Consider the following 72,089-nt stretch of genomic DNA (forward strand, 5'->3'; position numbering starts at 1 on the left):
GCTTATTGGTAGTTGGGAGCTCCAATGTTAGGCGCGTAATGGGGCGCCTTAGGGATATGGCGGCTAAGGAGGGGAAGAAATCCAGTGTGCACTCCGTGTGCATTCCGGGTGGAGTCATTCCTGATGTGGAAAGGGTCCTTCCGGATGCCATGAAGAGCACAGGGTGCAGCCAGCTGCAGGTGGTGGCACATGTCGGCACTAATGACGTGTGTCGCTTTGGATCTGAGGAAATTCTCTCTGGATTCCAGCGGCTATCTGATTTGGTGAAGGCTGCCGGTCTTGCTTACGAGATGAAGGCAGAGCTCACCATCTGCAGCATCGTTGACAGAACCGACTGCGGACCTTTGGTGCAGAGCCGGGTGAACGGTCTGAATCAGAGGCTCTGACGGTTTTGTGACCGTGTTGGCTGCAGGTTCCTTGACTTGCGCTATAGGGTGGTGGGGTTTCGGGTTCCGCTGAATAGGTCAGGAGTTCACTACACTCAGCTGGCGGCTACACGGGTAGCGGAGGCTGTGTGGCGTGGACTGGGTGGTTTTTTAGGTTAGAAGGCCTCGGGAAAGTACAGGGTGGGGTGCAATCTCTAAGGGTGCATGGCAAATGCAGGACTTACTTGGATTAAGGAACAGTCGGAATTGTAGTTGTAAATTGTTATAGTTGTGCTGGGAAAGTCCCTGAGCTTCAAGCGCTAATAGAAAGCACAGGAGCTGAAATCGTTATAGGTACAGAAAGCTGGCCAAAGCCTGAAATAAGTTCTGCAGAAATTTTTACGAAGTCTCAGACGGTGTTCAGGAAAGATATATTAGGCGGAATTGGTGGTGGAGTATTTGTGTCTGCCAGTAGTGGTTTATCTTGTGGTGAAGTCGAAGTAGATACTCCGTGCGAATTGGTATGGGTGGAGGTTATACTTAACAGCCGAACTAAGTTAATAATTGGCTCCTTCTACCGATCCCCAGACTCCGATGATATAGTTGCTGAACAGTTCAGAGAAAATTTGAGTCTCGTAACAAATAAATACCCCACTCATACGGTTATAGTTGGTGCGGACTTCAATCTTCCCTCGATATGTTGGCAAAAATACTTGTTCAAAACCGGTGGTAGGCAGAAAACATCTTCCGAGATTGTCCTAAATGCTTTCTCCGAAAATTATTTCGAGCAGTTAGTCCACGAACCCACGCGAATTGTAAATGGTTGCGAAAACACACTTGACCTCTTAGCCACAAACAATCCAGAGCTAATAGAGAGCATCATGACTGATACAGGGATTAGTGATCACATGTCGTTGTAGCTAGGCTCAATACCGTTTCTTCCAAATCCACCAGAAACAAACGCAAAATAATTTTATTTAAAAAAGCAGTTAAAGTGTCACTAGAAGCCTTCCTAAGAGACAATCTCCATTCCTTCCGAACTGGCTATGCAAATATAGACGAGATGTGGCTCAGATTCAAAGATATAGTAGCAACAGCAATTGAGAGATTCATACCTCATAAATTGGTAAGAGATGGAACTGATCCCCCATGGTACACAAAACAGATCCGAACGCTGTTGCAGAGACAACGGAAAAAGCATGCGAAGTTCAGAAGATTGGCTAAAATTTACAGACGCGCGAAATTTGGCACGAACTTCAATGCGAGATGCCTTTAATAGGTTCCACAACGAAACATTGTCTCGAAATTTGGTAGAAAATCCGAAGAAATTCTGGTCGTATGCAAAGTACACAAGCGGCAAGACGCAGTCAATACCTTCGCTGCGCAGTGCCGATGGTACTGTTACCGACGACTGTGTCGCTAAAAGCGGAGCTATTGAACGCAGTTTTCCGAAATTCCTTCACCAGGGAAGATGAATGGAATATTCCAGAATTTGAAACACCAACAGATGCTAGCATGAGTTTCTTAGAAGTAGATACCTTAGGGATTGCGAAGCAACTCAAATCGCTTGATACGGGCAGGTCTTCAGGTCCAGATTGTATGCCGATTAGGTTCCTTTCAGATTACGCTGATACAATAGCTCCATACTTAGCAATCATATACAACCGCTCGCTCACCGATAGATCTGTACTTACAGATTGGAAAATTGCGCAGGTCGCAGCAATGTTTAAGAAGGGTAGTAGGAGTAATCCATCGAACTACAGACATATATCATTGACGTCGGTTTGCAGTAGGGTTTTGGAGCATATACTGTATTAAAACATTATGAATCACCTCGAAGGGAACGATCTATTGATACGTAATCAGCATGGTTTCAGAAAACATCGTTCTTGTGCAACGCAGCTAGCTCTTTATTCGCACGAAGTAATGGTCGCTATCGACAGGGGATCTCAAGTTGATTCCGTATTTCTAGATTTCCGGAAAGCTTTTGACACCGCTGCTCACAAGCGACTTCTAATCAACCTGCGGGCCTATGAGGTATCGTCTCAGTTGTGCGACTGGATTCGTGATTTTCTGTTAGGAAGGTCGCAGTTCGTAGTAATAGACGGCAAATCATCGAGTAAAACTGAAGTGATATTAGGTGATCCCCAGGGAAGCGTCCTGGGACCTCTGCTGTTCCTGATCCATACAAATGACCTGGGTGACAATCTGAGCAGTTCTCTTAGGTTGTTCGCAGATGATGCTGTAATTTACCATCTAGTAAGGTCATCCGAAGACCAGTATCAGTTGCAAAGCGATTTAGAAAAGATTGCTGCTTGGTGTGGCAGGTGGCAGTTGACGCTAAATAACGACAAGTGTGAGGTGATCCACATGAGTTCCAAAAGAAATCCGTTGGAATTCGATTACTCGATAAATAGTACAATTCTCAAGGCTGTCAATTCAACTAAGTACCTGAGTGTTAAAATTACGAACAACTTCAGTTGGAAAGACCACATAGATAATATTGTGGGGAAGGCGAGCCAAAGGTTGCGTTTCATTGGCAGGACACTTAGAAGATGCAACAAGTCCACTAAAGAGACAGCTTACACTACACTCGTTCGTCCTCTGTTAGAATATTGCTGCGCGGTGTGGGATCCTTACCAGGTGGAATTGACGGAGGACATCGAAAGGGTGCAAAAAAGGCAGCTCGTTTTGTATTATCACGTAATAGGGGAGAGAGTGTGGCAGATATGATACGCGAGTTGGGATGGAAGTCATTAAAGCAAAGACATTTTTCGTCGCGGCGAGATCTACTTACGAAATTTCAGTCACCAACTTTCTCTTTCGAATGCGAAAATATTTTATTGAGCCCAACCTACATAGGTAGGAATGATCATAAAAATAAAATAAGAGAAAGGTTTAGGTGTTCGTTTTTCCCGCGCGCTGTTCGGGAGTGGAATGGTAGAGAGATAGTGTGATTTTGGTTCGACAAACCCTCTGCCAAGCACTTAAATGTGAATTGCAGAGTAATCATGTAGATGTAGATGTAGATGTAGAGCGAGACATGCACTCGACCCCCTCCTTATCTTCCACCTAATTAATTATGGGCACAACGGTATCGGAAGAAAATGATGGTGGACCTTGCTAGTTGTTAAAATACGGAGTGCCCACTGACAATAATTTAATAGAAATCGTAATCTACTCAGAAAAAAGAGAACTTTATCATAATAAACAACAGGAAATGGCATTCAGCATATATCTACGAAATGTTAGGTGAATTAAATATTACAATGAGGTTTATTATACATCAGAACATAAATGCACATGATTATCGACACAAACAGTAGGTTAAAGGATAGCGTGTACTGAAATATTATGAGAATAAGAGTTGGCTCGAGAACAAGGGCCTCGTACTGTCTGTGATGCAATAGATCGACGATAATGATTGGAGGTCCTAATGAATCAAATATTAATCTTCTGACTATATAGCAGTATGGAAATTAGTAGTGAGTGCTCAAATAGGATCACATGGAGAAACAAGCAAGGTGGACTTGTAGCAATGCGAGCTTGCGTGCTGCTGAGGGATTCAGTATAAAATTGATAAGGTTCTACAACGCCAGAACCGCAAAATACTGTACCAGTACTGAAATCTGCAGCACGTCGTCGGTAGGCAGCGTGCTGATGATGTAGGCGCCGACTTCTGCTGTGCAGCAACTCTGTGTGAACCCCTGGCCCTCTAAGGCTATCCGAGAATTTTAAGTTCTTCCTAAAAAGAGCGACCAAGTCGCAATACTGCGGCTTCAACGAAGATCAGATCCTGAATCCCTCTCTGTGATGCGATGCAAGAGCGAAGCCAGCATTGCTCAACTCCCTACTCTCCTCCAAAAACCGCGAATCAACATTCAGTGCTGATTCCAAAATTCTCCCACACTGCCTCGCAAAATCATTCGCGCCAATAGGGACCGTTCCCTCCAATATCGAGCAGGGCTTTATGACGTCAACTAACCTCAGTTTAAGTTGACCAATCATGCCTCTGCTATTCAGGTGAGGGCACTGAACTTGCCGTATGACCGGCTACGAAAACAACCTGCCTAGACCACCGGCAGTCCGGCGCCAGACAGTCGCACCCAGCAGGGCACGATCCACAAGTATTCTCAGAATCAAGAGGACAATGCAGTCAGTCGGTGCCAAGAATCTTCGCTCCGGACGCGCCGGAACGGTAAACACATAAACTGCGGCGACACTCTGACGTCTCGCAGGTCATTTCACCCTGCATACAATACGCGAAACTCGACCGACATCAATCGTTCTGCCAGATGCTTAAGCCTATTGTACAAGCACCTCAGAATTCAGGGAGGTGCAGCCCCCAGCCGGAAATGCCGTGTGCCGCGTCCTTCGATGCTTGCCTCGCACAAGCCACCCAGGGAAGTAACGCAACATGTTTAGGAATCAAGTGATAAGTATTTTTTGAGCTCTCAGTTCAAATACTCTCATTACAATAACCGTAATTGGTCTGTTACTACCGTGTAATGACATAGAATTATTTGCAGTGTTCATAGATTTTATGTACGACCAAAATTTTTTGGGGTTATTTTTAGAACGTGTAGATAAAATATTGCTTTAAAATTCGTTAAAAGAATCTCTCATTGACCTTTTGACAGCTGCTTTCAGTTCGCATAATGTCTGTTTGTCTGCGGGGTAGTGACTATGCTTAAAACGACCGTGCAAAATTCTCTGCTTCCTCAGCAACTTCCTATTATGTTCGTTGTACCAACGTGGATCCTTTCCCTCCCCTATATTTTTGCTAGGCACATACTTCTCTAGCACGTAGTGGGCAATACCTTTAAATTCCGACCAAAGATACTCAATATTTTTGTGTCTCGTGGTGAATGCTTGGAGCTGACTATGAAGATATACATTAATGACACTTTCATTTGTTTTCGCCAAACCAGAAAACTCTACACTGTTTCTTTGGTTTCTTTGCAGATTCCACCGACATAGAAGCCACAACGACATTATGGTCGATAATATCTTTTTCTAGATTAACTTCCCCAAAAAATCAGGTCTGTTTGTGGCCAAGATATCTAATATGTTCCCATCTCGAGTTGGTTTTCTAACCAACTGCTCAAGGTTGTATGTTGAGAGCGCTCCTAGAATAGCTTCACACGAGTCTTTGCTTCTGCCCCTGTGATAAACGTGTAATTTTCCGAGTCAATGGATGCCAGATTAACGTCTCCACCTCTAACTAATGCATAATATGGATATTTACTTCCTATGTACTCAAGACTTTCCTTATACATTCTGCGACGTTTGTTGCGAATGCTGGTGATCTATAAAAGCTTCCTAATACAATGGTCAATCCTTGTATGATTGACAGCTTTATCCAGACTATTTCACAGTCTGACCCAGTATCGATCTCAACTGCGTTTAAACAGCTTTTAACTGTAATGAACACACCACCTCCCATAGCATCACTCCTATCCTTCCTAGCCCGCATCTCGTGGTCGTGCGGTAGCGTTCTCGCTTCCCACGCCCGGGTTCCCGGGTTCGATTCCCGGCGGGGTCAGGGATTTTCTCTGCCTCGTGATGGCTGGGTGTTGTGTGCTGTCCTTAGGTTAGTTAGGTTTAAGTAGTTCTAAGTTCTAGGGGACTGATGACCATAGATGTTGAGTCCCATAGTGCTCAGAGCCATTTGAACCTATCCTTCCTAAACATTGTCCAGTCCGAGTTCAAGATTTCACTGCTATTTATGTCTGGTTTTAAACAGCTTTCGGTACCTAATACAATATTGGCATTTCTACTGTTTATTTCGGAGAGTAACTCGAGGATCTTGCTACAGGCACTTCGACAATTTACTAACATGAGATTTAGTATATTTAAATCCTTTGGAATGACCTGTTTAGACGAACTAACAATTTTTACAATTGGCACACCGACATCAGTGTCATGAACTGGTAATTTTTCAGGCCAACTGTTTGTTTCCCGTGGGGAGGAACCTAATCTTAACAACCCCCATGTGCACGCCGCAAGTATTGTGCAACCCATGTAGCTGCTTCCTGTGTGTGGTGCACCCCTGATCTATCGAGGGGCGTCCTACAACCTTACACCCCATAGCGTAGGTCGAGGAATCTGCAACCACTTTCGTCACAGAGTCGACGTAGCTTCTGGTTTAGATTCTCCACTCGACTGCAAACCAGAGGATCCCGGTTCACCCTGGGTACGATGCTGCAGATCGTCAGCTTGGCTTCCACTCCTCGAGAGATGAGGCCGCCTTTGCCAATTTAGCCAGACGTCGAAAGGACCCAAGGATTTCCTTGAAACCCCAACGACAGGCATGTGCTACAATCTGCAGCTGGCTGCACCCCGCACGCTCGATAGCCGCGGGAAGAGCCTCTTCCATATTCTGGACAAGGCCCCCCGGCAAGCACACTGAGTGAACGTTGGACTTCTTCCCCGCCCTAGCCACATGTTCCTGAGGGGCTCCATGACCCGCCTAACATTGACGCTCCCAATAACTGACAAATTGGCCAGAAATTAACGTGACGGAAGTGGAAGCTGCAGATTGCCAAGCTTCTAAAGTAGCGTTCTGGTTCGTGTCGGGCAAGGCATGAGCCATTCATGATAGTGTGATTTCGACGCAGCGGTTGCCTCAGCGGAAAGACTCGTGTTGTCGGGTCCCTACGTGGAATCGTTTTTATTAGTTTTCAATTGTTACGTAAACAAACCGAACCTTTACGTAAATAAACCGAAATAATGCTCAGTAAAATGCATAGAAAGGAAGGGCAAAGGAAAATTTGGGATTTCAAATAAATTTCCAGGAAGGTATTACAAGGCGTTACGAGAACGTCAGATATAAAACTAGACATATATATTTTACAGCTGGTGTGCGATGGTCATCGTAAACACAGGGGAATTTTGTCGGCATTTTGCACACGTTATAAACTTTGCATATTTGCAGTTACGTCGCACATTAGCAGTTTAAAATTTCCAATAAAAAAACTAACTTAATTTATATTCATGGAAGTTTCTCTCTCATCGCATGGTTTTGCAGCAAACCAACCGCAACGCGTCATTTCGCCAAATATTCGCGAGGATAGCTGGTGATGTAGAACTGCAGAACTGAATGTATTTTGAAGCAGTTTTCTCTGGCTGCGATTTGTTTTTCTATCTCTCAGTGAAATAAGAACAGTTCAAAGCTTTTTGATCAAATTCTTTATCCGGCAGCATAAATAGAGGTTGCTGTTGAGGAGAATCAGTTTAATACCGTACGATAACAGCCCCTCTTCATCCTAAAAAATATCGTCGGATAATTGTGGAATTGTTTGTCCCCCTTCCCCCCTTCCTGTCACAAATCAATTAAAAGAAGAAATTTTTTCTCCTGCGCATAAGGCTTCATCACATGTCTAAACATTTCCGGATGTTAAGTTTTTCAGATTTTGATGAAGTAATGACGTCATTCCTATGTTTTGCACATTACTCGCACATTTCGCTTTATTTGCGGTTCAAGTGACATAAATTAAAAATAAAAAAAGCTTTCCCGCACAGGGACTCGACCCCACGACCTCGGAATACAGTTCTGTACGCTTTCCACTGCGCCAAGCGCCGTGTGGAAGCTACGCTAACTTACATGACTTTTGCCTCACCCGACCCGCGCCAAAATTATAATTGTCTCTAAACGCTTGACCATTTGGAGCTCCCACTCCCGTCACCTTGACTTATAACTAAGCCCTGGGTATACCATAAATTTTGACGAAATCGGTAATGACGAGTATGCGTGGTCCCCTCAAGTTCCACACTGGACAGTCTAGGCATGTACAGACACGTTACAAATTGTGGCAACACTTTCGCCCATGTTGGGTTATGGCGGCAACATATTATCATACCAGCGAGACGTACTAGACACAACAATTGAAATTAACGCCAATTAAACGGTGTACAGCGGTCGCGAGATATTTATTAGTGATTTGATCGGCAGCGCTAGGTGCGGTCCGAATAAGGTGTTAGCGTCACTGTATACGTAGTTCACGGTCTTGACTCTGTTCTTGCGTGGTTCATATGAAGAGGGCGTATCCTTATTGTTGAAACCCAACCATGACCCTACTTGAAACAAAAGGTGATTTGAGACTCACCAACGTTAGAAACAAATGCAGAGCACTAACATCAAGACACGGAAAGCTCACAGCGTACGTTGTTAATGCAGTCAAACCTCCAGAAAACTGGGCGCCAGGTATGGTCAGCCATAAAGTTGCCACAAATTAAAACATATATGATTAAGAACAGCTATATGCGAAGGGTGAGGAACTGCACAATAAAGGAAGTCTGTAATGTGCTGGCAGATGATAAATGTACATGAAGATTAGAGAAATACTTCCACACAACCGCTTGGAATAGGGTTTGGTAAAATATTGATGTCAAAACCTTACCTTAAAACATGAAAACTATGTGGTATTGAACTTTATACACCACCATAACTACAAACGAGCGTCTATTCAGGATCTGCTTGTCAAATACTGACAAATGCTTTACCTGTCAACAGACTGATTCTATACTTCCTTGTTTTACTAGCTACGCAGCAAACGAGATATGGCAATGGACAAAGCATAAGCTTCACATTATGAACCACATCAAGCAAAAATAAAGTTTTGGAGGAACTTTTAGTTCCGACGAGGTGGCTTACCCAACTCAGAACAGAACGGTCACCATATTGGTTAATGAGTAAATTCCGTGAATTCTGTTTGGGAAGAAAGAGCAAGTCACTACAGGAATTTCAGTACGACATCATGCAAGAGTATGGGAAAGTCTCTTAACATAAAAGATGGAGAGTAGTGATAGGTGTGTATTTACCGGTGGTTCTTAACGAAAAGTGACACTAAAATGAGCGCCGTTTATGTATATAGTTCTATCTTATTTTCCTCTAGCACAATAGAAGAAATTTTATACAGAAACAGGCCAATCTTAAAAGAAAGCACTTACTATGAGCACTTACTATGTGACTAGAATATAGATTTTGTTGTGTCGGCAGCCGGGCCGACACCGTGAAGCTGAGGTGGCTGAAAATGCACGCGAGACTAACGCAGACGGACGTGAAGTACTGGAACAGGATACGTAATTAATGTTAGGAAGAAAAGTACGGAGCAGGTTTAATACTTAACTTTAATTAATCCTTGTGGTACATCGATCTTCACGGTACACAGGAGACTTTAAATACAATCACTGTATGGCTAATGGCGCCTTGCTAGTTCGTAGCCATTAACTTAGCTGATGGCTATTCTGTCTCTCTCGGCTAATGAGAGAGAAAGGATTCGTACAACTGGGCGGTAGCTAGGTTCTCGTACAACTGGGCGGTAGCTAGGTTCTCGTACAACTGGGGCGAGTGCTCTCTCGTATCACGAGACCTGCCTTGGTGGTGGCGCTAGGTCTGCGATTACACAGTGGCGACACGCGGGTCCGACATGTACTAAATGGACCGCGGCCGATTTAAGCTACCACCTAGCAAGTGTGGTGTCTGGCGGTGACACCACATTCCTCCCCCGCAAATCGGCGAACGGTCGTGTGATAAGGCTTCCGCCCGCCGTGGGGAGGACCACATGTTGACGTATGCGATGAGGTGGGGAGCCGAACAACAGGCGAGGCTGTGCCACCCGCACCCGGCCATCCGGTCCGAGGGGAGCTAGGAAACGCCTGAAAAACTAGTCCAGGGTGCACGTCAACATGCGGTGTATGCGCCCGTAAAGAGACAGGAGGGATCGAAGGATCAACCTCCATTGCGTCGGGGTAGCCGACGCGCGATGACGTCATGTGGTCCGGAGCGGGCGGGAGGTCCATGGCGGAGGACAGCTGGTCACGGGAAGCTATCGGCGGCGCGTGACCCTGGGAGGCGCTTGGCGGCTGCAACGAAGCGTCGAATGCGGGCGGCGCCGGCGGGAGAACAAGCGGCGGCGGCGGCGGCTGCTGCTGCTGCGGCGGCGGCGGCGCGTCGCCATGGGGCAAAATGGAAAGCATCGTCGGTAACACCTGGGGATGAGGCGAGCCAGTAGATGGGTCCCCAGGGCGCTGACCGGACGGCACCGTCGCTGAAAGCAGACGGGGAGCGGCAGAACCCGAGCGACGACAGAGGCGCAGCTGATTGAGATGCCGACGCACCTCACCAGAGGCCCCCAAAACCAAATACATCGCGCGGCCGAGGCAGCGAAGAATGCGCCCTGCGAGCCAACGCCGTGAACCGCGATAGTTGCGATAAAATACAACGTCGCCTGGAGCAAAAGCAGGAGTCTGCCGCTGCACAGGAACCTGATGCGGCGGATGCAGCAAAGACATCAAGGTGCGATGAGGACGACCGTGGAGCAACTCAGCCGGCGAGCGACCATCTCGGGGCTGAGAGCGATACGAAGACAAAAAGAGCAACAATGCGTCCTCCCGAGAATGCGACTCTTTCAATTTCAACATCTGTGACTTGAAAGTCCGGACCAATCGTTCAGCGGCACCGTTGGACTGAGGCGAAAACGGCGCGGATGTCAGATGTTGAATACCATTGGCCTGGCAGAAAGACTGAAATTCTGCGGACATGAATTGTGGGCCATTGTCGGAAACAATAGTCTGCGGAAGACCTTCAATGCCAAAGATAGCAGACAACGCTTGGATGGTGGCGGAGGACGTCGTGGAAGACATCCGGACAACAAAAGGAAAATTACTGAAGGCGTCGACCAGAACCAACCATCGAGCATTCCAGAATGGACCAGCAAAATCAATGTGCAAGCGTTGCCAAGGGGAAGTGGCTTTTGGCCATGCAAAGACTTTCCGCGGCGGTGCGGATTGTTGTTCGGCACACGCCGGGCACGAAGAACACATATTCGTAATCGCAGCATCGATTCCGAACCAAGTACAGTGCTGACGAGCAAGTTGTTTCGTTCGCACTATACCCCAATGTCCTTGGTGAAGAAGCCGTAAAACAGAGGACTGTAACGAACGTGGGACCACGACTCTGGACTGATCATTATCAGAACGCAACAACAAAACACCACGACGAACAAAAAGTCTCCTTGTGAGCAAAAAATCGGCGAACCAACGGATCCTCGATCCGAGACTTTGACAAAGGCCATTGCGTAGCAACAAAACGTAAAACAGTAGCAAGGACAGGGTCAGCAGCTGTGGCTGTAGCGACACGACGAAAATCAATCGGAAACGATTCGACCACTTCATCGGTTTCCGAATCAATGAACATGCAAGCAAGTTCGGAAGAATCGAATGCTTTATCCTCAGCAACAGGCAAACAGGACAACGCATCGGCGTTTCCGTGCTTAGCAGTGGACCGATACAAGATATCGTAGCGGTACTGCGAGAGGAAAATAGACCAGCGAATGAATTTCTGCGCTGTACGTGGAGGTACAGGCTTGGTCGGATGAAAAAGCGATGTCAAAGGTTTGTGGTCTGTGATGATGGTAAAGTGACGACCATACAAGAAATCATGGAACTTAGTAACACCAAACACGAGAGCCAAAGCTTCTTTCTCTATCTGTGAATAATTTCTTTGCGCAGACGAGAGCAATTTGGACGCAAAGGCAATAGGGCGATCATGGGAGCCAACTTTGTGCGCAAGCACAGCACCGATCCCGAAATCCGATGCATCTACCATCAACAAAAGGGGTTTCTGGGGATCGAATGGCGTAAGGCAAGTATTAGAAAGCAACGCCGATTTCAACTGGCGAAAGGCGCGTTCGCATTCCGTCGTCCAGACGAACGGAACACCTTTACGGCGTAAGCGATGAAGCGGAGCTGAAATGGAAGAGGCATTGCGCACATATTTATGGTAATAATTAATTTTACCCAACACACTCTGTAGCTGTTTCACATTTTGAGGGGAAGGCAATTCTTGTATGGCACGGAGGTGCTCTGGACTCGGATGTATGCCTTGGGCATTAATGACATGTCCCAGGTATGGTAAGTCACGAGCAAAAAACACACATTTGTCCTTCCTCAAGCGAAGACCATTTTGCCGCAAGACCTGAAATAATGTTCGTAAATTCGCAAGATGATCTGCTTCTGTCTGTCCGGAGATCACTATATCGTCCAGATAGTTTGCTGCAGTAGGGACCGACGCACAAATAGTTTGTAAATATTGCTGAAACAAGGCAGGGGCGGATGCACACCCGAATGGCAGTCTTTTGAAGCGGTACAATCCAAGATGCGTGTTAACCACCAATACGCGCTGGGATTCGTCGTCCACCGGTATTTGCAAGTACGCATCGGCTAGGTCCAACTTTGAAAAATATTTTCCCGGGCACAGTTTAGCAAAAAGATCTTCCGGGCGGGGCAAAGGAAAAGTAGCAGTCACGAGCTGTGGATTCACTGTGGCCTTGAAGTCCACGCAAAGTCTCAATTTTCCGGAAGGTTTTGGCAAAATTACTAAGGGTGAGGCCCAGAGAGAAGCTTGCACACGTTCAATTACACCCTGTGATTCGAGATCGTGTAACGTTCTTGCGACCTCATCACGCAATGCGTGGGGAACATTGCGCGCCCTGAAAAATTTCGGTTGCGCGTTTACCTTCAGTTCTAAATGTGCTTCATAGTTTTTAGCGCAACCTAAGCCCGGTGCAAAAATGTCTGCAAATTCGTCACACAGCCGAGAAACACTGTCGGTAGGCACAGTCTGATTCACTGATAGGACCTGATTTACAATAGACATGTTAAACAACTGAAATAAATCTAGACCAAACAAGTTCACAGCAGAAGAAGAACGAAGAACGTAAAATGACACAAGTTTTGTTTGTCCCTTGTATGTTGCAAGAAGGCTGCACTGTCCTAACACAGGAATTTTCTGTCCGGAATATGTAGTTAGCTTAACATTTGCGGAACGCAACGGAGGTTTGCCCAGTTGTTTGTACGTGTCGTGATTGAGCAATGAAACTGCAGCTCCGGTATCGAGCTGGAATGGTATCACTTTGCCTTCAAAGTCTAAGTCCACAAAAGGTTTATTGTCCTGCTGACGACAAGAGCGACTGTTTTGTGCAATTTGAATAGACGCTGGTACAGAATCACTTGCTAATTGACGTGATTTCCGGCGACGTCGACGCACAGTTTTTGTGGGACGATCACAGTCACTGTTAGAGAAAGTGTCACTGGACGAAGTGGAATTAACGACATGAATGTCCATAGGTGAAGGTCCACGAGCCTGAGTGTCCTTGGTTCGATTCCGGCGCGAAGCAAAGGGCCTGGAATGATTGTGAGTGTCTGATCTGAGCTTTTTCTGGCAAACACTTTGAACATGTCCTTTCTTATTGCAGAAAAAGCAAAGAGCTTGGCGTGACGGGCAATGTTCACGCGAATGTCGAGTAGCACACCGCGGGCACGATTTCACTACATGTGTGTGCTGGCGCGGCACACCTGGCTTAGCGCGCGGCGGCAGCTGTGCGGACGGCCGCGAGGGCAGTTGACCGGGCCGCGTTGCGCGAGCGCGCCCGGCGGGCCGGTTAATGTTACACACGGCTGGCGAAGTTTCAAAAGATTCCTGAGCACAGTCAAGTGTGTCCTGTCTATCCAATATGTCTATCACTTGTTGAAGGGAGGGATTAACTAGTTTCAAAATTTGCTCCCGTATGCGAACATCAGAAACGTTCTGTGCAATTGCATCACGCACCATTGTATCTGAATAAGAAAGACCACAGTCACATTCAAAGGCACAGTCCCTAGTAAGTCCTTGCAATGTTGCTACCCACTCCCTATTAGTTTGACCGGCCGTACGTTTTGTACGAAAGAACGTATACCGTTTTGCAACCACATTAACTGTTTCTTTGAAATAGGCATCTAATGCAGACAAAATTTCCTCGTAGGACAGAGTTGCTACGTCGCGTCGGGGAAACAATTTCACTATCACACGGTATGTGGACACACCGACACAAGAAAGCAAAAACGGCTGCCGCTCATTACCTTGAATTCTGTAGGCAGCAAGGTGGAAGTGGAACTGGCGAGACCACTCTTGCCACGTCTCATCGGCTGCCACGTATGGTCGAAAGGGAGGTGCAACAGCGTTCAGTGGCAGCGGTAGCGAAGAAGCGGCGGCGGCCGCATCGGTTTGAATGGTACGTTGACCCTGGACGAGCTGTCCAAGGGCATCCAGTAACGCCTGCGTCTGCTGATTCTGCAAGCGATAAAATTCGGACAGTACATCTGGAGAATGTGGCGAAGCCATGACACAATTAAATGTAAGCAATCAGAAAGAACACTTTAAATCGTCGCCAATTAATGTTGTGTCGGCAGCCGGGCCGACACCGTGAAGCTGAGGTGGCTGAAAATGCACGCGAGACTAACGCAGACGGACGTGAAGTACTGGAACAGGATACGTAATTAATGTTAGGAAGAAAAGTACGGAGCAGGTTTAATACTTAACTTTAATTAATCCTTGTGGTACATCGATCTTCACGGTACACAGGAGACTTTAAATACAATCACTGTATGGCTAATGGTGCCTTGCTAGTTCGTAGCCATTAACTTAGCTGATGGCTATTCTGTCTCTCTCGGCTAATGAGAGAGAAAGGATTCGTACAACTGGGCGGTAGCTAGGTTCTCGTACAACTGGGGCGAGTGCTCTCTCGTATCACGAGACCTGCCTTGGTGGTGGCGCTAGGTCTGCGATTACACAGTGGCGACACGCGGGTCCGACATGTACTAAATGGACCGCGGCCGATTTAAGCTACCACCTAGCAAGTGTGGTGTCTGGCGGTGACACCACAGATTTTGACGTCGATACTGACATCACAATATTTTTATGATCTGAAGACGGCAATAGGTGAAAACAATAATTCTGAAATGTGTAATTTATGTGATCAAGATGGACTTTTACAGATAATGTGCCATAACATGTACGCGGACTCATTTAGAGACTTTATGTCGTCAGTTGATCCTTAAAAAAGATTTATAACCTCAATATTATTTTATGTTTGTTTAAGAACCTTGCTTAAATTATCAGAAAGCCTTTTTATCTATGGGTGCATACCACATTTTTAGTACCTTGCCGGCCGGGGTGGCCGAGCGGTTCTAGGCGCTACAGTCTGGAACCGCGCGATCGCTACGGTCGCAGGTTCGAATCCTGCCTCGGGCATGGATGTGTGTGATTTCCTTAGGTTAGTTAGGTTTAAGTAGTTCTAAGTTCTAGGGGACTGATGACCTCAGATGTTAAGTCCCATAGTGCTCAGAGCCATTTGGTACCTTAAAAACATGGTATATTTTCTGAGGAATGTATGGAAGAATTTCATTTCTATGGCAACAGGAACCCTGAATTCATTTCTTTTTAATTAATGTAGCAACACTTGAGTTCCAGTCAGTATTCAAGACAAAATTTGTTACAAAGTACTAAACAGTATCGCAGGAGAGTCCCTTCCTCATCATCTGGAGCAACCAGGATGGAAGTACTGAGAATGGGGCAAGTGGCTCACTCACAGATGCGAGAAGCTGAATTGGAAAAAACAGAGAGCGGAAAAGCACAGGACAAACCAGGAAATGAGTGCGAAGTAAACCGGAAACCAAACCTTCGAAAAGACAAACTTGAAGCGAGAGCCGAGCTGCGACTGTGCCCGTGCAGCGAAGGTCATTTCATAAAAAAACCTACACACATGGACTAAACCTGGACACAAATGGCATTGAAACCAGTCCGCGAAGATCAGAATGGCGATTCAAAGTGCCCGGTCTTCACACGTAGGATCAAAGTTTGATCCCGCCATATGACCAATAACTTTTATGTCCCTGCAGTGGTAGCACCGAACAGCCTTTCTGTGATAGCTTTTCTTGTCTTGATGAGTACAACACTGGATTATATTTTTGTAGTTTTTGTGAAATTTATTGTAGTACGAGCTTCCAAAAATTTTATTAGAAAAATAAAAATAAAATTAATACAAAATGCACCCAAGTTATTTTAGGGGCATTCGTCTTATAGCAGTGAGTGATTTCAGACCGATCACATTTTTAGCAAAACCGCATCATTTACGAAATCCGTATTACAAATTTAGAAGAGAGTAATTAATCGGTACGCATGCGGCAACATTCGTTACCTAGTATGTCCCGAAACGTCACGCACAAAAACGGGTTCATTGGTTATAGAAAGATAGGGTCAAATGTTTTGGAGAACTTTGAACTAGGAATTATTTGTTTAGCCAACAGGAGGAACGTTTTACTGTAACTATCATGAAGTACAATGACGAAATTGTTGAGTCTGCGCCCGCGAGCTCGGCTCCAGTTCACCACCGGCAATGAAGGGTGAAGCTTTGACAATGCCAGCCACTCGTGCTGGCGAAACGTCAGAAAAATCATTAGATGAACGTCGGCCGAAGAACCCGAGACAGAAGCCAGCAGGCAGTTTGTCTACAATGACGAACTTTAAAAGTTACATGCTTTCATCATCTTAGCCCAATGGAGCACATCAGTTGGTTCTTTATAAATACATAAAACTGCAGCAAGTAACTTTTTTGAAATAGTTATTTATTTATGCCATGAACAAGATTTCAAACCTTTTCAGGGTACGGGAAGTAACATGTCTATTTAAAGCCTAATGCTGGGTGCTGTCTCTGTGACAAGAAGCTGCAACATACTTTAATTCATCGCCATGAGTATTGTTTATCTGCCGATTTGAATCCAAAATTTAGTTTTTAACTTACTGTGACAGTATGGGCGGCTTTTGTTGTTGATATCCATCTGTCTGTTTCCATTGTGATGGCCATTTGGTACCTCATCTCTCACTTTTACAGGATATGTAGGCGTGTACATTGTGATTACGAAACTTTGCAGCTTCCAGCATGTGCTATACAACTGGTACTTGGTACAAAGAACTTAACACAAAGATATGACATAGGCCGACTTTCCTCGGAGACATTATTTGTTAGCCGGCCGCGGTGGTCGTGCGGTTCTAGGCGCTGCAGTTCGGAACCGCGGGACTGCTACGGTCGCAGGTTCGAATCCTGCCTCGGGCATGGATGTGTGTAGTGTCCTTAGGTTAGTTAGGTTTAAGTAGTTCTAAGTTCTAGGGGACTGATGACCTAAGATGATAAGTCCCATAGTGCTCAGAGCCATTTGAACCATTATTTGTTTTTGCATTAGGTGTGGTCTATAGTACGCCGTAGGGGGCTTATGGAGATACCATAGAGTCATTGGCTGTTTTTGAGAAAACCCGATGAACATGGTTTTTGGGTACCAAAACCAAAATGCGGATTCCAAGACGGCTATTCACAGAAATAAGTCCCATAGTGCTCAGAGCCATTTGAACCATTCACAGAAAACAGATTAAATTTTTACTGTACATTCCTAAGATCCCGATCTCGAATAACCTTAAAAATGTTCTTTATATCTTTATCGTTTTCCGAGCTTCAAAGTTATCCAACTTGTACACGTAAAATACCCATACAATATCCGGAGTGAGGCGAAAAGGTAGGAGAAATAGGCTCTAAAGTATCTCCATTGTTATCAGAAGGGTTCTGGGAACCTTATATTATAGGAATGAAGCATAAGCAAAATTTTTGTGCACGTAAACTCCAATATGAGGTATAAAATTAGTTTCGAGCTATTTCTGTTCACAAAAGTAAACTATCAAAACCTTACTGACCATAAAGTTATTTCCATACGAGTGACATGACCCGCCGTAGCAGCGAAAACAGGGTTAACCGGTGGAAAAATGCTACTATCTGAGCACAGAGAAGGTTAATATGCTCCTAATTTAAAAGACCCTGAACAGAAAGTGGGGTACCAGCTGCCTCATTCCACCTCCTTCCTGAGCATGTTTAAAGGATTTTTGAAATATTGTGGCATGCGAACATATTTGCGCTTTTTTATGCTGAGGGAGAAGAAGACAATGGCAGTGGGAAAGAGACGTAAAGCTAATAAATACTGGAAGACAGACAGTGGTTGTGGTATATAAAGAGCTAAGGAGACAGTGACAGTGTAAGAGAAAGAGAGGGACGCAGTGGCAGTGGAACATAGCTGACAGTGACAGAATAGTGTTAGGAAATATGTGAAGGAGGCAGTGCCAGTTGGACAGGAATAAAGAGAAGGAGAAAGTAGAAGTGGGTGAGAGCCAGTGATAGTGAGAGACAGAGTCTTTGACAGCGACAAAGAGGAAGAGAGAGAAAGCGACAGTGAGGAGACACAGCGGCAGTGGGAAGGAATGAACGTGCTATTCGCAGTAAGAGAGAGCAATAGGAGGACAGAGTGAGAGGAGACAGTAGTAGCAAGACAGAGAGACTGAGTCTGTGAGACGGGAGACAGTGACAGATAGAGAGACACAAAGGTATGGTGGCAATAAATTGAGCTGAATGAGGAAGTGAGAGTGAGAAATTGGGGGAGTGGATGGATATGAGCGACTTACAGCGATGGACTAGTGGGTGTGAGAGAGTTACAGTTAGGGAAGCTTGTTGAAGTGAGAATTGGGTTGCATGTTAAGAAGAGCGCGAATATGTTCGCATGCCAAATTTTAGTGAAAATTCTTAAATATGCTGAGGAAGGTGGAATGAGGCAGATGGTATCCTACTTTTCAATCAGAGTGTTTTAAAACAGGAGCATATTAACCTGTCTTGTGATCCGATGAGGGCATTTTTCCACTGGTCGAATTATTATGCAAATTATTTTCAAAGTAGGCCCTCAGATGTGAGCGCGAAACTCAACAACAATCCCTTTCCTCTTTTAATCTGGAACACTAAACTACACTGGCACTCAGTTTCGATAACAGTCAGGGACAAGTTAATTAAACGAAGAGAAAGTTTTTTCTGTACGTATAAAACAATTCACAGAAGCAATAGACACAACAGGAAACAGATATAGTAGAAAAAAAATCACTAAGATGAAATTTAGTAAGAGAGAATAAATGTTAAACGATGGTCCATAAATTGTGGTCTCGAAATAAAGCATCAAAAATGCCGGAAAAAATAAGTTCAACTGTTCGGCGTAATGGGTCTAAATAAGACATCTAATTTCAGTCAGACAATATTTAATATAATTAGGGTGGACGCGTAGTAATGATACGAAAGAGATAAGCAGCTACTAAAATTCAAGGACGTTTCAGCTGACACGATTAATGCGGTATATGGTTTTCCAACTGAAATTATGGTTCGTTACTCCTTAATTCTTGAGAAAAATAGGTATCAAACTTGAGACGCCAGACGACGGAATGCACCTCGCTTTACCTTACTGCAATTAGAATTTAATTTGAGAAAATTACTACTTATATTCTCATTTGAAATTGTTTTTAGTATACCCAAATGATTCTATTATTACTGAAAACGATTTTAAGTATAGAGGAAGGTGCCTATTATGGGAGATCTCAACAAGGCGTGAGAGGGGACTCTGATTAAAGTAAGTGCTCAGATCTGTTGGGAAGTATCAGAACTTATTTCTCACACTGAATGAGGCATAGAGCAGTGACAATAACGCCATTACAGAGCTAGACATTGTCGAGAATCTTTGATTTTAGACGTGTTGAATTTCAATTTTTTGAGTTCAAAATGGCTCTAAGCACTATGGAACTTAACATATGAGGTCATCAGACCCCTAGACTTAGAACTACTTAAACCTAACGAAACTAAGGACATCAGACACATACATGCCCGAGGCAGGATTCGAACCTGCGACCGTAACACCCACGTGGTTCCGGACTGAAGCTCCTAGAACCACTCGGCCACAACGGCCTTTTTCTTTTGTGTGTATGTGCTTGTACGGCCTTATGAATTCTTCTTGAAACCGAACAGCTGAACTATGAGGCCCACATTTCCTACATAATGCACACGCATTGCCCGAACTCTTACGGGACTCGGTAAGATTTTCTGCCGCGATTAATGAGTTTAGTGGGCAGGGGCACTACGAATGTAGTGTGTGGACATTAAGTTGTGAATGTGGGTCTCGCGGGGAGCATGCAAGGGATAAATCCCTGCAGTCGCATTATCCTCTGTGCACTCGGTGGCTCAGATGGATAGAGCTTCTGCCACGTAAGCAGGAGATCCTGGGTTCGAGTCCCAGTCGGGGCACACATTTTCAACTGTCCCCGTTGATATATATCAACGCCTGTCGACAGCTTAGGGTCTTGATTTAATCATCATTTCTTACCAAACGTGGTGCTGCCGCTATTGCCAGTGTGTATTGCGTTACGACTGGTACGTGCTGTATACAACCGAAGGTACCTGAGCTAATCAAGACGCGTGAACAGTTTTGATTTGTCGTCTGTACATGCATTCCGTTTAAGAGGTCCGGGGAATGATTTCTGATTGCATATTCCTTGGATTGTGGAACTTAGTATTACTTTAAATTATCTGTGTAGAAGCAGGGATTCGATCGTATGTTCCTCTATATTGCAGATAACATCTACCTTAACCACTTTTCAGTACATGACCTTATTCTTCCCATAATCTTATCGCTCATCCGAAAAGAATGGTATTTTGTTCTTGCTTGTGCATTTAATTATTTTTATAATATCCATCTCATCACATGCTTTCACTGAACTATCAACTATTTAATTATTTTTAATGTCAGCTCTACTTTTGCTTCACAGAAATTTCACTATCTTCCCGAGATTTTGGTTTGTGTTGCGACCATGATTATTTCGATTTCAAGTAGGTTACTATTCCTCATGAGGGCTGGGATGTGTATATCTCATAGTGAAGTCTGAAATCAAAGTTCTTTCTCGGTGCTCGTGCTGTGACAGTAAGAATTACTTTGCCTTACGTTCTGTTCTATACAACACTGCTTACACTAGGGAACACACACCAGTGAACTGGGGCAGAGTTTGATAATCAGGAACTTTTATCTTCTTCACTGATTGACGATACATCGAATATGAAAATTCCTTCGAAAGAAAAGATGAAGAAGAATGGGGAGTGACTAAAGAAGATGTGAAAATTGCAATCGAAACATCAGAAACAACAAGGCCCAATGGGAGGACAGAATAACAGGAGAATTAACCAAGAAAGGAGTTGAGAGCTTGCGCTTACATATATATAAACTGATTCAGTTGATATGGAAGAATGGGAGAGTGCCAGAAGAATGGCCGTAATATGCCCGATACCATCTGCAAAAATATATGGAGTATCAAGGACAGCATGGGAAACAATGCCTTTCACCTTCACTTTATTTTTCTCTTTGGCCCCAGTAATGAGTTAAGTATTATGAATGGGGTAGTAAACAGTAGTGCGCAAGCCCTGAACACGCCTAAAACGACGCTTCCCGGGATTCGTTCAAAGCATCTTCATAATATGCCCTATATACAAGAAGGGAAGAAAAACTGAATGTGGCAACTACAGAGGTATCAGCTTGTTTAATGTAACCTAAAAGGTGCTGTCGTAATCCTGAGAAAATTACAATCATTCACAGAGAACGTTATACAGGAATACCACGCTGGCTTTTGATCAAACCGCAGATCACATTTTCATCCTAAGACAATTGTTTGAAAAAGATTGGGAATATAATAAAAGCGTCTATAGTCTGTTCGTCGATTTTCAGTGTGCATAAGACAGTATCCACAGGAATAGCCTATGCAATGCACTGCGTGACTTCAAAATCCCTGAGAAGCTAGTTAGAATGGTGCTGACTTGTATGCATCGATAAAGGCCAGCAGTGCGTTTCCGAGGGATCACGTCATAAAGGTTCGAGATTGAGACAGGTCTCAGAAAAGGGGATGCTCTGTCATGTGTTTTGTTCAGTGTAATCTTTGAGAAAGTTATAAGCGAATGTAGGCAACAGGAATGGGCTGGAGTATAGATGGATGGTAATTTGAGTTGTCTAGAATATGCAGATGATATAGTACTGCTAAGTGAATCAATCCATATGTTGAAATAAATGTACCAGGAAATAGACCACTACGCGCAGAAGGTTGGACTGAAGGTGAATCAAGACAAAGCGGAGTTCAAGCAATTAGGAAGAATACAAGAACAGCAAGAATTTCTTGAGATAGATAGCATGAGGTTCAAGTGAGTGCACCAGTTCTAGTACTTGGGATCTCGGTTTACCAGCAACAACAACATAGAAATGGACATCAAGAAAAGAATACCAGTGAGAATGAAATGTATGTATTCCCTGAAGGAGATTCTCAGAACAAAATCAATATCAGCGAATACTAAGATGAGAGTATATAACACAGTAATATGCCCAGCAGCTATGTACAGTTCAGAAACCTGAAGCATGACAAAATGCGAAAGGAAAAACTATTACTATTTGACACAAGAGTTATGAGGAAGGTGTTAGGACTAATCTTAGATAAAGGAGAATGGAGGAGGAGGCACGAGATAATCTACCTCTTGCTGCAACAACCAACAATACTGCAGAAGCTGAGAAGCAAAAGAATCCATTGGACAGGCCATGTAGCCTGTACGTCAGAAGAAAGGCAGGTGAAGGAAGCATTTGAGGAGAAACTAAGCATCACAAGCCCCATGGGACGACCAAGGCAGCGCTGAATGGACAACCGGGCAGAGGACCTGACAGCCCTGGAAACTGAAGACGTATGGAGGAACCGAGCACAGAACAGAAAGGAATGTAGACAGTTTGTGGATGCAGCGCGTGGTCTGCAGGGCCTGTGACTGCTGGATATGTACTTTCAGCACTCGAACTACGTACGCCTCGCTGCAGCACTACCGCCCGTTTGTGGTTTTCTGACCTCGAGCACGGGCGCAAATGAGACATGTGTACAGGGGAAGGACGTGCGGGCGTGTTATTCGTCGTAGGTTAGCAGCACGTCGTCGGCGATAGCCGGCAGGTGGGGGAACCCGCTGCCGCTTTTATGCAGCGCGAGGCTCGGCGCTGCCCGCATTCTCCAGTCGCCCGCCGCAGCGCGCCAACATGCTCGTCGGCTACCTCCTGCTCCTGTGCACCTTGTGGTAAGCTGGCACGGCCGACTTCGCTGCACCACTGCGTGCTACTGCTGATCATAGCTCCTACTGACGTCAATTTAATTAGATTCCTCCTAATCAGGTCGTAGAAAATGTTATACTGGTAAGTCATTTAGATCGTAATATCATGTTTTTTGAACAGCAAAATAAACCCTCAGCCATTCGACCACGTTCTACTGTGTTACTTCGTAGGAAATATTGTATTAGGGAATGTAATTTATTATTTATTTACCGTTTACATAAAATGACAGTTACGTTTTAGAAACGTTCTTGCCAACTACTAACTGTTACAACAAATATTTTCTCTCACCTCAGAGTGTATCAAGTCCTGTACTCAGAGGTCGGATCAGGATTAAAAATAAATAAATAATTAAAGAACTCCGGAATTCACCAGGAAACCTTTAGACACACTTACATCAAGAAAGTTGGAAATGAATTTTATCCAAACGCTTCCGGTTTAAATGTCCAGTAAATTTATCATTTATAGACGTTGTTTGACCATGTTGATGCGTCGTAAATTGCGTATAATCCTAAAGTAAGGATTTTTCTCGATAAGTTTATTTGTACTTAACGAACTTCAATTTCGAAGGAAGCTTTTCATCAGATTTACTCTCGACTACAGCGTAAAAAGAAGCTAACAACATAATGAAGCTTATGAAGACAAGAAGAACGTAAAGAATGTTTTCGTTTCTTAAAATATTGCGTTACTTGTAGTGTATTAATTGGCATTGTGAAAACTGAGAGTGTCTGTTCACAATACAGATATCAAAACATATCCTCGCTTGTGGCAGAGTGCACGGTCTGTTTTAACATACTCTTCTGATTATGTGTGTAATTATAAATACCGAATAGAATTTGTGTGTCAGTTGTCAATGGTCCTGCTATTCCACGGATTCAAATTTCTCTCTGATTAGGTGATTATAATATACTGCCAGTAACACTAAATCGGAAAATTGAAACTAAAAACTCATGATCGGTACTGATGCGGATGGCACCACTGCCGTAAGCTGTGTCTTCTGGATATAGTAGAATAAAATACGTGGTCCCAGTTCAGAAAAGGTATTAAGTTCCTTATTTTCCAGACATGATCTGCACGTAAACTAAATTCAGATACGTAACACGATTTAAAGAAAACTAAGATTTTGTTTCATCACCACTAATATCGCTATAGTCATTTATACCATCTAATCACATAATAATATAGTTTTATAACAAGAAACATCGCAAATGTCGAGGCTTTTAACTTTAACATAATAACCATTCTTCGATTTTCCGGCAATTATCAACGTTAATATAAATCCAAACTGGTCGTACAGAGGTATTAGATAATAATCATGAAAGGAACATCCTAGCACACAGTTTTAATTTGCTGCGTGGTTTCAAAACAGCGCATACTCCGCTGTATGGTGAAGATTGATACTGTATTCATGATTGTTTCACAACTTTCCGCTGCTCGCTGTAAGTCAGTCCAATGCCTAATAAATACTCTCTACCATGATTCAACACCGGAAGTTTTTAGTTGGGTATACCGTACAAACCACATCTACCTCTGTAACACAATGAATATACGACGAGCATACGGACTACAGCCTTGGTATCGCCCAATGAAGAGGTCTTTGGTTACCGAACAGCCTTCTTGGCGGGCATGGCTATCTGTTTTAATTTATCCAAAAGATAAAAAACGTTTTGCGTTTGTTGGCTCATGATTCAAGCAATCGTACTGTACGTCATGTCAGTACATGTGGTAGTAGAACGAGGATGTGAAGAATTATAATCATGCATCTGTAGAATCTGCACTAGCACTTGTAAAAGATTTTCCCACCAAGCAGGATACATGTGACTGAAATCAGTTTTACACCAAACATCAAGTAGATGACAATGCAGAATTTATTCAGATTACGGAAGTTTACATAACCCTTGACTATGATAATTCAGTATGACGTGAAATCCCTAAAATCTACCCAGAGTTTGAATAAACTATGGCTCTTCCCACTAGGTGTTGGAATTTCCACTAACGTTAGTGTATGTTGTTTCTTTATTCACTATTAAACGTACTTTTTCACGAAATAAGCGCTGAGAGATCTCTCTTTTTCCTGTGGCACGATTCGTTCCATCTCGATAACATCTGATAAGAAGCAATTGAAATATTAATCACCCTTAAGATAAGAGTCGATGGAACTTCAGATATGATTGACTGCACATTCAGAAAAACGATTTTTCTGCTCTCCGAACGAAGCTTGGTAAACACCTTACTAACAACGTTGTTAGCTTATCGCTCTGCGGAAAGAATGTTAAGTCGTGATATTTCTTTACTGATTTCCCTGTGTTCAGAACATTTGTTCATTTAAGACAGTTCAAGGATCTCTGCTAACAGTTTATAAGCAAACATGTATGTGCATCCAGAAGTGTTAAACAATACTTGTACAAACAGTAGTAGTTGTTTCAATGCACTGTGAATGGCAATATGTTTAGACTCCTTTGGAGATCAAAGTAACCGCAAGCATGCAGAAACTAACTGTTGTTCTCTTCTTTGCTGCCTGTGGAATACGAATGTTTCTTCCTAGACTTTAATTTAAAAGAACTTCGCAAACAGTACCTGCGAGAAAGTACACTACTTGTAATTGTTGGGAACGCGCGAGGCGCCCCGAAGGTCAGACCTGGCAAGGCTAACTACAAGGAATTCGAGTTGCTGCGACGGCACACTGGAAGTAGAACAAAGGAATAAAGCCTCCAGCAAGTGACCACAGTACTGAGATTGAGGAGTTCTTATGTCCGCTCCAGGGTCGGTGGCGGCGAACGAGTCCTATTCACGTTGCTATGTTAATAGGCAGCTCGGCAGACTGTCAGAAACATAGTCTATCGCACACTCTGCGGCGGGAATGAGGAAGGAATCTTAGTGATTAACGTCCCGTCGACGTTAAGGCTAGAAGTGGCTGGGATCTAGGGTAGAGGGCGATGGTGAATGAATCATGTCTGCATTCGAATGTAGTCATTTAGGGTAATCGCGGAACACTATTTCACTTTCGGCAACTGCAAGCATCTTTCCTTTTCTTTCCCTTATTCCCTTTCATTTTTTTCTACTGAAGCCACTCCTACACATGCCTACATGCTGACCATTTGAACGTCTTACGTCGCCATCGCCAATCACTATGAGATTGGTAAGAGACAGGTACTAACAAGGTCACTACTAGGAAAGAGTGATAACTATTGGAGCCGAGACCGCAGATCATAAGAGAAAAAGTGACACAACATTCACTGTGGAAACTGGGAATAATACAGCAAGAAGAGATCGGAGCTATCATGCCTCAGCGCTTATGGCCGTTAGGCACAGAGCTCTCGTGCTGGGAAGCTTTGAGATCCCTCTGGTCCATTTGGCACAGGGACAAACGAATGCTGATAAATTATTTTCAGATTAATGCAAGCCAGTTATCAGGTCCAGTATCTAGCAAAGCAATAGGCGGACGTTATATTTTATTGGAAATCATTCTTTGACTTCTCGCACTGCCGCAAACGGGACGGGAAACATAGCAACCAGTTACAAATTACTACGTTATTTTACAGCAGAATCCATCGGCAGGAAGACCAATGATAACGTATAAGCGTGTTCTTACATTTTATCTGGGTATTATATTGGCTTTTCACGTCGCAGAGACATTCTTGAAGGATATGTCTAACGCATATGAATGTGCCTGTGACGCGAGGCTACAAGATGATATTTCGACGAGCTCACCGTCCAGAAAGAAATTTGTTCCATACTTAGCAGCAGATATGTGAGTTTTTGCAACTACAGAAGGACTGTTACTCCGCGATTATGGTTGTAACTCTACAAAGGAATATCTTACGTCGTATCTCCAATAGTCTTCGATAGCATATATGGCTATTTTAACTCCTGTCTGAAGGACGTCCTGAATGATGTTCGAAGAAGAGATAGAAAGTAAGCCCAGTTTTAGTCTACAGGAACGTGAGAAACAGCCGAACCACACTACATCAATATCTACATGATTAATCTGAAATTCAAAATTAAGTACCTGGCAGATGGTTACTCGAATCACATTCAAACTATTTCTCTAACGTTCCACTTTCGAACAGCACGTGGGAAAAAGAAACACTTAAATCTTTCAGGGCGAGCTCTGATTTCCCTTATTTTATTATGATGATGATTTCTCCCTATGGAGGTTGGGGCTAACAAAATATTTTCACACTCTGAAGAGAAAGTAGTTGACTGAAATTGCATGAGAAGGTCCTGCTGCAGCGAAAAATGCAGTTTTTATGACTGCCATCCTAATACGTGTGTCATATCCGTGGCATCCTCTCCCGTATTTCGCGGTTATAAAAAACGAGCTGTCCTTCTGTGAACTGTTTCGACGTTCTCCGTCAAGCTTATCTGATGCGGATCCAACATCGCACAGCAGTACTCCAGATGTGGTGGGACAAGCGTATTATAAGCAGTCTTTTCGGTGGACGTGTTGCATTTTCTAAGTATCTCAGTCTTTGGTTGGCTTTCCCCTACGCAATATCTATGTGATTGTCCCAGATTATGTTATTCGTAATTGTAATCCCTAAGTATTTACTTGAATTTACAGTCTTTAGGTGTCTGATATTAATTGTGTAACAGAAGTTTACCAGATTCCTTGTAGTACACATGTGGATGACTTCACACCTTTCATTATTTAGAGTCAATTGCCACGTTTCTTACCATTCGAATATCTCATCTAAATCATTTTGCAATTGGCTTTGATCATCTGATGACATTACATGGTAAATTACAGCATTATCAGCAAACAATTTAAGAGGGCTCTCTGCTAAATCGTTTTTGTAGATAATGGAGAGCAGGGGGCCTGTAACGCCTCCTTGGCGAACGCCAGCTATTACTTCTGTTTTATTCGATGACCTTCCGTCAGTTACTACGATATGTGACCTTCTTGATGGGAAGTCACCTATCCAGCCCCACAGTTGAGACGATATTCCATAGACTCGTAGTTTGATTAGAAGCCGTTTTTGAGCAACGATGCCAAAAACCTTCTGGAAATCTAAAAATATGGAATCAATTTGAGATACCCTGTATGCAGCACTCATTGACTTGTGATAATAAAGAGCTAGTTGTGTTTCGCATGAACGATATTTTCTGAAACCACGTTGGATGTTTGTCAATAAATCGTTTTCTTCGAAGTAAATGCAAGCCAATTGAGACGCCTTCTCATTCATCGTCGTTCCCGATATCCGACAGGACCAGTATCAGTCTCATTTTTGTGAAGAAACCGCTTATCTGTTACGTAGGGGAGATATCTCCGTCAACACTGATTTCCTTGACTACTGGGCGTGATACTGAATGACACGTCTTTTTCACTCATTTGTTTTACCTAGTAAGTTTAAGGGTCTCAGTAACTTCCTTGTGTTCTCTGAAAGTCTGTGAACATACGTATTACAGTGATTTCTGTTCTAGCATCGTGTTCAATAAATTTCTCAGGAAAAACTGTGCTGGCGAATAAAGGTATTGATATACTTACGAAAATATTGGCATCACAACAGAAAGATCAAGTCTATACAAGAAGTTAACTGGTGTGGTGACGGTGAGAAATAACACAGTAAAGTTAGCACATGTATTGCAAGAAAACAGACAAAAAATTGAAACAGAAAAGGATGAAGAAATTTGCGAAAGTGTTGACAAATGTGACAAATACTGATTCGCTGTTGGACAGAAAACAAGACAGCCTTATAAACCGAGAGTGAAATTGCACCAGAAAACACAGAGTTGTTTTGGACCAGACGCAGATTTTTAGACAGCGTGATCCAGGAACGTATACCTGAAGTGCAAACGCAGCTGGAGAAAAAATTAAACTTAATATGCTGTGCACACACAGAAAACTTAATGCAGCTATTTCGTAAATGATCCCACAGCCACCTCTAGAAAATAATTAGTTACTACATCCTCATAGGTGCACTAGTATCGAAAGTAAAAGTGTAGTTTGGAATAAAAAGTGTAATATACCGGAAATACCTGATTCACGTTGGACTCTCTGAAGCGTTGCCTACGCTTTCACTGCTGCCAGTGCAAATCTGTTCCTCCTGACTGGGCTCCCACAATACAGCCCATGATCCCGCGCTTTCTAACACTAACGCAGCAAACGTCTGAAGAAACGGTAACACTTAGTATTCTATCAGATATAATATATCTAAGGTTGTTACGTTAATTACATCTTTCTATTAAAACGTCACAGACGATAAATATCCTTGTTATTAACCTGACAACCAGGGACGAAACTGCACTTTCTCACAGTTCTCACGAGAAAATTGCATTAACACAAATGAACGAGAGCCTATTGGCACGTCCACTATCTGCCTATGGAGTCAAATCGCGTAACTGCCCTCCATAACATTAAAATTTTGTGACTTCCTACGCTATGAAACAAACAACCAAAACAGTGTTCGATGATATCAGATGTCCTGCGACTGCCGCGAATGCACTGCATCTTTTAGTGCTGTAATTATGGATTTATCTTACAGTAAAATTATTCGATTAACAAAAAATGGGAACGAATATCAGTGAAATATGATTGAAATCTTAAGCTGTTATAATATAAATGACAGAAACTCAATATACAGCCTCCTCCTCGGATGCAACCATGCCTTAAGTAGTATAGTTCGATGTAAGCAGAGTTCTGAAAGGAGGAGGCTCTGAGGGACTGTAGACACACGAATTTGTTACCTCGTCAGTTTCCTCGCACCTCTCGCACCGAGGGCATTACAACTGGTCTGGATATGTGGCGTGATTGTGCAGCGGACGGATCTCTACACCAGATTGAGGTAAACTGAAAACAGCCTCAGCTGTGTTCTCGAGCTGGTAACTGACGTGGTCCTCGGTTCGATCTCAGATAAAGAATTCGAAATTTTTCGCCACGGACACGGGCTTCTCTAAGCGTTGCTGAGGAAAATGAAATTTCCTTGTTCGAATAAGCAAACAAACTGACACACACACACAAACCGATGAAATAACTTTAGATGAGAATATTTGTATAGGGCCCGCGAGCCGTACAATTCCTTATTTAACGTGAAAATGGTGGAGATATGAATGAGTCCGATCAAACGTCTTGTTTGAGGAGAAAGACCTAAGGATGGTAGGTATAGTGAAATACTGGAACTTCTCGATTGTTCGTGTCAATTTCCAGCTGTTCAAATATGATAATGCGTCGCCATTTTGGGCTTGGCGCCGTTTAGTATTTTCAGTGTTCTTCAGTGAGACTGGTCCATAGGATTTATTTTATATTTGTGAATGGGACGCGGGGGCGAGGGGGGGGGGGAGGGAGGGAGGGAGGGAGGGAAGTGGGGGAGGAAGGTATGAGGCTCCTTTTCATTTACTCGTCTTGCTTTTGCCCAGTTTCCATATCCATCTATTTGTTATATCACACTATGTTGTTTCTTGTGTGAAATGTATACAGGGTAAATTATAATTCTACCTCCATCTTCTTAAATGTTCATCAGATTTAAGCTATGTGCTGGGCTGGAACTCATACCATCATTTCTGCGCTTCGTGGTCATTGCTCTTCGTTTCATAGCCATTCAGGTGCGAAATACGACCTTGTTCTCAGCTTCAGTTCTGCCAGCCTTGCCAGGATATTTCAGTAGGTAAGAGCATTACCTGCGCGACGGCAATGGACCGGGTACGAGTGATGATCTGGCACTCGAGACTTATCGTGTCAGGAAGTGTTTAAAAAGTGTACACTCTGGTGCATAGTGAAAGATTCACCCTGGTTGATTAAGCTTGCTTGCCAATTGTAGTTCATTATGTTTCTTAACCTAACAATTTTTGTGACTGGACTGTACGCAAATTATCTGCACGTCAGTGCTAATGTGTATAATGGCTCTGAGCACTATGGGACTCAACTGCTGTGGTCATCAGTCCCCTAGAACTTAGAACTACTTAAACCTAACTAACCTAAGGACATCACACACATCCATGCCCGAGGCAGGATTCGAACCTGCGACCGTATCAGTCGCACGGTTTCGGTCTGCGCGCCTAGAACCACGAGACCACCGCGGCCGGCGCTAATGTGTATGATACTTGCTGTATAACATATCTATAAGGAAAACGTTTCCATAGACTTGTCTGACGTGTGGCTTCCTTTGTCTGCCGTGCGAGGTTATTGGGCATTTGTGTAGGGCATGGGAAGCTCTATAGCTATCGTATTCTGTCCTGAGGCAAGGTGGCCCACAACTGTCGCAACTGATACACCACTGACTATTAAAGTTGATACACCAAGAAGATATGCAGATGATAAATGGGTATTCATTGGACAAATATATTATACTGGAACTAACATGTGATTACATTTCCACACAATTTGGGTGCATAGATCCTGAGAAATCTGTACCCATAACAACCACCACTGGCCGTAATAACGGCCTTGATACGCCTGAGCATTGCATCAAACAGAGCTTGGGCGGCGTGTACAGGTACTTCTGACCATGCAGCTTCAACACGATACCACAGTTCATCAACAGCAGTGACTGGCGTATTGTGACGAGCCAGTTGCTCGGCCACCATTGACCAGACTTTTCAATTGGTGAGAGATCTCGAGAATGTGCTGGCCAGGGCAGCAGTCCAACATTTTCCGTATCCAGAAAGGCCCGTACAGGACCTGAAACAAGCGGTCGTGCATTATCCTGCTGAACTCTAGGGTTTCGTAGGGATCGAATGAAGGGTAGAGCCACGGGTCGTAACACATCTGAAATGTAACGTCCACTGTTCAAAGTGCCGTCAATGCGAACAAGAGGTGACCGAGACGTGTAACCAATGGCACCCCATACCATCACGCAGGGTGATATGCCAGTATGGAGATATGCCAGTATGGAGATGAGAAATACACGCTTCCAACGTGCATTCACCGCGTTGTCGCCAAACACTGATGCGACCATCATGATGCTGTAAACATAACCTGGATCATTCGAAAAAATGACGTTTTGCCATTTGCTCGTCATTGAGTACACCATTGCAGGCGCTCCTGTCTGTGATGCAGCATCAAGAGTAACCGCAGCCATGGTCCCCGAGCTGATAGCCCATGCTGCTGCAAACGTCGTCAAACTGTTCGTGCAGATGGTTGTTGTCTTGCAAACGTCCCCATCTGTTGACTCAGGGATCGAGACGTGGCTGCATGATCCGTTACAAAATGGTTCAAATGGCTCTGAGCACTATTGGACTTAACATCTTAGGTCATCAGTCCCCTAGAACTTAGAAGTACTTACACCTAACCAACCTAATGACATCACACACATCCATGCCCGAGGCAGGATTCGAACCTGCGACCGTAGCAGGCACGCGGTTCCAGACTGAAGCGCCTAGAACCGCACGGCCATCACGGCCGGCGATCCGTTACAGCCATGCGGACAAGATGCCTGTCATCTTGACTGCTAGTGATACGAGGCCATTGGGATCCAGCACGGTATTCCATATTACCCTCCTGAAGCCACCGATTCCATATTCTGCTAACAGTCATTGGATCTCGACCAACGCGAGCAGCAATGTCGCGATACGATAAACCTCATCGGGATAGGCTACAATCCGACCTTTATCGAAGTCGGAAACGTGTTGATACGCATTTCTCCACCTTACACGAGGCATCATAACGTTTCACCAGGCAACGCCGGTCAACTGCTGTTTGTGCATGAGAAATCAGTTGGAAACTGTCCTCATGTCAGCACGTTGTAGGTGTCGTCACCGTCACCAACCTTGTGTGAATGCTCTGAAAAGTTTATCATTTGCATATCACAGCATCTTCTTCCTGTCGGTTAAATTTTGCGTCTGTAGCACGTCATCTTCATGGTGTAGCAATTTTAATGGCCACTAGTGTACTTAATATCCTAGATACTCCGACTGGCATTGAGGTGTCGTCCAAGATTTTGGGACAGATCCTGGGATCGCAGGAATACCTCAACATCACGCAGACAGTTCAGAGACGTACCTTGTGAGGGCGATCATTGTCCTATTGAAAAATGGCACAAAGATACAGTTACATGAAAGATAACACATGAGGTCACAGGACGCCTGTGACGTCCCGTTCTACCTGGACAGTACCCTCAATCATCACCATTTGTGACCTGAAGTCATAACCAAGGGCTCCCCACACCTTGACGCAGGAATAACAGCGTTGTATCTTACCAAAACATTGAAAGAAAGGGACCTCTGCCAAGGTCGCCGTCATGGTCACCGATGATGGTCATCCAGGGTAGTGAAGAACCACTATTCATCGCTCAACATAGTGCGACGCCACACATTAGCAGTCATGTTTCCCTGTCACGGCTCCGCTCCAAGAGCAGCCGCGTGTGTTCCGGTGGTCAAGGCAGCTTACTCAAGGGACAGTAATTCCCTAGTGTTGCTGCTGCTAATCTCCGACCATTAGTAGGGGATGACAAAGTGTTGCAAAGAGTCCACTACTTGTTTTAGGGCGCTAGTAGAAAATGTGAGGGGCTACGATGTGCTTGGATACATTACCAAGACCCCCCGTGCGTAGTCAGTCGTAGTCGACCGGAACCTTGACGACGAATGTTCCTGGCCTCATGATCCCATGCAGGCCAACACTGGGCCACTGTCACATTCGAATGCCACACAGATATGGATATTGCATGATTCGAACAGTGACCCAAATGGAGACCTACAATGAGGCACTTTTGAAACTGTGTCAAGTGCTGATAACGCAGCCTGTCATGAGTACGCGGCATCTCGGTGTCCTTCCGGGCTCACTCAGTGAGACACTGTCCACACGCCTTATTTACACTAGCAGGCCTGGTAACAACATTAAACGCAAACAACACTCTGCGTTCTGGTGGCCGTATAACCTGTCACAGAGAACTGCGTTTGGTAATACCGTCGCCTTAGTTCACATATCCACATTTACCGCACGCATGCTCGAGAGACAAGAGTGCCACACTAATCCCTTGCCTGTATGTCGGTGCTCGTATACCAGCAGTGGAGTCTCACTCCGTTGCGTCTACGGCGCAGCAAACCCGCAGACGGAAACTTTTTGATCGCCCCTTATATGTGCATACTGCGAGATTGTAGTTTGCCACTCTCATCGGCAATCAGATGACGCTCAGGAGGCTTGAGTGTACACCTTCTGTTGTGACTGTGTAAGCTGAGATTAGAGGTGAGCAACGTGTGCAACATTCATTGTAGGGTATAATCATGTAACACCTCCGAGTACGTGTTCCAGTTAAAGGACTTCAGCCATTTGAAAGGGATCGCTGGATGGACGTATCAACGGATTGTTCCACGTTTTGGGCATAACGTATCGGTGCTGTGTCGCTGCTTTCAGTGAACTGTGGAAGATTTCCACACCCGCACACCAGGTGCTGAACTGCGGTGTAGTACAGAAACACGTTAAGAGTGACGCATTGTGCTGGCAGCGGAGACCGACCGAACATTATGCAGGGAAGAAATCTGACCACATGTTGAACCTGCCGTGTCATCAGGGGCCCCTGGGAATCATATGCTTGCAGCTGGATTAAAATCACCTGTGGCTCTGTCCAGGGTACCACCGCCACCACGATACCGACGATCATGCCTACTCTGGTGTCGCGACAGAGTTGATGGAGAGTGGAATGGCGCTCTGTTGTCTTCAGTGATGACAGTAGGTTCTATCTATAAGCGAGTGATGGACGTACACGTGTACGGTGTCGAACTGTTGAGCTGCCTATTCCACAGTGCATTCACCCATTACACACAGGCCCCATCACAGACTTCAGGTCGGGTGGCCACCAGTTACTACTCGCGGTCACATTTGCTGTTGCTCCTTACCCTGCTGTAACGAGTGCCCACTACATTTCACGGGCTATTAGCCCCATATACTGCCATTTCTTCGACATGAAGATGACGTGCTTTTGCAACAGCACAGTTCACATCCACATACAGTTGCTGCGACTTAACGTGTTCTTCGCGGAGTACAATTACTGCCATCGCCAGTAAGATCACCACATTTCTCGCCAATTGAACACCAATGGTATATGATAAAGCGGGAACTTATTTATTCTCCAGGATACCATTCGGCATCTTTACGATCGTTAGCATGCGAGAGTACTCGCCTGTGTTGCCACCAGAGGGGCGTACACTGTGTATTGAGGAGGAGGAGGAGGATATTGGTGTTTAACGTCCCGTCGACAACGAGGTCATTAGAGACGGAGCGCAAGCTCGGGTAAGGGAAGGATGGGGAAGGAAACCGGCCGTGCCCTTTCAAAGGAACCATCCCGGTATTTGCCTGAAGCGATTTAGGGAAATCACGGAAAACCTAAATCAGGATGGCCGGAGACGGGATTGAACCGTCGTCCTCCCGAATGCGAGTCCAGTGTGCTGTGTATTGATGTAACACTTATAAATAGAGGTAACTCGTCCCCAAACAAGAATAATTAATAACAATTAACGGCATTCAAGTCGGGTGACGTGACTTAGTTCGCTTGCTATTTCGGAGACTCCGTATTTGATTTCATCATATTCTATTGGTTCTGTATTAAAACCTGCGTGTTATAGCAGTGCATCGAAAATTTATCACGAACGTCACTCTTGGTGCGATTTATTGCAATTAAATGTCAGGTAACGATACATCGGCCATAAGGAGCGTCTACGAAATCCAAACATAAACAGTCTTTAGGAAAAAATATGGTTGCGAATGACATAGTCTTGTGGCTAGAGTAATGTGGTTATGGTATCATAGAAAGTACGTTCACTTTTTTGCGTTTTTAATAGGTTTGGTTCGTTCTTATTCATGTAATAGAAGTATCCTCGTTATTTCCTTAAAAGGGCGTGGTCCCTCAGGAACGAGTTTCTTCGATTTTGTCACTTCAGTCAGATTAAAAAACGAAGCATGAAACTTCTGCAAGTGAAACGAGTAGCAATGGTATTTGTATTCTAGCTTGTTACGAATACATTGCTGTTCATTCTGAATACGTCGTGATGAAACGACCACCAAGTTGTTTGTATCCTAGCTTGTTAGAAATACTTTGGTGTTTATTCAGATATGTCGCGATTTCCAAGGGTGTGCTCAGGCAGGAACCTAAGAGCACAATTTAAATTGCTACGACGAAAGCGAGCAGCAATGATATTCATATTCTTGCTTGTCACAAATATTTAGCTTTGACCTAATGATTAACAACACATTCGTAAATTCAGCGATCAAGATTAATATCGCACCACGCAAAGAGCGCTAATGAACTTTGTGCAAAATGGATAATGGGCATTTATGTTACAGTGCCCGACTGTGATTTGTACTATAATTTCCATACTTCATGTTTTACGTCTCGCTGAGTACTCAGTTCTAGCATCCAACACTATTCCCCAAGATCACTATTCAATACAAATTGTGCTGCAAGTTACAAAAAAAAGTTTCGGTGAAATTTACAATGCATCAGTGTTCCAGAATCAGAAGCCAGCAACATGAAAACTCACGTGTTCGAAATATGGACAAGGTGTTATTTCCTCCCCCTTCCCTCAAAAATAACTTAAGTTTAAAAATACACTATTCCGTTAATCATTTGCCGAAAAATTGTTCCCACAGTGATTCACAGGCAAACATTCAGCTTTCGTTATGTATTCCATAGCGCCCACAGAACCACAAAGATACAAAATTGTAATGATCATCCGAAACGAAGCAATCCTATTGGCTTTTACTACCCTCAAATTTTATTGTTTATCCTCGTTTCGGGCCGAGCTGTCCCTAACGATGGGTGATGAAACTGTTTGGGCACCTTTTACTCAGACATGTGTTTCATTTGGTCTGGATTTATTCAATGGTACAAATGGTTCTGAGCACTATGGAACGTAAAATTTGAGGTGATCAGTCCCCTAGAACATAGAACTACTTAAACGTAACTAACCTAAGGACATCACACACATCCATGCCCTTGGCAGGATTCGAACCTGCGACCGTCGGGGTCGCGCGGTTCCACACTGAAGCTCCTAGAACCGCTCGGCCACTGCGGCCGGCCCTGGATTTATTATCATATACTCCTACAGTGATGAACGACATGTCACCGCACTTGTCAGTAACACGACCATGTCCTTGAGCGTGTTGAATTTGTTTTTCGACAGTGAATTACACATGTACAGAATCGTGCAAAGAAATTAGCGTTTATCAACAGACCTATCGGTTCTTTGCATCATGTTTTCATTTCACTGTTAATCGGTTCTAGCGAACATACCACAGTATTTGGCTGACTGTACCGATTTGAGTGGTTGGTTGCTAGCGAAAACAAACGTTATATTCTTTTTTTTTGCTATTATTTCGCGTTACATCCAGCGTTCTGAAAAAGTCTGATAAATATCGGTGCTGGGTAGGAGACGTCGAATTTAAAAACTAACAATCGGTCGAAAATGTACTATTGTGGTGCTACAGCTATAAAAGAGCGGGAAGTCAACGTCCTAATGTTACTTTATCCTGGTTTTTTATGCATTTTGTACTTACAGATATTTGTTCTACATATCTATAATACCGAGTTTCTGGACTTGTGTTCGTTATGACGGCAGTTAAAATTCTCGTCACGACATCCCGGTTAAGGTTTTCCATAATTTCCCTCATTTGCTTAAGCAATTGCTGATATGGTTACTACGAAAGGGCATGGTCACTTTCCTTCCACATCCTTCCTTTTTCTCCGTCTCTCATGACTTCGTCGATGGTACGTTAAAGTCTCATTTTCCTTCCTTTCTTTCTTCCTTCGCATTCGGAAGGGCATCAGTTAAAATCCCCATCTGACCATCCAGATTTAGGTTCCTAGACCGCTTGAGGAAAAAACTGAGACAGACATTGCTGCCAGGCTGCGTACCACCACTGCGGAAAGAGGCAGTTCGCTCACTAATACGTTGTTGGTCGGAGTTGTCCAATACCACAAAAAAATAATCAGGTATTTCTGCAATTGTGTTCGTTCACTAAAAATTACTGTCATAGTGTCATTCGTGTATTAATAGTTGTTCCATTTGTTGACTTCACTGCTGAAGCGATTTATCAGTAAGCGGGAAGATTGGAATTTTGTTTCGGCGTACCGAATTATAAGTTTTGTCATGATGTTGTTGCTAAATCCTCCAAGGTCATGTACATAACGGTTGGTAGGTATTACTTTGATTAGGAAACCATATCTGGAAATTTAAAAGGCTTCAGATAAGTGTTCCGCTCTCCTGCGACTGATATGTTCAATAGGGACATTAATTTACTCTGACTGTGGTAATAACTACCCTTTGAAATTAACTATTGAGCGTTACTACAATTTCCAATCATACCCGCTGTTGTTGACATAGAGGAATAGAATAATTCTGTACGTTTTGTGTACAGTGATTATACATCGGTTTGTTTTCACTGCAGCTAATTATGGTGTGCTAGATCATCATAGTGCATTAAACAGATATTTCGTAGTAACCCGACTTAGTGTCTTAATCTGTTTCATCTCACGCATCGTTGCGCCTATTTAACCAGTTTACGAAGGTGTGAAACAAGACCTATGTTGACTAACAACTGGTATCTCAACAACTGTACTCCACTAACAGCGGTTGGATTTCTTCTCCGTTCAAGGAGCAATTATCTGCCTCAGGCCTAATACACACATCGAAAAAAGCTTTGTATCACCCCGGTTCCCAGAACTCCTGAAGATAGACGTTGACAGTGGATATTGTATCACAGACGCAGTCCCTTTGACTGTTCAGATATGTCACAAAACCCGCCCAATGATGTAAATAACCATGCATGAGCAGAGCCTATTAGACAGAGGGGTTCCTACAGCCAATCAGTTCCAGTCATTCCACCAGGAAGGAGGTACATGGCTCGTGTTGTTTGTAGTACAACCATGCCCAGATGGTCAATACTGCGTGTCGATCACGTCCGCATTGTTACTTTGTGCCAGGAAGGGCTCTCAACAAGGGAAGTGTCCAGGCATCTAGGAATGAACCAAAGCGATGTTGTTCGGACATGGAGGAGATACAGAGAGACAGGAACTGTCGATGACATGAATCGCTCAGGCCACCCAAGGGCTACTACTGCAGTGGATGACCGCTACCAACGGATTATGGCTCGGAGGAACCCTTGACAGCAACGCCACCATATTGAACAATGTTTTTCATGCAGTCACAGAACGTCGTGTTACGACTCAAACTGTGCGCAAGAAGCTGCATGATGCGCAACTTCACTCCTGACGTCCGTGGCGAGGTCCATCTTTGCAACCACGACACCATGAAGCACGGTACAGATGGGACCAACAACAGGCCGAATGGACCGCTCAGGATTGGCATCACGTTCTCTTCACCGATGAGTGTCGCATATGCCTTCAACCAGACAATCATCGGAGACGTGTTTGGAGGCAACTCGATCAGGCTGAACGCCTTAGATACACTGTCCAGCGAGTGCAGCAAGGTGGAGATTCCCTGCTGTTTTGGGATCGCATTATTTGGGGCCGACGTACGCCTCTGGTGGTCACGGAAGGCGCCGTAAGAGCTGTACGATACGTGAATTCCATCCTCCGACCGATAGTGCAACCATATGGGCAGCATATTTGCGAGGCACTCGTCTTCATGGACGACAATTCGCGCCCACATTGTGCATATCTTGTGAATGGTTTCCTTCAGGATAATGACATCGCTCGACTAGAGTGGCCAGCATGTTCTCCAGACCTGATCTCTATCAAACATGCCTGGGATAGATTGAAAAGTGCTGTTTATGAACGACGTGATCCTCCAACCACTCTGCGGGATCTACGCTGACCGCACGAAGGGAGTCGACAGACTTCGAACGCGGAATGGTAGTCGGAGCTAGACGCCTTTGACATTCAGTTTAGGAAATCGTCAGAGAATTCAGTATTCCGAGAATACCAAATTTCTAGCTTTACCTCTCAGCGCGGACAACGCTGTGGCCGACGGCCTTCACTTAACGACCAACTACAGCAGCGGCGTTTACGTAGAAATGTCAGTGCTAACGTACAAACAACACTGCTCGAAATAACTGCAGAAATCAATGTGGGACGTAAGACATACACATCCTTTAGTACAGTGCTGCGAAATTAGGCGTTAATGGGCTACGGCAGCAGATGACAGACGCGAGTGCCCTTGATAACAGCACGAAATGGAACGCAGCGCCTTTTTTGTCTTGTGACAATGTCACATCCGTTGGACGCTACGCGACTGGAAAACCGTCGCCTGGTATGATGAGTCCCGATTTCAGTTGGTAAGAGCTGCTTTATCAAAAAGGCACTGAGCAAAGTGGTGGTGATTCCATAATAGTGTAGGCTGTGTTTGCATGGAATGAACTGGGTCCTCTGGATGTTCGGCTGCTTGGAGTCCATTTGCAGCCACTCGTGGACTTCATGTTCTAAAACAACGGTGGAATTTTTATGGATGACAATGTGCTATGTCACCGCACCACAGTTGTTCGCGACTGGTTTGAAGAACGTTCTCGACAGTTCGAGCTAATGATTTGGCCACCCAGATCGCCCGACATGAATCCCATCGAACATTTATGGGACATAATCGAGAGGTCAGCTCGTGCACAAAATCCTAAACCGCCAACACTTTCGCAATTATGGACGGCTGTAGAGGCAGAATGGCTCAGTATTTCTGCAGAGGACTTCCAACGACTTGCTGAGTCCATGCCTACCACGTGGAGTTTCTGTACTACGCCGGGCAAAAGCAGATCCTACACGAAACTAGAGGTATCCCATGACTTCTGCCACCTTCGTCTAAGTGTGTAAATCAGTCGTAGTAATTTAGAGAAATTGGTAGTTAATGACTTTGGAATTGATTACACGTTAAATGACGGGCAGATACTGTGAGAAGCGTGTGATGGATGGCTGTTTTTAGTGGCGCGGCTCACCTCCCGCGGCCGCAACACGTTCGCCGGTCGCAGCATCAGAGAGGCCACAATCACGGGCCCACGAAGGAGAGAGTCGTTGCCACGACGGTGACCAGCCCCACCACACACGGCGAGGGTCCGCACTGGAACGTCGAAAATCAGCAGCTCTACTTCGTCGATATCGCCGGGAAATACGTCCACCGCTACGATCCCGAATCCGGCAAGGACTACAAAGTCGAGCTTCGTGAGTACCCATCTCGTGATAAGTAAGCTAATTTTATATAAATTTAATGACATTTACATCAACAGATACACTCTATAAGACACCTCACAGCGAAAAGTGAACGTTACTTTGTACCAGGATGCTGCCTTTTTTTAATTCTATTTGTGTTTGGAGAGAAGAGAGATTGTCCACACACTATGTGGTCAAAAGTATCCTGGCATCTATTACCGGACATTAACGAGGGCAGGACGTCAAAAATTTAAAAAAAAATCGGTTTTTCCGAAATATGCCTATTTAGTAGCGCACATATTCCTGAATAGTTCGATGTATAGAACATACATATTTGAGATATTATAAGGCACGTTATTTGGTGTTAAGTGTATCAAGATGCAGCGCCACACCCCTTTGCACAGTATTCTTCTGTCATACGTAAGTGTATTTCGCTCTGTGGAATTCGAATATTTATATTTGCACCAGAGATTGTTATACGTGAAATAAAGGACTATTGAAATCGATACTTTCTCTGCTGCTATCGACGTGCATTGTTTAAATCGCCGATTCTGTTTGTTCTCTGTTTTGAAAGGCTTGCAGTTTGGTGTTGTGAATTTAGAAAAGATTTTCATTTGGCTGTGTTGTTTTGTGTTCGTTTGTGCAATATTATCGCACAATATGCCTAGAATTCGTTGCTTCAACCGTAAACAACGTCACCAGGGCAACAGACACACAGTAAATGGTGCTACGACAAATGTTACACCAGCGGCTCAAGACTGCAACCTCTCAGAGCCGGTAAACAAACCACTGCCGAGTTCTTCAAGAAGGAGACTTGTTTTTGTTACTAATGAAAATGGAGGCTGTGAATCTGAAGGTTCGTCTAATATTATTGTTGACGTTAACATACTGTCTCAGTTAATATTGGAAATGTTATGGTACCCAAAACCCAAATGAAAGTTTTAACCAATTTGTGTGTGGGAAAGACTGCCATAAACCATTTTTGTGGGACAAAATGCATTTTCTATTGGTGTTTATGATGCAGTTTCATGTTTTAATGATGGTGTGCAAGGCATGAAATATGTTTTCGAGAAAATGGGAACTAAGTCCAGAGTGAACTGCGCCAAAGCTTTGTATGCGGTAGACAGAGAGCGTGTAGTGCAAGCAGATAAATCATTTTTGGAGGTGATAAAATCAAGAAGAGCGCATCATATGACTGTAAAAAGTAAGAAAACTGATTTAGAAAATGAAAAAGAACCTGCTTATGTTGCTGGACAGTTCTAAATTAATGCCAACAGCAGAAACTTTAATGGCCATTTTCCGCAAAACACAAATTTCTGAACTTAGGTATATGTATCATCCAAAATAAATATCCTGTTGTATGTATAAATTAAAGAGTGGACCTAGAAACGACGGAGAGGCTTCGTTCCACCGTAACCCTCAGTGATTCACCGCCCCACAATAGGCCACATCAGTCCACCCACCCCACCACCGTCCCACACCGAACCCAGGGATATTGTGCGGTTCGGCCCCCAGAGGACCCCTCAGGGAACGTCTAATACCAGACTAGTGTAGCCCCAAATGTTTGTGTAGTAAAATAATTATAGTGTACGCGTACGTGGAAACGGTGTTTGTGCAGCAATCGCCGACACAGTGTAGCTGAGGTGGAATGAGGGGAACCAGCCCGCATTCACGGAGGTAGATGGAAAACCGCCTTAAAAGCCATCCGGAGGCTGGCCGGCACACCGGACCTCGACACCAATCCGCCGGGCGGATTCGTGCCGGGGACCGGCGCGCCTTCCCACTCGGGGAGCAGCGTCTTAGACCGAGCGGCTAGCAGGGCGGGTTGATATCCTATTACTTTCAAATTTGGTATGCTTATTAAACACAAACTCCTTAATGCAAAACTCTAGAATTTTCCAAATCTAATAAAAACTGTGGTGAAAATTGAGATAATTGATTATAAAATTTGAGTTTTTTGTTAACATGAAGTTTAAAATGTAACAGCTTATGCATTTTTTCATAACTTAATAAATTCTAGAGTTTCACACACCTGTAAGTATGGTTTGTACGATGCGCAAAATTCATCGAAGAATCTCTCTTACTATTGAAGAAAAGTGTACCTACAGCAACAAATGCAGCCAATAGTTAGTGAAAAAATGATGAAATTTCGCATGTAAAAAAAAATTATTTTGCTATTTTTTTTTGAACTTCCGTTGCTATGAATGTGAATCCTAAATTCTTCCAGGTCATGCTGACAAAGTTTTATGAATTTATTTGTAAAAGTGTAGCCAGTGGAAATTAAAATGCCATGTGGTGCCTCCCCTGCTACAAGTCGGCCCGTTTAACGTCCTACTCCTCTCAATATGGGATGTGTACGGTCTATGACGGGTTGAACTTTGCTGAAGACACTTCCAGTGATATGTCTTTGTGGTGGAATATAAGTCCATTCCTCCTCAAGTGTTGAAACGAGGGAACATAATGATGGTGGATGCTGGGGAATGGATAGAATTTGATACTCTAACTCAACCCAAAGGTGTCCCGTAGGATTCAAGGTGGGACTCTGTGTAGGCCAGTCCATTTCAGGAATGTTACTGTCGACGATCATTGCCTCACTGATGCTCTTTTTGGACAGGTTGCGTTATCATGCCGATATAATCATTGTTTCCGAATTATTCTTCTACTGTACGCAGTACACAATACTGTAAAATGTGTCCATATCCTTCCGCATTGAGAGTATTCTGAAGTGCGGTACGGGAAAAGAAGAGCAGAATCACTGTCTGCAATAACTTTCAGTGTACAGATAATGCGTGCTAGCAGCAGCTGATATAAAATTACAGGCGTTTTGTGGGTAGTGGCACGCGTGAGCAGTCACCAGATAGATACGAATCGCTATCAAAATATACTCAACTGCTACCATCCAGTTCATTTACGCTGTAGTAACAACACAACCCTTAATACGTAAAACAGACTCATTCTGCTTAACTAAAAATTCAAATCATGGAGGCAATACTTTAGTCACATTCCACGTCTCCGGATCTGAAGCCCTCCAGCATCCTTGGCTTCCAAAACCGCGTACGCTTTCCATACAGAAAATTTCCACATCGGTTTTTAGCTTAACTGGTACTTGGGACGTAAGGCATATACGCCTGATGTGGTTCTCCTGTGGCATCTAGCAGAAGTAACCTATTTCTAATGTGTTTCTGCGCGCTTTGTTATTTCCACGCTGCAACTGAAAGCTACGCATATCGTAGCCTTCTGTCAGTCGGTGATCATTCAATCGTCAGGTTTTCGATTTGAGGGGGAGTTTAGTCCCGGTTACACCACGCTCTGAGCCAGTCCGTTACTCATACTACAGTGCACTTGTTGGCAAGATTCCTCAACCTGCGTTTGACGTATTGACCGCTGAGTACACTTGCACATTACTTTTGCTAAACGTGAGTGCTGCCGATGTACGCCAATTTCCTTCATTCAGGAACAAGGCTGCGCACAGCAAACTTTAGAGATTCATTATATGCCGTCTGCCTAAGGACTTCATTGTGATCCAAAAGTAAGGACTTCATTGTGATCCAAAAGGATCTTCAATACTAGTGACTCCCACAAAACATATGGTTCAGTACCTCAAAAGACTGTACCCGGGCGCATTCCAGACTCCTGACCGAAGGCAAAAGTAGTGGGAGATTTAAATTTCGAGCCGGAAACTCGTTTTCCTTTACAGTTTATAATTCTCACCAGTGACCTTCACCTGCACAGTAAAATTTCCTCTCATAATATAAGGATCCCATTACAATCTCTCGCTCGCTCAGTTCAGCAGACGAAATGTGTTTCTAAACATTTTACCTCGCAGCTGGGCTTGTACGTACTAACAATTGCATTTTCTTCTGGAACCTGCGGTTATGGAGTCTTTCTGACTAACGGTAGTACAACAAAAGACTCGATATAAATGGTATAATAGCTTGTTTACAGCATTTAGTCTCTTCTGCTTAACAGTTCAAAATGGCTCTGAGCACTATGGGACTTAACTTCTGAGGCCATCAGTCCCCTAGAACTTTGAACTACTTAAACGTAACTAACCAAAGGACATCACACACATCCATGCCCGAGGCAGGATTCGAACATGCGACCGTAGCGGTCGCGCGGTTTCAGACTGTAGTGCCTAGAACCGCTCAACCACACCATCCGGTGCTTAACAGTCCTCATTTCATACAAGAGCTGGTGCCTTATACAACTAACAATCATTTTGGCATGATTTTAATTTTATCGCGCCCCAGTACAGCCGTAACAAATTATAAGTAGGCCTATGGACTTCCGATCATTGTAGGACTAATGACAGTAAGACTCCGTATTAGCAGATTCCAGTAGAAGATGCAATTATCGTTTGTACGTACACACCGAGTTACGAGTTAACAAGTGTAGAAACGTAGTTTCTCTGCTGAGATGAGCAACCGAGCGAGCTCAGGCCTACCTTCGTGTCGTACGCTCCGCGGTCTGTCTTTCTCGTACGTGTCGGAGAAGTGACACATGACGTGTATTGAAATTGTTTGCGCGCAAAGAGCGAACAACGTTGCGCTACCTTATTCCAGAGGCACTCGCAATTTCTCGAAAGCTAACAGGTGCATTATGAGCAGCAACTCGAGTTTAAAACAGATAAATTCTAAGCTGTAAATATCCCGAAACTAGTAAACGGAATGTAAAGAGTGAAACGCCGTTGAATTCTACAATACTAACATCAGAAATCATTAGAGTACAGATATTTCTGTAATTACAATAGCTATGAACAGACTCTATGCCTTGTTTGATTAGGACTTCCTCACAATTCATGTGGGTGAAAAAAAACTAAGATATCATAAATTGTTCCGGAAATATTTGAGATGAACTGCTTAGCTGAATCCCTTTCTGTAACACCTCTGGACTGGACGGAATCGCAGTTTTCACAGAGAGATCACGGCAACTTCATTAGCGTTTAGCCAACAACTTAGTACTATGGAAAATGAGATCGTCCTCCGTACAATAATTCTTCCATTGAGTGTCACGTGGTGATGCCTCAATCATTATCGAGTTCATCTCTCAAGAAACCCATCTAAACATCGTGATCACAAATTTGGTTCCAGCTGTTGTCATGCCGCAGATAAATGGTCTGGTAAGCTTGAGTTCTATCACGGGTAATATTTGCATATATCTTTAATAAAACATAGTCTAGGGAGTGAATCTGCACTCGACTTGGCCAGCCGCTGTGACAGGGCGGTTCTAGGCGCTTCAGTCCGGAACCGTGCTACTGCTACGGTCGCAGGTTCGAATCCTGCTTCGGGCATGGATGTGTGTGATGTCCTTAGGTTGGTTAGGTTTAAGTAGGTCTAAGTCTAGGGGACTGATGACCTCAGTAGTTAAGTCCCATAGTGCTTCGAGCCATTTGAACCACTCGACTTGACGATTAAAGAAACAGCTGCAAGGCGTGGAGACTTTAAGCGACGAGTGCTGAGCGCTGAATTCTGAACGATTCTGAAACAATAACGTCCTCTGCGGATAAAAAATGTCACAGGTAAAGCATAAAATATTATGACATTTCCGTTAGATACCGCTACAAATTAACCTACCATAAGAAAACGTATGCCACTGACGGCCCGGGTAGTGCAGTGGATAGTGTTATCAGACGACAACAATTAGGTATCATGTATTGTTCCACAGATATCAAAGAAGTATAAGATCCAGCTGTGCATGACATTAGTACCCCGGGTAATTTTATATAGTTATGAAACCTGGGCGATACAATATCATGGAAGGTAAATGGGAATCAAGAACGAAAGACGACCTATACCAACGGTTTGGAAAGTGATACATTGGCCGATTATTAGGGCTTAAGAGGCTACAGTGATTTGATCATATCCGTCGAGCTGATAGAGCTCTCCCACGCCGAGTCCTCTCTTCTCAGCCTGCAAGAAAGCGCCCAAGAGGACGTCCAAGTACGCGATGGAAGGATCGACTATTAAAAATCATTAAAGAAGTGACGCCGACAACAGTGGAGGATGAAGCTGGAGACTGGCAAAAATGGGTTATCATCTGCAGTAGGTACTTCCTCTGTTATGACTGATATGCCTCCTTTGTACTGTAATATGTTCTTTCATAATATTTAATATATATATTCTCCTTTTGTAGAGTGGTTATTTCTTTCGTTTCCTGCTGTAGACCTTAAAGACCCGTTAATGCAATAAATAATGACGATGATGATGACCAGACATGTGTAGGCCTGTATATATCCATTTTATGTAGCGAGAATTAAGAAGACGTAGTGCTATGAATGCCTTGACAAATTGTCCGTCTTTTCAGCACTGTCGTAGGGAATGATAGCAGACGAAACGACTCTTCATCTGTTAAGCGCCTGCCAGTCAGTAAGATAATTTAAAATCAAACTTCCTAACACTTTACTTCTACCGCTGACGAGGAGAACACGGCAAATGCCACAACCTGATTTCCCAGAAACTTCGCTAGATGGAAGAGGGCTTAAAATAAGGAACACGTTCCTCGAGTTATTTGTAGAAAATCAACCATTTCTGAGAAAACGATGTTCTAAGTGTTCGAGGTGCTTTATCTACCTTTTAGCGAGTACATAGTACAACAAAGCGTTGTCACAGTGGCTAGCGTCGCGGCTTCACAGTTTTGCGACCCGTCTTCGAAACCCTATTTTTATTTTTTTCATTTATCTACCCATGTTCATAGAAGATTACTACACAAGTATTTCCGATGTACATTGGAGTAACGCTCTTGTTACTCATCTGCTAATTGTACGTCCGGTGACTGAATTTAAAAAATAAATAAATATACAAATGAGAAAATTATTAGAAATTGTTATCGGTGACATTCCTGCAGTATATTTTAAGGAACTGTTGTCAGCGCGGAAAATCATCAATAATCTTATTGGCATTCGTACTTTGAAATGTCGCTTTGGCAAATCTGCCTTCGCGCAATGCTTGTGGTGTTTCGAATTCCTGTGTTTCCAAGGTTTCTACAATCGGTAGCACCCAAGCGAATGTACCAAATCTTCCTGAAGAATAAAATATAAGAACTAATATAAGAATTTATATAATAATGAAACATAAGGGCATGAAAATTTAAACAGATTGTAACCCCCGCAAATACCCATATAATGACACTTATTGTGAAACTCAGTAGTAATTTTTCACTTAATGTAACTACGTTGCATACCCTAACTTGATAAGAAACATTCTTGTAGTAATCTTCTGAAGACGTGAGCAGATAAATGAAGTTAATAAATAAAAGAAAATAAATAAATACAATAATCAGTTTTCGAACACGGAGCTCAAAACTGCGCAGCCCCAACGCTAACCATTGTCCCACAATTTCGGCCGTTTCTATCGCTAGCTGAAAGGCACATAAAGTACCTTGAAAACTTTGTCCTCCGTCCTCTCAGAAGCGGTCGAGTATCTGTGAATATGCCGAGAGACATTTTCGCTTGATCTGACTCCTCTTTCACTGAGCGAAGTTACTGGGAAATCGGTTTATGGCACTTGCCGTGTTCTCCTCGTGACTTATCTCCAAAGATTCTACTTAGAAATACTGTACCATGTGACAACATTAATTTGCAAAGTAATATTATTTTAGCTGAGTAGTGCAACACCACAGTTATCAGGCACAGTTTGATCAAAGATCTTTTATAGCTAACGTATTCCATAGCCAACTTCTGTGTCAGATAAGAATCCTATTTGTACTTCATACTGAGCTATAACGACAAACTCTAAGTGTAGATACTTGCTTGGATTTCACACTTATCGAACGTGCGCACAAATATCCTGAAATGATACCTTACACACGCAGCCTTCATGGTCAACGTTAGGAACACCTGTTTCCCTAAAACAGTAAGTGCACAAACCCGTAAGAGTACTGGACTAAAGCTGTCTCATTGCTCATTGCTCATACGCTTGTTTGAAAGCAGAATAGGAAGAACGTAGTAGACAGTCAGTGGAAACACACAAAAAGAAAAAAAAATTGAAATAAGCGTATCGTATCTTTGGCCTGGATACCGCTATTCGGGGAAGTTCGACCGCCAAGTGCAAGTCTTAATTCGACGTCACATTGGGCGACTTGCACGCCGGTGATGACAACAACACAACACCCAGTCCACGAGAAAATCTCCGGCTGGGAATCGAACCCGAGCCCGCTCGCATAGGAGGCGAGCACGTTACCATCCAGCTAAGCAGCCGGACAGTGGAAACACATCTAGTATGAATAACATGTGCAGTTTGTGCAGCCTGCACAAAGGCGTGCTGAAAAGTAATGCCTCATAATTTTGTATGCGAAAAGTCTTAAGATTTTTAAATAAATTATACGTTATCCACATTCTACATCTTTATTCTTCATGTCTACATATTTGCAACCCTCTACCGTTAGAGGGCTCCGAATTCTAGCGCGGTGTGTAATCTAACTGTGTCTGTGTGTTCAAATGGCTCTGAGCACTATGGGACTTAACATCTTAGGTCATCAGTCCCCTAGAACTACTTAAACCTAACTAACCTAAGGACATCACACACATCAATGCCCGAGGCAGGATTCGAACCTGCGACCGTAGCAGTCCCGCGGTTCCGGACGGCAGCGCCTAGAACCGCACGGTCACCGCGGCCGGCTGTCTGTGTGTTAGAAACAGCGTGCAGTAATAGGGTTTCGGATTCGAATAACTCGTCCACACAAGGAGCACCCTCTCCTTCAACATGACAATACCAGAACACACGCAAGCGCTGCGGCACCTGAAACAGTCCGACGCCTTGGATTCACTGCCATTGAACAACCTCCATACAGTCCCGACTTGGACCCATTCGAGTTTCATCTGTATCCGAGACTTAAAGAAAACATTCGAGGACTTAGCTTTGATAGTGATGAAGCGGTACAAGAAGAGATGAGGTTGTGGCTCCGTCAAAAAGTCAAACATTCTACAGTGGAGATATCAACAAACTGGACTCACACTGGGAGAATCTTGTTCGTCGCCAGCGTGTTTAGTTGAGAAATAAATATGTAGACATGAAGCATAAATATGTAGAATATTAACAAAGTTTGTTCTGTTGAAAACCTTTGAGAGTTTTGGCATAAAAAATCCCTAGACATCACTTTTCAGCTCGCCGTCGTATAAATTACTATGTGGCGTGTGTAAGCAGACAGGATTTCACTCGGTGAGTGTTCACACACTGTTTATTAAGGTTTTTGCGGGAAGTTAGTTCACCAAATAGCAGCGTCCTGCCCCGCAGTAAGTATCACGATGGAGATGTTATGACCGGTGCTTAAATTACACTTGTCTGCGGCATGTGATCATGTTGTTCTTTCCAGTCACCCTGGGTGTACATTTCAATATAACTGGCACATGGGCGCTAGGACTGGCTGTAGACATGATGCAAAACTACGTGCCCAATTTAAAGGAAAACTAATTCACTGTTCAAATAAACGCAGTTAATGTGGCTCTCTGTTGATACTTTAACAGACAATTACTAATATTAAATCTCAGTATGAGACAGTCTGTGCGAAACACTTCACTGCATTATCCACACTTTGCGTAGCTTGGAAAATGTTCCGGAGCACCAGATCTTTACCAAAGTGAACTATCCATTGGATGAACACTATTGAAAGTCACTTTCCAGTAAATGTACAGTATATTCTTGTTTTAATTCTGTTATTTCAGTCCACATTCACGGCTCTGTTGATGATTATATGCCGGCCGGAGTGGCCGAGCGGTTCTAGGCGCTACAATTTGGAACAGCGCGACCGCTGCGGTCGCATGTTCGACTCCTGCCTCGGGCATGGATGTGTGTGATGTCCTTAGGTCAGTTCGGTTTAAGTAGTTCTAAGTTCTAGGGGACTGATGACCTCAGTAGTTAAGTCCCATAGTGCTCAGAGCCATTTGATTTATACGTTTCGAATAGATATGTTAAATTGTGCGTATGGAATAAATCTCGAAAGACTAGATCCGAAACATGGCTACATCTCTTACCTAGAATAGGAGATAGTCTGTAGAGTTTCTTTTTCACTTTATCGCATGAAAAGCGTCCTATTTTCATGCTGTTACTTATGTGATGCCGTAAGTGTTATATGAACCAGTGGATTTGGCTCAATGGCCTCATGGAAACCGAAAAATCTTAAAAGATATAAAGTAAAAATAAAAGTAGGCAGATTGCCTACAATTTCGTCTGTTTCAGGAGCATTTACGTTCTTAACTCAGTAACAATTTCCCTGAAATGAACTCTTGTTATTTAAGTAGCGCATCATTAAATGTCTGATCGTATGTATTACAGCAAACAGCGTGACGCTGGTTATACCACTGCGTGGCTCGACTGACAAGTTCCTGGTTGCCGTGTCGCACACGCTGGCAGTGATGACTTGGGATGGAGTCAGCGAGACGCCATCTAGCCTGGAGGAGATAGACACCGTGGAAGAGGACAAGCCGGGAAACCGCTTCAACGACGGCAAGGCTGACATCCGTGGGCGCGTCTGGGCGGGTGAGTATGATTCGATGGGCGGCTGACAGCGAGAACCTCGCTACCTGCCTGTTCTTTTATGGCAGGTTACACCGTTGTAGCGACTCTCAGCTTGGGGAAACTCTACTGAGGTCCTATTGACAGCCCGATATCGTCTTTAGAAGTCTTGGAAACTTCTCTAAAACATAAGTAGTCAAGAAGTGCCTGAATATACTTCCAAAATAAAAATTAGTCTTTTTAGGAAGTACTACGATAGTCTTCCCCCATTAGCGGACATAAAATGTGTAATTAAATCTGCAGCTAAGTTTCCGTCCAGATGGTAACAGACTTTAATTCTTTCTATTGTGTGTCAAATTTATGCTGTAGTGAAACTAGTGGTTGAAACTTTCCTTTAACATATTGGCGCATAAGACTCTTTTGCAAGTGTTCAACCCGAAAACTGTACTGTGTGCTATACTACAGACACTGTTGGTAATCTTTTGCTCGCACTGCGATGATAATTTTCTTACCACAGGCACGATGGGCCCAGAGCCGGTTGTTGGCGAAGTGACACCGGATCAGGCTACCTTGTACCTGCTGGACACAGACTCCCGCACAGCTGTCCCAAAGGTGTCACCCGTCTCTGTGTCCAACGGGATTGCCTGGGACGGCAACGTCATGTACTACTCTGACACTTCCAGCTACGTCATTGCTGCGTACGACTACGACGTCGATACTGGCAACATCAGTAAGTGATACTTAATTAGAAGTCCTTCGTAATTTAGTAATTCTTCTATGCATAAGTGGACAATAATCAGATTTTTTCTCAAGTCGCAAACATGTGGGGCATTCTCGAATCACAGTAATGACGGTGAACAACTGTAGACTATTACTGTACATGGGATCCTATGACCAAGAACCGTTGTTTCCCGGTTTTACACTGATTATTCACGGATTCCTCGCTTCAACAAGAACCGGACATATGCGAGTAGTACTCGAGCTCTGAGGGTTCTGTACAAACTTAATTATGTATATATTTAGTTCAACTGTAGGTTTTGATGGGTGAGTTTTCGAGTATCAAAATTTGAGACATACATGGCCATATTCTTTGATTGCACTGATAAAGGTTAAATTTTTTATACTGCCAAGGAACCGTAGGCCATAGTGTTAGACATGAATTTCAGCTTAATACCTCTGCTCGTTCCTGAGAAAAAGGGGCCTAACAGACGGCCTTCTTTTTTGTTTCCATTTACTTAGGAGCTTGAATCTTTTATACCGCCAAGGGACCGTAGACCTTTCTATTTGGCATAAATTTCAACTTGATAACTCTGCCGGTTTCTAACATAAACAGATCTTAACAGACGGACGGACAGACACACAGATGGACAGATAGATAGACAGAGAGACAGACGGACAGCAAAGTGATAATACAGAGAGGAGCCAAAGAAATTGGTACACCTGCCTAATATCGTGTAGGGCCCCCGCTAGCACGCAGAAGTGCCGCAACACGACGCGCCATGGACTCGACTAATGTCCGAAGTAGTGCTGGAGGGAATTGATACCATTTATCCTGCTGGGATGTCCACAAATCCGTAAGAGTACGAAGGACTGAGAACTCTTCTGAACAGCACCTTGCAAGGCATGCCAGATACGCTCAATAATGTTCATCTCTGGGGAGTTTGGTGGCCAGCACAAGTGTTTAAACTCAGAAGAGTGTTCCTGGAGTCACTCTGTAGCAATTCTGGACCTGTGGGATGTCGCATTGTCCTGCTGGAATGCACAATGAGCAAGAATGGATGCAGGTGATCAGACAGAATGCTTACTTACCTGTCACCTGTCAGAGTCGTATCTGGACGTATCGGAGGTCCCATATCACTCCAACTGCACACGTCCGCCGGCCGGTGGGGCCGAGCGGTTCTAGGCGCTACAGTCTGGAACCGCGTGACCGCTACGGTCGCAGGTTCGAATCCTGCCTCGAGCATGGATGTGTGTGATGCCCTTAGCTTAGTTGGGTTTAAGTAGTTCTAAGTTCTGGGGGACTGATGACCTCAGAAGTTACGTCCCATAGTGCTCAGAGCCATTTGAACCATTTGCACACGCCCCACACCATAACAGAGTCTCCACCTGCTTGAAAAGTCCCCTGCTTACATGCATGGTCCATGGATTCATGAAGTTGTCTCCATACCCATACACGACCATCCGCTCGATACATGTTGAAACGAGACTCGCCCGATCAGGCAACATGTTTCCAGTCATCAAGAGTCCAATGTCGGTATTGATGGACCCAGGCGAGGCGTAGGGCTTTGCAGTCATCAATGGTACACGAGTGGGCATTGGGCTCCGGAAGCCCGTATCGATCATGTTTCGTTGAACAGTTCGCACGCTGACACTTGTTGTTGATGACCCAGCATTGAAATCTGCAGCAATTTGCGGAATGCTTGCACTTATGTCACGTTGAACGATTCTCTTCATTCGTCATTGGTTCCGTTCTTGTAGGATCTTTCCTGGCCGCAGCAATGTTGGAGATTTGATGTTGTACCTGACTCCTGATACACAAGGTACACTCGTGAAGTGGTCGTGCAGGAAAACCCCACTTCATAGCTGTCTCGGACATGCTGTGTCCCATCGCTCGTGCACCGACTATAACACCACCTTCAAACTCACTTAAATCTTGATAACCTGCCATTGCAGCAGCAGTAACCGATCTAACAACTGCGCTAGACACTTGTACTATATAGGCGGTGCCGAACACAGCGCCGTATTCTGCCTGTTTACATAGCTCTTTATTTTAATCCGCATGCCTATACTAGTTTCTTTGGCGCTTCAGTGTATAAGGGTTACGATTTCGTCGAATTAGGTACGGAACCCTAGAAAAGAAAAATTCTCTGAAATCGACGTGGAAAAGTAATAAATCTCGTGCGTAATGAGCACCGAGTGTACGCTGCTTAATTTTGACAGTCTATCACGTTTATAGTAAAAGAGACAATTAATAATACCATGAAACACTACATGTCCATGCTTACGTGAAAAATGCTAGTTCTTATTTTATTGCGTATCCCCTACCAAAGACGTTGTGTTGTTGTGTGTGTGTGTGTGTGTGTGTGTGTGTGTGTGTGTGTGTGTGTGTGTGTGTGAGCACGTTCGTCATCATTGTACTCCTCATGTATATTGTCCGCACAGTCCAGCGTATATGACACCACACATTCCACTGACTCCTCTTACAGAAACCCTAATATTTCATCTGTCACTTCTTTCTAACTCTGCGAAATTCCTCGAATTCCTTTCCGACGAAATGTCAACTTCGGAAACTTTTGTGATAGATATAATGCAATGTTTGCTTTTTTATCGTTTCCATTGCTCTGCTTTGTATTAACACCACTACCACTGTAACACTGTTGTGAGCTACTATTCGATTAAGCAGAACGACTACGCTCCATATCCTCGTGCTGTGCTCACATTTGAATATCTCCAGTCTCGTGCCCTGTTGCCATTAGCAGCCAATGTTGCCATAAACATCATTGGCCTTTTGCGACTTCACACTCAAGGAGTTCCTTGTTAGCGGCGGTCAGTAAAATAAATGTATTAATAATTTTAGCTATATTGCTCCACGCTGGAAATGTGCGCATTTGACGTTTGAGAAGTTTCAAATATTTTACGCAAAATTTACATAAATCATATTAATTATTTTAAAACAACTTAAGACAAACCTAGAGTTTCTTTTCCTTCATGTGTTACAATAAACTGAAGACGGAAAAACCTTAAATGTCTTCAGTTCTCTCCCTAAATTTTCCGTTCCTTTTTTGTAGGCGGTATGTAATGTTATTTTTACTCCAATTGTTTCATTCGTTCATATGCCGAATACGTTGGAATGGATAATAAATTTATTTTTCATTAATGTTGCAGGTAACAGAAGGATTGTTTTCAACATAACCGAAGCCGGAATTGAGGGTGGAATGGACGGCATGACCATTGACAGTGAAGGGAAACTGTGGATCGCACTCTTCAATGGCTGGCGCGTGAGTACATTAACTGAATGAAAATATTTCGTAGGAGCACATTCTGTCTCTCGTATGACCCTCTCCTTCTTCAGGGAGAGTATATTTATATTCAACAGTTGGTAAGAGCAGAAGCTGGGTACATTTTTTAATTTGGAGTCAATACTGTATTGATTTTGAAATGCATGCTAAGATAAAATTTTATCTTTACTTCAGATAAATTTCGTAAAATGCTTTGGCACGAATATTATCCACGTAAGTTCTCGTGAATATCCGTAGAAATTTCTAAGCATGGATATTCCACTGTTTTATAGATATATTCGTTTTATCACTTCGTATCACAGAATAACAACCACTGACCATGAGAGACTGATTTTTGTTGCAAAACTTTTGTCAACGCATGTCTTGACGGCTTTCTCAGGGGCATAGTACTTAGAAAAATAATTTCTTACAACTCTATCCCTATCCTTCGAATAGAAACCAGTTACATTCATCACGGCGTACGAGAAGAGTTGAAGGGATACTGATAATATTGCACTGATTATTTTACTGCACATTTTTTTTTGGGGGGGGGGGGCTAAGTTTTAAGGTCGAAGAAATCATATTAACGGCAGGTGCTTGTATTGTTTAAATGTAGGTAACCAAACTCAGCTTTTGTTCGCCTCGTTAGCAAATTGGAAAGACAGTTTAAATCCTGTCGGTGTTGGGGTCATTAGTGACTGAACTACAGAGCAGATGATCAGGTATGGAAAATGAAAACTACTAGGGCCTCATTGATGGAACTATTTAAGAAACTAGGAAAAAATTGAAGTTCCGGGGCTTGGATTTGTGCTCTGTACCTCACAAGTAATTGTGTGATCATACTGTACCACTTTGTCCACTCTGGAGTCATAAATCACACGCGATTGCAGTTAAAGACAATAGAGCAATCTGATTAGAGGTGCAAGTGAAGGCCGGCCGAAGTGGCCGTGCGGTTCCTCATTTCCTCAATCTGGGAACGTAAGCTGTAATTCTCTTTAATTCCAGGACCTTATTTCAAACTTAGTCAATTTATCATCAATTTCGGTGTGTGGTGATCATCTTCAGATCTGAAAGTCAATATGATAAAAATCCATGGTACAAAAATATCTATGAAAACAATATGATGTCACTTAAAATGAATTGCGGAATACACCTAGAATACCCGCAGTTAAAAACCATAACATCATGTCCAGGATGTAGGGTGCAGTAAGATGTCAACAACGCTATCAGTCAGTTGTTTGTGGGTGATATCCCAACATTTTGCATGTACGTTTGGGTCAAGCACTGGGATTAAACAGGGTTAAAAACAATACCAGGATAGTTCGTTCTGAGACGTCATGAGTGAACTAGGGGAGCGTTCAGTCTAAAATTACTTCTTTCGGCCGTATTTATTTTTAATAATGGCGCTAAACGGTTGCTAGCGAATTCAATATACATTGTGCAGTAGGAGTGCCCTCTGTGGCCATCCCCCATATTGACTAATCCTTTGGGCGCTTGTGTAGGTGATCCGAATGGACCCGCGGACTGGGAAAGTAGAGTTCAAGCTGGACCTGCCGGTGCAGCGGCCCACGTCCGTGTCGTGGGGCGGTCCCGACCTCGACCAGCTGTACGTGACGTCATCCCGCTCTGGCCTCAGCGACGAGGAAGTGGCGCAGCAGCCGCTGGCCGGCTGCACCTGGCGAGTCACCGGGCTCGGCGTGAAGGGCCGTGCGCAGTACAACGCTGTGCGCGACGTCTAACTCTCTGTGTAGCGTGCTGTACAAATAATAAAACCTCTTCCCTACAACATTAACGCAGCCTGATTGTATTTTCTTACCTGCCTGTACCACCCTTTCCTCGTTAATACTGAATTCATTTCAGTTTTGTCATAATATTTAATCGAGTGTCACACGAGATTTCACACACTATGAAAAGATAAGCTTAATTTCATTGCGGTATAAAACGTCGGAGAAGAAACTCAAGTCTGTAGAAGCATGTATGACAAAGTGAAAGATACAGCATATAGGAAACTTAAGAAGACCCTTCGGAAAGCAGCAGAGAAGCGAATGTAAAAATATCAAGAGCTCAGGTTGACAGCCAGTAATAAGCAAAAAAGGAGGGGGGCTGAAAAGTGGAAGAGTAGGGGTGGTTATAATTAAACTTTCGCTACTTGAGATGACCCCCATGAAAAAAGAGTGATCATAGGACAATGAAACTTTGTGGAAACATTTTTATGGACATGGAGAAGAGAAATAACCAATAAATCGCTGAAAGAAACACATTTTAACATTCTTTAATTGCGTAGAATGTTTACGTTCGAGGTTACAAACGTTACTCAGTGTGACAACCATCTGCATCCGCGACAACCTTGAGCTTCAGATTGCTCTCATGCTGCCCGACACAATGGTGGGTCATGAAATGTTCAACTGTCGTGACACAGCTCGTGCACTGCTTGCAGGTCGCACATTGCGTCCAGCATTCTCAGTTACAGCAATAATAACTTCAACAGCGTGCCACCCGTGGTGGCGGAGCGGTTCTAGGCGCTACAGTCTGGAACCGCGTGACCGCTACGGTCGCAGGTTCGAATCATGCCTCGGGCTTGAATATGTGTGATGTCCTTAGGTTAGTTAGATTTAAGTAGTTCTAGGGGACTGATACCTTAGAAGTTAAGTCCCATAGTGCTCAGAGCCATTTGAACTTTTTTCAACAGCCTGTGGCTTAATCCGACGTCGGCTTTTCCCAGGAGCAATTCGAAAATCGCCAGTTAATGCGAATCAGGTTCTTCAACGCCGGTGCAGAATAGGATCTCTCTGTATTCCTTTCGTGCGTCGATACTCGCGAAGAGCTTTGATAAAACAGCTTTACGAGTAGAGACTAGCTCACCTTGTCCAGACCCATGTTGGCTGTCAGCAACTGTAAAGCACATTGATGGTTGTGTTTCAACCCCACATCGCCATAACAGTACCGACGCCTAACGGCAAGTCATGACACTACCACCACTAACAATGCAAATACGGAAGCGCACAGTCTGAACTAGGGATGCACTGTGATCACACTCGAGAAACGCGCGACTCTAAGGTAAATTCTCGCGAATTTCTCGGGCACTCTCGAGAAATTAACGACGTTGCTACACACTGACAGACCGCACGGACTGCTGAACAACGAAGCGTTGAGCCAGAGCAGTCGTAATCGTTATCTTGCTTAAGTGCAAGGAAGAATTTGAAATTGCAATTCCTGCATTGGCTCAAAGTGTATTACCTTTATCAATTTTTACTGAACTAGAAGTATGTATCCCAGAAAACAAAAATCATTGAATTTTTACTTCAAAACAATCACACGTTCTGCACGTATCTAAACTTTCTAAAAAGAAAGAGGAATGTTGTAACTCAGCGGTTCCCAATTATTTTAGATCTGCGGACCACCTATTTTGTAAAAAAGGTTAGACCCCAGTAAGTCTGAATATACGGGGTGTCCCAGTTATCAAGATCACCCAGATGCAAATTACAAAATGTTTCAAGCAAATGTTCTTTAGCCGTCAGGGACACATCAATCAGCGCGATTCCCTTCGTTGAAGCTTTATTTTTACAAACGGTATGACTTTTTTAAATGGCACACTGTATTCTTCATTCGGTAATTCATTTTCTCTCCTAAAGAATTATTCAAGAATGTATCACAGTGTACCATTCACTGAAACGCCACGTTATTAATTACATAACACAACAGTAACTTTGAGCCTGGGATCACAAACTCGTCCACTTGCTGGAGTTTCAGAAAACAAATGAAAACCAAGTAAAAACATAACAAAAATTTGACTTTCACTCTTCTGTATCATCTCGAAGGAGTAGAACATTCAAAGGTACTCAAAGTGGTGACCCTGGAGGCCGATACACTGGTGCACTCGTTGAATGAAAGAATGATTTACTGCTTCAAGTGTTGCCTACTGAAGAGAATTACAAGCAAGCAAAATATATTCCTGCATATCCTCTGGACTTGTTAGAATATCGCCATAGACCACGTCTCTAATGCAGCCAGAGGATTTAAATCAGGAAACCTAGCAGGCCAAGTAACTGTTCCTCCTCGACCAATCCATCTGGCAGGATACCTTCGGTTCAGAACACGACGTGCACGCAAGGCATTATATGCTACCGAGCGAGGTGGCGCAGTGGTTAGCACACTGGACTCGCATTCGGGAGGACGACGGTTCAATGCCGCGTCCGGCCATCCTGATTTAGGTTTTCCGTGATTTCCCTAAATCGCTCCAGGCAAATGCCGGGATGGTTCCTCTTAAAGGGCACGGCCGACTTCCTTACCCGTCCTTCCCTAATTCGATGAGACTGATGACCTCGCTGTTTGGTCTCTTCCCCCAAACCAACCAACCATTATATGCTGAACATCCATCGTGATGATACCACATAAGCATTCTGGTTCTTAGCGGCACTTCATCCAGAAGAGGTCCACCCCAGTAGCTGAGTGGGCGACTGTACAGTGTATAACCATTGAAGCAGTTCTCAACAAAAGGCCCTTTTAAGGGCCACTATACTACACATTGATCTTGCCAAAAGCCGAGAAGCGATTCTTCTTGGTGTTGTAGCTCTCTGGGGCACCCTGGGATGCTCTCTGGGCAACTCTCTGGGTGCTCAATAGATGGCTCCACAGTCGAGCGCGTGACCTTGAGCGTGCGAGAGAGAGCGCTGTGGAGTGTGTCAATCCTAAGGAGGCCAGGGTTCGATTCCCGACTGGATCGGAGATTTTTTCCGCTCAGGGACTGGGTGTTGTCCCAATCATCATCGTTCCATCCCCATCGACACGCAAGACGCCGAAGTGGCGTCAAATCGAAAGACTTGCACCCGCCGAATGGTCTCCCGACGGGAGGCCCCAGTCACACGACATTTTTTTTTATCCAGAAGAGGAGGAAGAATTCGTCTGAGGAAGTTGGCATACACTGTGTCGTTTAGACTACCATTGTAGAACCAAGCATCCCACACCAGTCGTTAACTCTCCATTGACGCTGATGTTCCACCTGTCTAAGCAATCATGGGTTGTCGCTGGACCAATAATGCGTGTTCCTTGTATTTACCTGTCCTTTGTTTGAGAAGGAACACTCACCGCTAAATAGAACATTGGAGAAGTAGTTCGGGTTGGCGAGGATTTGCCGCCGTGCCCACTGACAGAACTGTACACGATTTAGGTGTACATGGTAAGGATGGAAAAAGCGATTTGTAAGAATACGATGTACACTGGTTTTAGGAATGCCAATCTCGTGTTCAAGCTGTCGTGTGCTCATATGTGGATTCATACCAACGGAACCGAGAACGGTAACTTCGGTGCGAGTGCTACGACTGCGTTGTCGTGGGTTGAAACTTCCTGTTTCCTGAAACGTCGCAACATGACGAGAAAACATCCATCGGGAAGGTGGGTTCTTGTCAGGATATCGCTCGCTGTACAGTTACGCTGCCTGCGTAGCATTTCGCCTACCTTCAACGAAAACAACAACAATAAAAGAAACGTTATGTCGATGCTGTTTGCAGGAAGGACAGCCTTTACCTACTCTACACAACAGTATTTAAAAGGACTAAACTATTGTACTAAATGTACCTGTACGTAAGAAAACAGTATTGCAATTACTGTGCTGCCAACTTACATTCCCTATAGATGAGTAGCATTTCTACCTACTCTTCGTTGGTGTACATTGTGCTCTCACAATTCTGCAACTGATGATGGTTGACAGAGTGATGGGTGTGCATTCTACTTATGTTTACATTTGTCCTCTGTCAACATCAGTACATGGATGTGTTCCATTACCCCGAGTACCTGCAGTAAAGCATTGGGAGTGTCAAGATCAATGTTGTGTTGTATAACTAATAACATTGTGTTTCAGTGAATGGTACACTGCGATACAATTTTGAATAGGTCTTTAGGAGAGGAAATAAATCACCGAATAAAAAATGCAGGGTGCCATTTAAAAAAGTTATACCGCTGTTCATATTTTTGTAAAAAATAAACAAAGCTACAACGAAGGCAATGATGCTGATTGATGTCCCCTGACGGCTAAAGAACATTTGCTTGAAACATTTTGTAATTTGCATCTGGACAAACAGTTATTTAGGGTGGTGAAGATAAATGGGAAATGGTTCCATATTCGAATCTCTGCGGACCACATATTTTCTAAGAAAAAGCTTAGACCCAATAACAATAGTTTCCTATTCGAATTGGGAGCTTGCCGACATAGTGTTTACTTAAGCTACGATTTCCTAGATGCGGGAATTTCCCGCAGAATGCTGCGTAAAATGGGTGCGAAACCCCGCTGCTCACTCGCACAGTGCTGTAGCAACACCACCGTTTAAGATGGGAGAAGGTTAGCTTCGGTGCAAGATTTCGGAGCGCACAAGTTACAGCCAGGCGCGGGCCTGTTGACAGTAAGTTACACTTCCAGCGGTTGCAAGTTGAATGGAGGTCACAGGGACGTAGACCTGCTAAAAATAGTAAATGCAGAGGTTTGCATGGCGCAAGTTACAAGCAGAAGGGGCCCAGTGGCCCAACCTAGGTGTTAAGAGTACGTGACTTGGAGCGGCGCGTTAGCAAAACTGAGATGCACAGCCACGTAAAAATAGGCGCCGGTTCGCTAATGAGTCATTCAAGTGTGAAAGGTCTCCTGGACAGCGGGACGTGTCACACCACCGGCTACGCGCAGCAGCAGATGGGGCACCAGCATTCCAGTCCACAGCAGGTCTCTGGTTCGACCCTCTCAGGCCAACGCGGGGTCCACAGCCAGCCAGCGGCAGACCACGAAGTGGCTCGCTAGTGCTGGCAGTCGTTTTGGCTCCCAACACACGCTGAAGGAATCCCGAGGCGAGAGCCGCAGATTCGGACTCCGGATCGCAGGCGCTTGTTGTCACCGCGATCTTAGCCACGCTGGCAAGGAATCACGCCGTGGGCCGCCATGCAGCTTCTGAGCAGGTCGTTGAAGCGGCAGGGGCGAAGACCGCCGAGTCGACTGCAAACGCATCCTGACGTCACAACTCCGCAGCCGTACAAGGCCAACACACTGCAGGGCGTTGCACAGGTCGCTGAGGCAGCCATTCCTCACCAAGCCATTTCGTAGACAGCAAAGTGGTGTCCTCAGCGTTGTGGGATCCGGTGATGCAGACCGAGAGGAATGGGGGCACTGTAGCTGGAAATAATAAATCACTTGGGAATCTCGGACGAGTTTTAATACGGCACATCCTGACAGTTTCCATCCCCGTTCAACATCCCCTCTACAATGAAAATATATGAGACCGTTTTCCTACGGTGCGGACAATGCGGAGGGGCAGCGGGCTCCACCTGAGAGAAACGTTTGCGTACTTCGGGAGGAGTCTGTCCCGCACGTCTCATCGATTTACTAGGCCGGAGGAGCGGGTGTAGTCGAATTGTCCAGCAGCGAAACGACAGCTCAACTGTTTTATTCGAGCGCACAGGCAGCAACAGACAAATTTTAACAATCACCACAAATGTCAGCTGACCGCTTCTCTGCCTCAGAATATGAACAATTGATGAAGTGGTTTTCGAAAAGCAAATTTTGTGGAATATGGCCGACGTCGAGTGCAAAAAAGACTTAATTTTGTCAGAAATCGGAAGAAAAATGAATGAAATTATTTGCGAGTGCAACAGGGTTGGAGAGATGAGATAGTGGTAGAGAAAGAACCCTCCGCCACATGCCATTAGGTGGCTTGTGGAGTATGATGTAGATAAATGTAAAAGTTTTTTATTATGTCCAATGTAATACTTTTGCCACTCTGTTACAGGAATTACTTCTCAGTTTGTCTTCAGTTAACGAAAGAAAATAATGAAACTGGTTGAGTGTGAATCTGAAAAATGCCATAAACTTCTCCGCATCGTCGAACAAATGTTCTGCAACTAAAATTTTATATGCTGCTTCTTCACGATGCAAGAACATTCGTCTCACTACATTGTGCTTCCTGAGTACTCTTTCCAACAACATACAGTCCTCCTCCTCTTCCCTAACTTCAATGTACTTTCGGAGTGCCAAAATTAAGTTTTTAGAGCGAGCAGTGCGCTGCATGTTTGTCCTTTACTGTCTTCGCTGCTAATGTCTTGCTGCACTGCCCAGGGCCTAGCAGAAAGCTCCTCGCAGTGAGCTGGAAATAGCGTCGCGCCAGCGAACCGCACGAAACTGCTCTCGTCTAAACTATTTCAAACCTTTCTGAAACTTTTTCTCGCTTTCACCCCCCCCCCCCCCCAAAAAAAATGTAACGGGAAACAATTTGTTACTTACTACATTTTGGACGTTGGTTTGGTAGAAGTTCCACGTCAGACGTTACATTTTAATTTATTACTTCACTACTACCGACTCTATTGGCGAGAAAATTTTCAGATGTTATCGAAACATGCTACTGAGGGCAACTATAAAATTATGTTGTTGTACGACACTTAGTTTAGGAGATATGGCGTGATAAATATCGAGTAGCGCGAAAAATCAACTTTTCTTAAAATCATTAATATGTATCTATTTCAATAGCACAAAATTTTCATTGAGTTAAAACAAAGGTTGCATGGGGGCTTAATTATATAGAATGCAAATAATATTAATTTTAGTCGCTGTATGTCCGATTACGAGGTCTCGTAAACGGTTGGCCCTGACTAGTGTTAGTACGCAATCTGACTGCATAGAATAACAACAAAGAATGAAAGAAAACTTCCGTTAACACAATTAATTAAGTCCCCAGCAACTATGAAAGCTACGAAACAACAAGGCACAAGTGTCGCTGTTCTGTGTGTGGAAGTGTGATTCAACGTACACATCTGGCACGGTTCCTCTTCAATAAGACAAGAAACTTCAAATACCATTTATACTGAAGTGATAAAAAAAATTAGAAATACTATAATTGCGCAAGAAAACCAGAATTACACTCTAATACAAGAACACAAGCCAGATGCTTTGTTGACTGGACCTGTAATGACGCATTATTTACGACATTAAAATAATGAAAAATAAAGCCAGTTTTGTTACCTTCATATATATTGATGAAAAGCACTCTAATCATTACAATATCTCCATTAGAACAACATCTGCTGTCTATTCCATCAAACAACTGCATAAAACATGGAACAAGCACTCTCCACTACGACTTCTCGACAAGAACTTTTCACTACGACATCTCAGCAAGCACTGCCTACTACGAGTTCTCGACAAGCACTGCCCTCCGCTACTTCTCAATAATCACTGCCAGTGGAGGCGGCGGAACAATACTCTCTGGCGCGATCTCTGGCGCTGTGGCTCAGTGTAGCCACCTTTCATATGCCCCTCCTCCTCGGGCCAGAATTTGATGGTATTTTTGCCAGCATTGGTGGTGAAAATACCACCAAATTCGTCCACAAAAATACAAACAAAAATAAAAGATAATATTAATACGTAAATATCACATAATTAGATAAAATTTGGCTTTGCACTGACCTTTCAATAACCTAATATATAAAATACAGTAAGGAATACAAATTCTTTCATACATGTGACTTTACATAATAGTTTACACAATACACAAAAAATCAGTTTATACAAATGTTCACATAAAATACTTTGAATTATTAAAAAAAAACAAGTAGTTGATAGTTCCAGCAGTAGCACCCAGCAATGGTCAACAGGTGCAAATACCAACAAGTGACATCATTTCAGTAGAAGCAGTCCATCAGTGGCACCCAGCAATGTTGAACAGGTGCAGACACCAACAAGTGACATTATTTCAGTAGAAACAGTTCCATTAGTGGCACCCAGCAATGTTGAGTAGGTGCAGACACCAACAAGTGACATTATCTCAGTAGAAGCAGTCCATCAGTGGCACCCAGTAATGTTAAGTAGGTGCAGACACCAACAAGTGACATTATGTCAGTAGAAGCAGTCCATCAGTGGCACCCAGTAATGTTGAACAGGTGCAGACACCAACAAGTGACATTATCTCAGTAGAAGCAGTTCCATCTGTGGCACCCGGCAATGTTGAACAGGTGCAGACACCAAAAAGTGGCATCATTTCAGTAGAAGCAGTTCCATTAGTTGCACGCAGCAATATTGAACAGGTGCAGACACCAACAAGTGATATTATGTCAGTAGAAGCAGTTCATCAGTGGCACCTAGCAATGATGAGCAGGTCCAGACAGCAGTCCATAATAATCACTATCACTAATCACACTGTTCATCAGAGTTTATAAGCAGAAATTAAACATGTCCTAGTGGCACCAATCATGTAGAAAAAGTACAAGTAACAGTCCATGATATTCACTATCACTGATCACACAGTTCATCAGCAGAAATTAAACATTTCTAAGTGGCACGCATTATGTTGAACAAGTGCAGGTAACAGTCCATAATATTCACCATCACTAATCAAACAGTTCAGGCATGAACAATAGTTTGAATGCACACACAATTGCTTTTACAAAATTATTCTCAATGCTCTTACACTAAACATACAAATTATAATACACACAAATGATATCAGATAATTGCCACATTAACTATTACAAATGCACAAATATCAGTAAACCTATAATATTTATGAGTGTCAGTGCAAGCCACAACAAACAAGTAAGATAATATTTAGGAGATAGGTTGGGACTAATTATTTGGGATTAGGAAAGGAAAACACACAAAACACACTCACTCATCTTTCATCCACATTAAGTACTACTGTGTAATTGAATAGTGATAACTGTGTAAATGCAATTCTGTCAAAATTTGATGTTCGTCATGTGTATCAAGTAGTAGTGGCAGCAATGTATAACAGTCAATAATAGTTAGTCAACGTCATAGTCATCATGTCAAGACCAATGTTTGCCAAGCCAAATCAAATGTACAGTTGCTGAACAACTGTCAGTGTGCCAAGATATGCAAATACTTCCTCTTTCCAAAAAAAAAGTATGTACTGCTTAGTGATTTAACAAAGAGTGTGTGTAGACAATATTCCTTCTACTTGAGTGTTCTAGTCTGCCAGCTTCATCCTCCTTGTTCCATATAAACCAACAAAAAAAATATGCTCCTCACTCACTTTACCTCTTATCCACCAAAACTTCAATAATCATCAGCATCACATAATCTCAATACTTCAATAATACCTCTTATGTCGATACATATAAACCTTATCATCAATATCATTTACCTTACCTCTTGTCCACCAAAATTCCAATAATAATCAACTTCACACAATCTCAATACCTCAATAATACCTCTTCAATACGTCGATACATATAAACCTTATTACCAATATCATTTCACTTCCATAACAACTCTTTCCTCTAGTCAGTCTCCTCGAACAAGTACAGATAAAATCCTAGTGCAAACTTCAGTTCATCATCCCATACAATCCGAAGACACAGTGTCCACACACAACCTCTGTGTAACCCATCTGACCCAAATCTTCTACTCATTATAAATTATAAGATACATTTTGGTTACCTTGTCCATCATTAAATAAAAGAAATGCATACATGACCTCTAACAGACTTTAGTTCCAATAATTCTCAGTAATTAAGTACGATTACGGAGTGTGAATGATCATAACATTTCACAGTGTGTACACCACTTCAAGAATCATGGCAGAAGCAAACATGTGGAGTATTTTTTGTGTCAAGTGTCACTTACTATTTCAATTGCTCACGAAAAATGCAGTGTAATGACTGTCAATGGTCTAAACCTAGTGTTGGTATGTCAAGTCGTTAGCTTCCTTCCTATTAGCATACATTTATACAGCTTTCATAAAACCTCCAGCTCATGTAACTTCTATGAAGTTTCTTGTACTAATGTCGTTCGTCGAATTATAGCAGTTCATTTTCTTATCTTAAAAATATAAGGCACTGAGCGTAAGCAAAACATGCAATAGCGAGTAAATACACCAGTAGAGAACAGAATGTCAACAAGTGGATGCAGCACAATTCCTATAACGAGGCTCTGCCAAGCAAACAATCTATAATTAATACCATAGTGTGACCTAAACTCCATGTTCGTACACCGCATATCAGCATTTCTATATACCAAATTAAAGAGTAGTTTTGACAACAAACAGAAATGTATAAATATGCAATCCATACGCAAAGCAGCAAATATGTGTCTTACATAATAAACAGGTCATTAGCATCATATCAGCGTAAGTAAATAAATATTCATATGTAATCTTAATAAGTAAACATGAAGGCGCAAGCAGATAAATCACAAAGTATAACTTACACACATAACCATAGTCAGCACAATTAATCAGGTGACAATTATAATTTAAATAAATAAGCATAGCAGGCACATAAAAAAATAATGTGACATCAGTGAAAAAGCATAGCAGCCAAGCAATGCATAATATACATAATTAACAACCCTGTTCATTAATAATCATTGTTAAAATCAGTAAACACAAAGTATAAGTCACGTAATCGCCAGCAGCAAATTACGTCTAAAGTACGTACCTAAGTGGAAATATGTTACCTGAAAAATAAACTCAATTAACAGTTACCTTTTTTGGTTTATTACTTTTTTCTTCGAAATTACATTCTTCCTGAAATTTTCTCGATAGCAAGTCCTCTTAACGTCGGACACGCACAGAATTTACCTGAAGTTCTTAAATATTTTATACAACCGTATCCTGAAAAATACTGAACGTTAACAACATAATTTATAAAGTCACCATAGCTTTATACAGAATTTATTCGGAGAAATTAGACTGTGTATTTGTTTACGTCTGTCAGTGCATTCGCACTGAGCGCTCGATCAGCTGTAGGCGCGTGACATAGGAAGTAATTGTTTGCGGTCAACGACTGACTTGTGCGGCGCGCAGTCTTGACTGTTGCTTTGAGTCTGTGCCGCCGCCAAAAACACAGCGCGGTATCCTTGTATTCTCTGCATGTTTACATGTAGCTGTTAGTTTCTCACAAGTATGTCATTCCACAAAAATTTTAACTTTCGATATGTGATGTATTCCCTTAGAGCGCCGAGATTTAAGAGTTTCTACTTCAACAGTGTTATCATGAATAATTTTGCGAACTCTATATGGACCGTTATAAAGCAGAAAAAATTTGCGACACAAGCCCTTTCCTTTGTGAGACAAACGATGAGACTTAATTAACACCTTTTGACCAACTGACAAGGTTTTTAAACGACCAGGACGTTTAGCTGATTTCTCTCTTCTAGCAGCCGCAGACGCAATATTTTGCAGAGCCAGGTTCACAACTTCAGAATGCCGCAGTTTCCGTGCAGGCGGAAAAGGAACGATTTCAGAAATGCGATTTGTCGGTGCTTTGTTTTTTAATATTAATATAGGCGGTAAAGAAGTTGAATCATTAGGGAGTTCATTCAGAATGTTTTGAAAAATATGAAGATACTGATCCCAAATTCTGTGTTTCTGATGACAACAAAGTCGACACAATTTATTGATTTCCTTCATCCATCTCTCTGAAGCTTAGATTGAGGGTGAAAAAGTGAAATGAAAATTGGTTTAATCTTACGACGCCGTAGAGTACGAAGCCAAATTTTAGACCGAAACTGTGATCCATTATCTGATATAACATTATCAACATGACCCACTTCTTTAAGAAAATATTTGATGAAAGCATTAGATACTGAACGAGCTGTTGCGTTGCGTAAAGGTGTAAAACACACATATTTTGATGTCAATTCCACTGCTACGAAAATGTACGCAAAACCATTAGTAGAACGAACCACTGGACCGAACAAATCGACTGCAGCCATGTCCTTTAATTTCGCTGGAATGATAGGAAACTACGGTGCTCTGTGAGAAATAGTTGGCGGCTTAGCCTTTTGACATAATTTGCATTTGGCAAGAACAGATCGAATACGTTTTTCCATATTACTGAAGTAGCAATTTTCTCGTAATTTATGAAAGCATTTTCTGGGACCAAAGTGCGCATAACTGAAATGTGTGTACCAAATCAATTTATTGACCCACTCATCAGGAATACAAACTAACCAAACAGAGTTGTCGACCGATTTTCGTTAAAAAAGAATATCATTGCGAACTAAATAATACTGTCTAATCGCTACGCTTTCCTTTCTCCTCCACTTCACCTTAAGGTTCTTCCAGATTGGATTCTTATTTTGCTCCTTAGCGATGTCCTGGAGCGAAGACGAAATAAAATTCTCAAACGCAACACCTTGAATATACATCAAACAATAATTGTTCTCTTTGCAGTCCTCCTCAGCACTTTGTTTCAAACCCATAGGTGCATGTGATAAAGCATTAGCAATAATATTTGAAGAACCCTGTATGTAAACAATACTAAAGTCAAATTCCTGTAGATACAGCGCCCATCGTGACAATCTGCCATGAGTTAATTTTGTCGACATAAGAAATTCCAGAGCTCGATGATCGATGTAAACCTTAGTATGTCTGCCAAATAAAAATTTCCGAAATTTTGTGAAAGCCCAAACAACAGCCAAAGCTTCAAGTTCCGTAATCGAATAATTCTTTTCTGATTTAGAGAGAACACGACTTCCAAATGCAATATTCTTCTGTACTACAACGCCGTTTTCTTCTATCTCTTGAAATAAATGTGCACCTAGGCCTTAGTATGATGAGTCCGTCGCCAAACAAAAATCTTTAGATAAATCCGGATGTGAAAGAAGTGGAGCAGCAACTAAAGCATCATGAAGTTGTTCAAATTCTGATTGAGCTTCCTCATCCCAACACCAATTATAATTCTTTCCAGATAGTTCACATAAACGAGGTGTGTCCAAATTGTCCAATCTAACAAAGCGTCTAGGAAAATTAGAGACACCAAGGAAACTACGAACGTCACGTTTTGTGGTGGGAACAGCATAATTACGAATAGCGTCTAGTTTCTCTGGATCAGGAAGAATACCTTCTGTAGAAATAATGTGACCGAGAAATTTCACCTGAGAATGACCAAATTCAGATTTTTCCAAGTTCACTGTAATGCCAACTCTTGCAAAGATACGTAATAATGAATCCAAAATTTTGTTGTGCTCACTCCAAGAACGTTTAGCAATAAGAATGTCGTCAACATATGAAGTAATATTGTCACGTAGATAAACAGGTAAAATTTCATTTAAGCTACGAATGAATGCTGCAGAAGATACAGTAAGTCCAAACGGTAATTTCCGAAACTGGTAACAGTTACCAAAGGCTAAAAAGGCAGTGTATTTTCTACAATCAGGGTGGAGTTCTATTTGCCAAAAACTTGCGCGCATATCAGTCGTGGATAAAACTTTAATTCCATGGAAATGTTGAAGAAGTTCATCTAAATTTTGTGGACGGTCAGTTTCAGGAATGATGATATTATTTATCTGTCTGGAATCCAGAACCAAACGAACTGACCCATCCTTTTTAAGAACAACGTGTAATGGGCTGGTATAAGGACTGACTGCTGGCTCAATAATGCCTTGATCTAACATGTATTGAAGTTCACTCTTAACCTTGTCTCTGTAAGCCAAAGGAGTAGCGTACGTTTTCCCCCGAAATGGTGTGTGTTCTTTTACTTTAAATAAATATTGTAAGCCATGTATAGTTCCTGTGTGATGACTAAATACTGTAGCATGTGAAGTCAAAATTTGGTGCAGTTCTTCTCTTGCAACGTCGTCTGGCACTTCAGCTTTCTTAACCTTTTCATTAATTAATTCTTCGCTATTAATTATATCATCCATCGCGTCTCTGTATCCATTGTCGTTGTCATGAATGAACACATTGTCGTCATAATGCTCAACGAAAACATCAGAAGTAAGAAACCTTAAACATTTTGTATCTGATTCAGATCTTGCTAAACACTCGAAAAATTTCAAACATTTCGGCATTCCGGCAACAGTCAAATTCAAACTTCCTTCTTTAAAGTTCAAAATTGCCTTATGTGTGTTAAGAAACTCCATAACTAATATAATTTGTGTACTGAGTAATGGAACAATAATAAAATTAGCAGAAAATTCGTATCCTTGACAAATGAAATTTAAGTTGGTCTGTTGTTTGACTTCCACACTTTTTCCAGAAATCGCTACTCGAATTGTAGTTTTAGAAACAGGTAACACAGGACAAGCAATAGTTCTTACACATATACGAAAAACTGATTCACTAATGACATTCAGTGGGCTCCCAGAATCTAAAACTGCAGTGAATTTATTCTTACCCACACATACTTCAATAACAGGATGTAAAAATGCGTCTACATTATTTTCCTTTTCGTCTAGCAAAATGTCTCTCATGTCTTCCAGGCGTACGTAGTGTAAAGTCGTAGTGTCATTACTTTCTGAACCGTCTATATTGCTGCCAGAAGCCGAAGCTGCAAGTCATTGTCGATTGTTTGCGTCACGTCTTTGATTATTCGCGTCATTTCGCGGATCAATTTCTACGATTTGCACTTGTCTCTCTGAAGTTCTGTCACGTGGAGGATGCCAATTAGGTCCTTCCTGCCTGTTAGATGCAAATTCTTGGTTGT

At 43.2% G+C, this 72,089-nt stretch overlaps 1 protein-coding gene and 1 non-coding gene across 2 annotated transcripts; both read left to right on the forward strand.

The window, feature by feature from the left end:
- Positions 1 to 20,263: 20,263 nt before the first annotated feature.
- Trnat-cgu lies at positions 20,264 to 20,338 on the forward strand. The gene has a single exon. It is a non-coding gene; the product is annotated as a tRNA-Thr (tRNA).
- A 2,760-nt stretch (positions 20,339 to 23,098) lies between these two features.
- On the forward strand, positions 23,099 to 57,465 carry LOC124721962 (regucalcin-like). Its single transcript, XM_047247126.1, has 6 exons — positions 23,099 to 23,176; positions 41,004 to 41,239; positions 51,496 to 51,699; positions 52,193 to 52,405; positions 55,561 to 55,673; positions 57,176 to 57,465. The coding sequence occupies exons 1-6, from the start codon at positions 23,139 to 23,141 to the stop codon at positions 57,410 to 57,412; spliced, it is 1,041 nt and encodes a 346-aa protein (XP_047103082.1). The 5' UTR covers positions 23,099 to 23,138; the 3' UTR covers positions 57,413 to 57,465.
- The last annotated feature ends 14,624 nt before the right edge of the window (positions 57,466 to 72,089 follow it).

This window comes from Schistocerca piceifrons, chromosome X (assembly GCF_021461385.2).
Source record: "Schistocerca piceifrons isolate TAMUIC-IGC-003096 chromosome X, iqSchPice1.1, whole genome shotgun sequence".
NCBI classification, from domain to species: domain Eukaryota; kingdom Metazoa; phylum Arthropoda; class Insecta; order Orthoptera; family Acrididae; genus Schistocerca; species Schistocerca piceifrons.

Coding starts and splice junctions, on each gene's coding strand:
- LOC124721962 (XM_047247126.1), top strand. CDS start 23,139: ATGCTCGTCGGCTACCTCCTGCTCCTGTGCACCTTGTG. Junction 52,406..55,560: donor CGTCGATACTGGCAACATCA/GTAAGTGATACT, acceptor TTAATGTTGCAG/GTAACAGAAGGATTGTTTTC. Junction 55,674..57,175: donor CACTCTTCAATGGCTGGCGC/GTGAGTACATTA, acceptor GCGCTTGTGTAG/GTGATCCGAATGGACCCGCG.